Source organism: Vicugna pacos, unplaced genomic scaffold, assembly GCF_048564905.1.
Source record: "Vicugna pacos unplaced genomic scaffold, VicPac4 scaffold_21, whole genome shotgun sequence".
In the NCBI taxonomy this organism is placed as follows: Eukaryota; Metazoa; Chordata; class Mammalia; order Artiodactyla; family Camelidae; genus Vicugna; species Vicugna pacos.
The window spans coordinates 21,731,103-21,803,191 of NW_027328742.1; the positions used below are offsets into that span (position 1 = coordinate 21,731,103).

At 45.3% G+C, this 72,089-nt stretch overlaps 1 protein-coding gene, 1 long non-coding RNA gene and 1 other non-coding gene across 3 annotated transcripts in view; all 3 read right to left on the minus strand.

The window, feature by feature from the left end:
• Positions 1 to 43,949: 43,949 nt before the first annotated feature.
• On the minus strand, positions 43,950 to 49,303 carry LOC140694463 (uncharacterized). The gene is made up of 3 exons (XR_012070102.1): positions 49,226 to 49,303; positions 44,216 to 44,363; positions 43,950 to 44,047 (listed from the first exon to the last, which is right to left on the minus strand). It is a non-coding gene; the product is annotated as an uncharacterized lncRNA (long non-coding RNA).
• Positions 49,304 to 61,349: 12,046 nt separating this feature from the next.
• LOC140685386 (serine/threonine-protein kinase Nek7-like) overlaps positions 61,350 to 72,089 on the minus strand; it is a 106,390-nt gene continuing 95,650 nt past the window's right edge. The window contains exons 9-10 of the transcript XR_012070071.1: positions 62,660 to 62,848; positions 61,350 to 61,450 (exon numbers count right to left, since the gene is read on the minus strand). The gene's annotated coding sequence lies outside the window, so the exon portion shown is untranslated. The remainder of the gene's footprint in view (positions 61,451 to 62,659; positions 62,849 to 72,089) is intronic.
• Positions 67,718 to 67,791, minus strand: TRNAV-AAC (transfer RNA valine (anticodon AAC)). The gene has a single exon. It is a non-coding gene; the product is annotated as a tRNA-Val (tRNA).

Consider the following 72,089-nt stretch of genomic DNA (forward strand, 5'->3'; position numbering starts at 1 on the left):
AAACCAACTATACTTCAATTTTAAAAAGAAGTAATGCTACTGGGGGAAAAAGAAAAAGAGTTTGCCTTTTCTAAATGGCCGCAAGCAGAAAAAAGAGGAAAGTAGGATGGGAAGGCAGAAGACAGATGAAAAAACAAATTGAGCCTCAAAATAAGAGCAGAAGGTCCTTCTTGTGGAGCAAAGAGATGGAGAGAAATTGCTGTCACACTGGAGATGGTCCGGACGAGGCTGGATTAGTAACCTGTGGTAGAAAAGGAGAAACTCTTGTACAGAAGGATTCAAACATTGAAGGAAAGCTTGTGTGTCCTTTCCAACCCCAGGTCCTATGGAAATTAAAACTTTCGTATATATGTATATTTATATATGCAATAAATAATGTTCTAGAAGCAAATGTTGATTTTTATGATTTTTTTATTGCAATTAGGTCCAAATTTTCTCCTACCTGAAAACACAAATGTTTTCAATACAGTAAATTACCTGAAATCCTAAAGAAATCAAGATATAAAGAATATCACAGATTTCAAGCTATAAAGAAAGAAGGAAGAAACAAATGAAAAAATAAAAAAGAGAAAGGGAAAGAGAAAGAAAAAAGATTAAAATGTCAAAACAACTGCTTTGCTTTTCAAGAGCTCCGACAGAATTAATATTCAGGAATGTGAAGTGTCCTTGATTCGGGCCAGAGTAGGACTATCAGAAGATGAAGACCAGACTCAGGAGATGAAGGGAGGACGGACGAAGGAAAGGGGGACACTGATGGCGTGTTCTGGAAATCTGCCCGTCAGCAGGACCAGTAACAGTGTTTAAATATCATACAGGACTGTGACCACTTGTGGTCCAAAAAGATCTCTTTTCAAAAATCGACTAAAAGTAAAATACGTTTTTTAAAAAGTAAAGTGGTAAATACTTCGCTTTCTCAGATTGCAATTTCTAGAATTTATAGCATTGTTTTGTAAGCTGAGAATAGCTAAACATCTTGAATCATGTTTTTCTTCTGATAAAATTTTCCAAGGATTCAGAGAATATGGTTATGATTATGCAGAACTGCCGAGGCTTCAAGAGCCTCATTTACCGTACGTGGTTAAAACCGGCCCAGACTTTCAACACAGGCAATGCCTTTTACTAGAAGTTGAATAACGTCAGCGTCTGTGAAACTACTGAGTTCAGCGTCTTAAGCTCTGCTGCCAACCAGCCCACTAAACCTGTCTGTTAAATTCACACGTGCTCTGGGTGCCGGCTGCGACCCCGCACATCCGAGAATGGATTTTCCACTGAATGTTACTGCCAAAGCGTTTTCTCCTGGCACTAACAGGGAGACTGAAATATACCTCCAGGCTTCAAAAATAAAATATAGGATGAACTTCAGTAATCTAAGACGATGTGGGCCATGTGCAATAAAATTTGAGATGCACAGACATTGGAGGAGATGGGATTTTTATGAATTCATCCAGAAACAATCACACTAGATTCACCATGATTTTCAAAGGTCAGCTAACAGTTCCAGAAAATCATTAGATTGACTTTAGACTTTTTCCATTGTGTTTGGCCAAATTCTCACCCAAGTTAGCCCTTTCTTTCAAGCAAACTCTTTTAAGAGTCTGCAGTTTTAAAAGTGGTCCATAAAGGTTCACAGTTTGGCCCTAACTGCTACTCAGTAGCCACTTGAAAATCACTGTGCTAGTTGATCTATTTCTCAAGTCACATGTCATTCTGAGAAGCCCAAAATGGTTCTTTTAAGTTGATGAGCTCCCTGAAAAAAAAATCAGTCTGCAGAAAGCACTGCCTACACTGTCTCTCCATCATATGGTGCTTGCCCCTCCCAGCTAGACCACCAAGCACAAAGTGCTGTGCTGGATGCCACTGGAAGAAATTAATAAAATATATAAATAGCAGCCCCTGTGGTCTAGGTTCTTAAATTTACTAGTGAGATTTACATACATACCTGCACACGCATATTTTACGTAGTATGGACCTATGTGAATACATACAGAGACATACACATATATAAAATTAAACTTCAAAAGAGAAGTGAGAAATGCTGAAAATGAAAAAGGAAGCATTTTAAAACCACAACTGAGAAAGAAGATGTCTTCCCTGGGAGCAAGCTAGAGAAGCAGTCGGCATTGGCAAAGCCTTTGTGGAGAAGGAGGTATCTGCCTTGTCTCCAGAAAGGGGTATGGCTCTGGGAGCTGGGCACAGGGCTGAGGGATCCGGGCAAAGCGCACAGCATCCCCGGAGGTGGCATCCCCGGAGGCGGCAGCCCCGGAGCACCACGGGCCCAAGGACATTGCGGAGGACAGAAGCCGCTTGTTCCTCCGAGCTGAGGGGTGAGACTGCACTCTGTCCTAACAAGGATGCATCAGTGAGGCTTTTAGAAAGGCGTGATGAGCTATCATCAGATGGTTCAGAGATTCAGTCAACACACACGTTTGGTTATTAGCCCCTGTACGAGACAAAACGTGGGCCACGCCGGCCGGCAAGGCTCTCGGAGAGTCCGGGTCCTGCGGCACCAGGTTGACCTGGCCCCCAGCACTGCCTCCTCTGCTTCCCAGCTCTGCGGCCGCTGGATTCCGGAGGTTCTCAGGGCATCGCAGGCTGATGGGTGGTTCCTTCCATTCCAGGCCTCCCTCCTTCCTGACGCCCGCCTTCCCTCCTCCTCCATCCGCTTGCCCAGCCAGCAGGCCTCACTCCAGTTCATTCTTCAAGCAGCTCCATGACCAAGCCCTCCCACTCTTTGACTCCACCGCTTTGATCACACCTGGAGTGTAACCTTTCTCGATGACTCAAACTCTACTAAAAATATATTAATTCAACAAATACATTCTGAATATATCCAATGTCCCACTTCAGTGTTGGATGCTGGGATTCTTTTTAAAGTCCTAGGCTTTGGGGAGGGGGTAAGGGCTCAGTGGTAGAGCACCTGCTTGGCCTGCACAAGTTCCTGAGTTCAATTTAATGGATTCCACTAAAAAATAAAAAATTAAAAATTAAAAAAGTGAAGTAAAATCCTAGGGTTTATAACAAAAACAGAATATGTACATATGTAGGTATATGTGTATTACTGAATCACTATGCTGTATGCCAGAAACTAATACAACATGGTAAATCAACTGTACATCAATAAAATAAATAAATAAAAATAAAATAAAACCCTAGATTTGAGTGTTCAGTTTGTTTATATAAACTGATATCTTTATCCTGAAAGGAGTGATGAGCTATCATCAGATGGTTCAGAGATTTAGTCAACACACACGTTTTGTTAGGATATGTCTTCAAAGAAATAATAACCATTTTTTATCTCATTAAAACACCAAGCCTTACCCAGGATGCATACCACTTACACTCTCATTCGACACAGTTTGTGGGATCAGTCATTCTACACCGAAAAAGCACGGTTTATGCTGAATAATTGTTCTTTTGCATGAAGGAAGGGAGCTGACAGCTCTGAAAACTTTTTTCAGTTTGTTTTCTAAGTCTCTTTATAATCCTCAAGTTCATGCAAACAGCCAATGGCAAACTGAACTAAGCAAATCGTCTAATTGTTTCAAAGATGCAAGATTCAGCTTAAAGGACTCACAACTCTCGCTGGCTTCAAAAGCAAGCCTGTCTTCAGCAGTCATTAAAACAGGCAGCATAGTACTTTCATGAGAACGAAGAGACATCAGGCAGCCTGTGGAATATCGGAGTGCGAGTCTGATAAAAAGCCAGGCGGCAGCTCAAAAATCTACGTACAATTCTCTGCCTCTCTTTCCTAGTCCCCATTTTTATTAGGTGTTTGTGGAGAAACGTTGTCTACATAAAATTCTCAAGAACCTGGAAGTGGGAAAAAAAAAGAAGTCAACGATTAGGTGCTCAGAGTTTCTCCAAAAACATTGTTTCAACCTCAACCCAACCCACCAACACCACTATTTCTCTTCTTCAACGAAACCCAGCCAGTCTGAAGAGTCTGTCCTCTTCTTTTTTACTTCTGATCTTCCTGCTTGATTGGAAACTGAACTTCTGTAAACAGAACTAACGACCATTTGAATGAAGCACTTGTGCAGTTTCTGCAACTATACCAGCTCTGGAAAGCAGGGCTCCACCAGGGCTCCACCAAGCACCCTTACCACGTGTCAGTGTGCAGAGCCGCAAAGCTGTGCCTGCTGCTGCGTGCGGGCGAGTTCCCTACTACACAGCATTGCTCTCTGCCTGCCCTAACCTCTCCTTTTTGATCACTACTTTGAGGTTTGCCATCAGCTAACTCCTATCTTTCATTCCTGGGTCCATGGGACTCAGGGAGGATTTGAACCCAGTCCCCTGACTCCAGAGATGGCCCTGTAACCCAGGTCTAGTTCAGGAGTACGCCCTCTCCTGGCCACGGCAGTTGGTGCATGGATGCAAATCCAACAACCCAGATCCAATGGATCAAAATCAATCCTAAAACCTCTTTTAACTATTTGGGAAGTTAATAGAACTTTCTAATCAGATTTCCAAGCTTGAGGTGACGTAAGCCTAGAGCTTTTCAACTTCTTGCAGCCACCACAGAAGGAACCATGAATGAAGCCAAAGAGCAGACTAACAAGAGAGGAAAGGCAACTAGAGAGGAATAGGAAAAAAAAGAGGAAGAGATGATTACATAGTTGGAGCTCCTGGATCAAACTGCATCTGAATCTGTCTCTATTTTTTGATCACAGGACTTGATAAACTACATTTTCTGCTAACAAGCATCTGAATTGGTTTACTAACACTTGCAATGAAAGGGTCCTTTGAATACAAGCTGGTCCTTGTAGCAGGAAAAAAAAACAGGAAAAAGGGACAAAGTAACTCTGATAATTAAGTCAATAAGCAATATAGACTTTTTCTAACAGACGCTCATGTCTTCTGGACCTAAGGCATGGATAATCATAAAGAGGTGGGTAGAACTTGATAGATTTATGAGGATAAGGCAATTTATGAGGATAAGCCAATAAGAATTTTAGAGGAAACACAAAAAATTTATGGATTATTTGGGTTTTACTTAAAAAACTTGTAAAACTGGTCTGCATTTATATTTGTTTGTTTGTGTAAGTTTTGAGACAGAAAACTCTTAAAAATATAAGCTGAGTCCATGCAAGACACACAAGCCTTGACAAGCAAGTGCCTGGCAGTGCAGGTGACAGCACATTATGTTCATAGCTTCTTTATAAGACACCAAGCAATGCCGTTTTCTTTACATTTATGCTCTGTCAATTAGGTGCTTGTCTGGCTGTGCTGCTGTGCATATCGAAATGAAACACAGATAAGGTAAAATGAAAAAGGCGTCTTTGGTGGGACGGAGGAAACAACAGACAGTGCACTCAAGGAGGTAGAATGACAGATATACATCCACTGTGACTCTCAGGCTTTTCCTCCACTGAGCATCTCAGGTCTGTTGTCCTGGTCTTCGGCAAGTATTGATATAAAATGTCACTTTGCAAAACTTACAGTGAATTTGAAAGTGTTGAGTTTTCCATTTTTTTGACCATGGGAACAGTGAGGCTCCACTCATTATTTAGGAAATATTATTTTCAAACAAAACCTTCATTGTCACATGCCATCAGTTTACTTTTAAACAGAACCTACAGCAACAGCAAAAAGGTGACTCTACGTCGGTGTTACTGTCATTCTGTTTCTATTATTATGTCAGTGTTTTTGCCTGGAGAAGAGTAAAATGTAGGCAGAACACAAGAATGGGCTCATCAAGAAAACGTGTATTTTTCTACAGGTATTTTTGATTGCCTTTCTATCCAATGAGGGGTGGGGTCTGAGAGGCAAAAATAATAATTAAAAAGTAACAAAAAGCAGAAAATGAGAAACGCTTTTCTTCTGAAGAAAGTCAGTTTCAAATCTACTTGGGCAGAGGACACCGGAGAGCCAGTAAGAAATGGAAACGAGACCTTCCTTGTGCTCGAGGATCAAGGATCATTTCTAGGTTTGGTCCTGGCTTGGGATCCAGTGATGTCATTCCAAACAAAACTTCCAGAGATTTTGCCCACCTGTTGAATCCAGCGTGCCGGCAGTGAGCTGGGACAGGGCGCGGTGAATGAGGAACAGAGTCCAAAAGGTGTGCAAAGGCTAATGAGCAAACAGAAGCCTTGCCCTCTTATGAAAAAAACCCATGAATTTCCAGCCTTTGATTTCTATTTATTATTAAAACCTGCATCTGAAGTATGGGAAAGGGCTAGTAAGTTTATAACAAGTGATTCTAAAAATGTAGAAAATAAAGTGCTTACAGAACTAGGAAGTCAGGAAGTGCTCCCTCGGCTCCTGTGCCCTTTCATCAGCCCTGGAGCCAGCATATTTTGTAGACGTGACCTCTGTTCCCTGCTGCCCAGTTCTCCTTCCCTTCGGGACACAAAATAGACACCCCTGCCCCTTAGAGGTGGAGGGCAGCAGAAATTCTGTGTATCTCTTCCAGGAAGACGCATTTTAATTACTGGTCCTCAACCCCGTGCCCCACCTTTTCTCTGGTGTGGCTACTGGAAGGCCACCTGGCTAAGGGAGGACCAGGCCGAGCCCCAGCGGGGAGGACAGCTGAGCTGCCCCAACAGTTCTCCGAGCTGCTGGTGGACTTTGAATGAGAGAGAAATAAGTCTTTGTGTCGCAAGCCACTGAAATTTTGGGTTGTTTACTGATACAGCCTAACCAAATCCATGCTGACTAATACAGCTTTTTATACTAGGATTAGATGCTGCCATGACAAAAACTCTAAAATATGTGGCGAGACAGCGTGGGTCCTGTGGGGGGGCTGGTGTGGATGGCCACCTCCCGTGGAGGCTGGAAGATGGCCATCAGTCATAGGCGGTGGCACATCCTTTGGTTGTGTTATCACCTATGCTGATCTATAAGACAGAAATAAACTTGTTGCTCTAGGAGAAAGATTAAATAGAAAATGAGAGCGTCTGCCGATGGACATCAGCTGCACTGGGAAGGTAGCACAAAAAAGAAAAAGAGATGATCTCCGAAAAGAACAAACTGGTTTGCAATCAAGAGTGAAAGTAAATAGAAGAATACGGCAATTGGGAGACCAGTATGGTCTGAAAAAGCAACTGCTTCTCAGAGACTGCTTTGTGCCAGACAGGAAAAGTGAGGTCTAGCTTTGCAGCCAGGATCAGTTCACGGGCATGACCACCACGCACGGTAAGCTCTGGGAATGGACTAGGGGTCTCAGACTGAAGATGTAATTAAAAGGAAGCGCCCCATCCACCCTCTCAATCGGACACAATAGCAAAGAGACCGATGGTGCGGCTCTCCCCAGAACCCGAAGGGACTTGATGGGAACGCAAACACAAATGTGGAAAGAGGGAGGTGGGGGTGGGGAGGGGAAGGAGGGGAGGGGGAGGGAGGGAGAGAGAGGAAACAGCAAGAAAGCACCTATGCCAGGAACCAATCTTGGAAAGCCTGGCGGGTGTGGAATTGGTCCGTGGGGCTGTGCAGAATCAAACAAACAAGAAGCACATAAGCCATCTGAGAGGACTGCACTGCCAAAGGAGACCCGTGCCAGGACTCAAAGAGACAGTGGCCTCTGTGACCTAAAGTCACTGTTGGGTCCTCATCTTTCTCAGGCGGGGAACGGGCTAAGACAGTTCCTGTGCCTCAGAGGAGGACGTGTCCCAGTGCCCATTACAGATGTGCGGGAGACTGGTCCGTGGCGGGCTCTTCACAGCACCAGTTCCCTCTCCTTTCAGACACGCTGACAGCCATACTCACGCCCTGGAAGGCCGGCGTAGCCCCGTGAACTGCTTTGACTAATTTCATGTGAGCAGAGATGGTGTCACTTCCAGGGAGAAGCATTTAGTTGTGGGTACTTGACCCTCCTCCCTGGCGTGATAATTTTGGAAGCACATATGGATAAAGAGATGCCACACAAAAATCAAGTGGAGACAAAAAAAAAAAAGTGGAGGAACAGTGCCCTGTTGTCCCCTGGACCCACAGAAGATTTACGCTCGTGAGGAACTGCGTCTGCCTCCAGGCGCTCAGGTCCCTTTCTCTGTTATTGCAGGGTCGCCTAGGGCCCCTGGACTAACCCGGGATCAATGCGCGAATCTGCATACATGTGTCCATCAGTTGTCTGCCTCCCTGTGGCTACTGGACTCATTTTTACTTTTATATTTTTAAAAGAAAGTACCAGACAGATAATCTAACCAATTACAGTGTCAAACTGATTCCCAATAATTGGCCACATTATTTTATGTCTGGTTAATCTTTCCTTCAAAATACAAGAGTAATTTCAAATTTATCAAGAGCAATCAGATAGTTTGAGCCAAAAACAATGATCACATTCTAATCGTTATATTAGGTAAGATTCCCTCTCCAAAATAAATAAATAAATAAATAAATAAATATATATATATATATATATATATATATATATATATATATATATATATAGACAAGAGTAATCTTCGTGAGGTGTTCGGGTTTTTTTTGTTTGTTTTTTTGTTTTGTTTTATTTTTAGAATGACCAGACTTGACACTTTAATGTCATTAAAGTCTACTTTTCAGCAGGAATTCATCTCCCTCAAACCCCAGGCATTTTTCTTGATCTTTTGAGTGAAAAAGTTCTGCAGACCAAGAAAATTACTTAGCAATAAAATAGGTGAGAAATAGTTTGGCAGTTCCCCCGATCTTTTTCCTCTGGCTATGAAACGCATTTCTTCTCCTCCCCAACTCTGCTGTCACTTTGAAAACCATCCAATAAATTGGTCATACCTATCATAGTTACCCGTAGGCAAAAAAAAAAAAAAAAAAAAAAGAGAAAAAGAGAGAGACAGAGAAAGAGAAAGAGAGAGAGAGAGAAACATCATTTCATGAATTGAGATGAGGGTACCTTTGCCAAGATCCAATAAACTCTTTAAAGCCACGTTAACACTCTCCAAGGCCAAATCGGAAACGCAAAGTCAGCTCCTTATTGGTGTAACTGTTTAAAACAAGCCCCCTGCAAATTCATTACTGTCACAACGTCCTGTTGCCAGAAGGGGTGGCTTCGCGGAGCCTCCAGCCGACAAGGAGAGCTCCCCGCAGCGTTGTTTGTTACCGGGAGCTTCTCTGTCGCTGTTCAGCTCGACCCAGGAGACTGGGCAATTACCAGCCGGTACATCTATGGACAGAATCAGTGCTACATGTTTTAGTTTGAGTTATATTTGGGGCAGGTTACCTGTGGGGGCTACCGGTGTCCATCGGCTCATAAAGGTTTCCGAGGTCCCCCAGTGGTAAACCTGGAGAGCTCCCAGTGGAAGGGGAGTCACACCTCGCAGCACCGTCTGAACTTGGGGGCTCACCTACGAACCACAAATTGTCAGGCACGCGTGTGTGTCCTGGGTCCAGTGTGGACCCATCGCGGCCCTTTGATTATGTACTGTCTTGTCCCTGTCTGCATGACTTTTCAGAAGCTGACAGAGCTTTGACAATTTAATTGGTGTTGACACCTTTTGAAGCCATGCCTCGAGGCCCTCAGGGTCACCGTGTGCCCCTCCACCTCCCTCCAGTGCCTCCACTTGGCTGCCTGGCAGCCTGCGGTGCCCGGCTGGCCCCTGGCTCCTTCGTCATGTACATACTTGTTCTGGGTCCTGTTACAAGGGCCCTCGTTAAATGCCCAGCGGGCAGCGGCGAAGGGAGATTTTGACTATGTGGGATTGGAGGCCTCTGGCAATAATAGGGAATAAACTATAAATATAAAAGTGTCCCTGTTGTGGACTGTGTTGTTATCACCAAAGATTTCTTCCCGAGGCCCTCAGCGCGGAGGTGCTCTCTGTGCCCGCTCGTGGCTGCGGGCCTTACAATTAGCTTTCTGCTTTCCATTCTGGGGAGTCTCTAACTGTGACTGTTCCTCTCTCGTTATTTCCAATTTTGTATCTTCTTCCTTCTTTTAGCAACACTGTCTCACCACCGGTGCAGGGATATCATTATGGCTCTGACTCGCCCTTGGACTCTGTTACCTCCAAGTTTAAGAAAGAGAAACACAAAAAGAATGGCTCCTGCATTGTTTTTCGGGTTCAGTTCTGCACAAGTGTCTTTTTGCCTCTCAAAAGTCACGTGTAACAGACCACTGGGTTCCCCACAGGGCCGGGCTGGGTAACTGTCACCTTTTACAGAGCTTTGCTCAATCTGCCATAATTAAAATACTGAGATGTCCAGTCACACTTATCAACTGCCTATAAACTTGCAGGCTATCAAAAATTTTTTCCTAGTTCACAAATCCCATTAAAAATATTCTTGAGATTTAAAGGTTATCCTATTAAGTGAAGTAAGTCAGACAAAGACAAATATCATGACATCACTGATACATGGAATCTAAGAAAATGATACAGATGAACTTATTTACCAAACAGAAATAGACTCACAGACATAGAAAACCAACTTATGGTTACCAAAGGGAGAAGGCAGGGGATAAATCAGGAGTTCACAATTAACATGTGTACACTATTTACACACTACTATGTATAAAATAGATAAACAACAAGGACCTGCTTACAGCACAGGGAACTGTATTCAATATCTTGTAATAGCCTATGATGGAAAAGAATCTGAAACATAATATATAGATAGACAGATATATACACATGTGTAACTGAATCACTTTGCTGTACACCTGAAACTAACACAACATAGTAAATCAACTATACTTCAATTTAAAAAAAAAAGGAAAAATATTCTTGTCTATGAAAATGTGAAGATCTCTAGAAAGGTTTTTGTTTCCCCAACCATCAAATTTATATAGTCTACGGTGAATATAATAAGCCAGACAGATGTCTGAATTTTTAGAAAGTAGATTTAAAAAAATAAGACTACCAACTTCCACGTTCGGTTGCTGCCCTAGAAGATAAAATAGATCAGAGAGACGAATTGCATTCTGAAAAAAATTGTAAGGGTGGTTATAGGAAACACTGAGCTAGATTAAACAAAGCACTGCCTTAAAGGTTCATATTTTTACATAATCTACATCTACTGAATTTCCAGGTAATTATAAAAATCAAGCCATAAGTGAAAACTATGAATATTATCAGCCATAATTTTCCAGTGAACTGTATAAATAATTTCCTCCAAAAAAATGAACACATTGGAGGGGAATTCACAGCCAACGTGGTTTTGGCTTGGAACCAGATGGTCAGCACAGGATTTAAGGTTGAGATCCTTTGTTTCAACAAGAAATAATTAACTTTCTTCAAAACTAAAGAGACAGCTTAAAAAAAAATCGAAACATCAAAAAAGGATTATGTAACTGGATGAAAAGGCATCGGAAGGACAAATACATCTCTCCCTCAGTGAGAAGTCCTTACAAATGGAAGCTAACCTGCAGCTCCTGCAGCACAGCAAAGCCAGGGAAAGGTGAGGCTTTTTCTGGTTACACTGAGTAAAAGGAGCAAAATTAAAAACAATCATGAACTTGCTTATAGTGAGGAATAAATGGTACCAGAATCTGCAGGGTTGAAACGGAGATCTGACTTGGGCCTTCAGTTTTCTGCCAAACATCAGACGTGGACAGAAGGGCATCATCTGTTAGTCCACAGTACACCCACTCCCACTGTGCCACGTCTAAGTCCTGTGATTTCAGGAAACCACACAGTTTCTCTGAGGCTCAGTCTTCGCATCTGGGAGACCAAACTACCTACTTCCTTAGGTTGTTGTGAGAGTAAATTAGACAATACAAATGCCAGAACCATGACACACCAACGAGACAGCCAATGAAAGATGCACTGGGGCTTCTGGTGGGTTTGTTTGCTTTTGCAGTCTTTGCTTGTTGGTGTTTGAGACATGACACAATTTTTTATCTTTTGTACCACTGAAGCCATCATATGCCCTGGGATTTAAAATCGTAAAACCTTCTCCAAAGCTCACGTGCCCTCATGGAAGATCTGGGGAGAACACGGGGACACTGGGATTCTGGATTGGACGGTGACCAGTGCCGTGTTCTGGGGTTGGTGGGGGAATATTTAGGCCTTGCTTCAGAGGTTTAGCTATAAATTCTTTTCATAAGGGGACTTGTACAAAAATGAAGGAAATCTCCAGAGAAAGAAAAGAGTTTAAAAATGCCAGGTATAGAATTATGAATAATGAGACACTGATAGAGTGATATTGAGAGACATACACCATATCTGGGACTACAGAATCATGGATAAATACAGCAAGTCCATGGGATTCTTCTGCATCAGCTCCGGCAGAAACAGCAGTGGGACATCACATATGTATCGGTCCATCGTGCTTGCTTCCAGGTCCTGCGCTGAGGATGTTAGGATGAGTGAAGTGTATTTCACGCCTTTAAGCTTATACTCTAGTATGCACTTTCATCCTGCCCACCCCTACGAGTGCCAGCTAGGAATCCATCAAAATAATCACACACCATTGACTTCATTTGCTTCGTCGCCTGCCCCTCACTTGAGGCTGTAACGCCCTGGCAGAGCAGAGGCTGTGTGTTAGTCACCTTTGCATCTTCAGCAGTGTTTGCTGGGTCTGCAACACGTGCACATGAACTGGAGGTTAATGATTGAATGAGTGAATAAATGTGTGCGCGGAGGAGTAAGGATGAGCTCCTTGTTCTACACCGAGGTACACGGAGAATCAGAGCACATTTTTCAGGTCTCACAGAGGCATTCGCTGCCAGCACAAAAGGCCTCTTCTGGTTACAGACTATAAAGTGTATTCTATTTTTTTATAATTGAAGTATAATCAGTTTACAATGCTGTATCCGTTTCTGGTGTACAGCATAATGTTTCAGTCATACATATACATACATAAATTCATTTTCATATTCATTTTCATTATAGGTTTCTATAAGGTATTGAATATGGTTCCCTGTGTTGTACAGTAGAAACTTGTTGTTTATCCACTTTGTATACAGTAGTTAGTGTCTGCAAATCTCGAACTCCCAATTATTTATCCCTTCCCATCCCTTTACCCTCTAGTAACCATAAGATTGTTTTCTGTGTCTGTGAATCTGTTTCTGTTTTGTAAATAAGTGCCTGTGTGTGTGTGTGTGTGTGTTTAGATTCCACATATAAGTGATATCATATGGTATTTTTCTTTCTCTTTCTGGCTTATTTCACTTAGAAGGACAGTCTCCAGGAACATCCATGTTGCTGCAAATGACATAATTTTATTCTTTGTATGACTGAGTAGTATTCCATTGTATATATACACTATGTCTTCTTTATAGTCATCTGTCAATGGACATTTAGGTTGTTTCCAATTGTTTCTATTGTATATAGTGCTGCTGTGAACATTGGGGTGCATGTATCTTTTCAAATTTGAGTTCCCTCTGGATGTATGCCCAGGAGTGGGACTGCTGGATCACATGGTAAGTCTGTTTTTAGTTTTTTGAGGCATCTCCATACTGTTTTCCATAGTGGCTGCACCAAACTATTTTCCCACCAGCAGTGTAGGAGGGTTCCCGTTTCTTCACACCCTCTCCAGCATTTATCACTTGTGGACTTTTAAATTATGGCCATTCTGACTAGCGTGAGGTGATACCTCAAGAAATATGTGTTTGATCTTTTTTTAGGGGGGAGGTAACCAGGTTTATTTATTTATTTTTTGATGAAGGTACTGGGGACTGAATCCAGTGAATCTTGTACATGCCAAGCAAGCACTCTACCACTGAGCTATACCTTCCCCCAACAATGTAAATTCTTAATGTATTTTTCCATTGCCTTGTTCATTCTTTGTCTGAAGGTTACAACCGGTGGGAATGCTGCACCCTCATGTTCTCTCTCCTCTCTTCAGCACCCAGCCAAGTGCCGGTCGTGGAGAAGGAGCTAAAGCAGTATGTGTGGAAAGAATTAATGGATGGACGATGATAGGAAACCAGGATATGGGGGCACATTTCAGAGGATGAATTAGAAAGAGCTCAACTGGGGGTGTGTAGAATTTGAGATGAAAGCTGCACATCCAGGCGAAGTTACCCAGCAAGATTTGTCCAGGAAAAGGAGGTCAGAGCTGGAGTCTGATACGGACGTGGGCATCATGCCCTCTCCCAGGTTCAGACCCGACTCACAGAAGACAGGAAGCAGGTGATTACTCAGAGCCTGCTGAGGACAGAAACTCTTGAGAGGAAAGGATCAGGAGAGCGACTGAAGGAAAATGTTTTATTCCTCACTGTCACCGTTTCTTTTAATACTGGTAAAAACAAACAAAAATCCAGACTCACAAGAAGACAGAAAAAACTAAATAGACAGAAACCCTGAAACTTTGCTTTCGGTAATAACTGAACTGAGCCGTGTGTATGCAGACGGTATATGCAGCCAAGCTTTAATTTTAAAAATGTCGAACTACTGGTTATTTTTAAATAATCACTGGCTGTAATGAAAGCCTTAGTTGAATTTATGAAAATCGCCGTCATGTTTGTGATTTTTCAGCCGTGTACTATTTAGAGACCATCCAAATGCAAAGCCCGTGGATTAGCGTATCATTCCATCAGAGAAAGCCCTTCCTTCTTCCCTGTTCTGTGTCTTTGTCGATGGTTACTTTAAGAAATGCCTTTCCATCTTACTTTGATAATGCTGCAGTTGAAGATTAGAACAGAGCAAAGTGGAAATGAAGAGATTACACTGCCTAATGACTTTATCTCACCAGGAGGACACTCAAGCCAAGGGAAGAGGACCCTCATTTTTGCAAACCCTTTGGTGCACTTCCGTTTCGTCATCGAGAAATGCACATCACATGACCACAGGTTTTCCTTTTTGCTTTAGTTTTTAAAATTTTAGAGCAAACTTGTCCACACATGGTTCTTAAAAGCCTCTAGGCACATGCTTTCTTGTTGAACTCTGTCTTATTTTTCAGGAAAAACATTCATCCTAAGTTGGGAATCAATCAATAAGCCACTTCAATCCATTTCAAAAGAGAGCAAGGTAGCCACAGTAGCAATTAATTGCAGAATAAGAATTTTACTCAAGAATGAATTATTAGAAAGTGCCCAGCCAAAGGGGTCATACTCTGAGCATAATACATATTCTCTCCAAAATAACCAAGAAGTAGTTCAAAACGTGTATGTGTTTTAGAAAAACATCACGAGCGACTGTAGGATCAAAATAAAGTGAGGGCGGCAGCTGGGGAACAGCCACAGGATTCCCAGCATCCTGTCGGAGAAGACTTTGGCCTCAAAGTTGTTGTAGACAGTGTGTGACCATCTGTTAGGAGAGAGGAAACAGGAACATTCTCTCTGGACAAATTAATGTTGCTCGATGTCATTCAAATGTCTTGGTATCAATGAGCCTGATGAGAGTTCAGTGTCCAGCTTTGGCTCTTTTTACCCAACTTCTCCAATGCTGTTTATTTCTAAAATGAGAGTGATGATAGAGCTGATGCATGAGATAGTCATGAAATGTCAATAGATCTATGGCCTTTTAAAGTGTCAATAATGGTATATTACTATCACTATTATTCCATACTAAGTATCAAATTATGCCCTAGGCAGACTTAAGATTTAATAGCCAGAATAATATAAAACATGGTCCTTCACTTGAAAAAAGAAACAAAAACACAACATCAAAAAAAATACCATTAGGTTTATCTAGGGAGATGAGACTTCTGATTTTTTTTTAATTACTGAGTTTGATTGAATGCTATTTCACCTCAATGAAATTGAGCTTTAGAAATTTAGATCCAGGAAAGTAATGCCTTGCGCTGTGCTCGAGTGGTTACAGAAGTTTCCCGAGAAATGTGGAACTTAATACGGATGTTGAGAGAGAATCTCGAGCTGTTACTTCACGATATATGCATCATTTGCTGGTTGTGCTTTACTCTGAATTTTCAGGAAGACAATTTATTCAAACCAAAGGCCTATTAATACCAAGGTATTGGAGCCTCCTGGTGTGCACACCCTCACTGGTCCTTCCACACTGGCCGGGGTTGGCTCCTGTGACCGGCAGCACGTGGCAGAAGCAAAGGTAAATTACTATAGAGTCTAGGTGTTAAAAGACTCCGTTACAGTCTGGGGTTGTGTCACTTGGGCATTCCCCACCCCCTCTCTACCTCTATCTCCCTCTCTCTCTCTCTCTACCTCTATCTCTCTCATCACACCCCCCCAGGGAATCCAGCTGCCATCTTTTGGTCTAAAGTGGAACGTGTAGGCTCCCAGGCAATGGTTTCCAAATTGGGTTTCCCCGCACATGTCTTTTGGGCAAACAATAGGGTGGGACTGCTTGTTTAAAGATATATGGGGCTTAGTTCTGACTTAGCTTGGCTTCTCCCTTTCTTCACAGCTAGTTCTGGAAAACGGCAGGTTCCTAGGGAACACTTTGCTCAAATTATTAATCAAATTAGTTAATTATTGGATGGATGGGTGAATGTGTTAGTGTGAGCCAGGCTCGGGGCACACTCTCTAAGGCACCTGATTGGCTCAACCCAAAATGCACTAGTCTCTATGGGACCAGGACACGCGGCTGACTTTCTGATGAAGTCAAATGAAGCACCGAGATTTTGACGTGGGTTCTCCCCTCTAAGTGTCAAGCACTTAGAACAAGACCCACAATGGCAGGTGCCTAATACATCATAAGACGTGTTCTATCCCCATTCAAGTCATTAATCAAAAGGCTGACCAGGACTAGATGAGCACAGCCTTGGTGATGTCAGGAAAGGCTCCCCCGAGGTAACACGGACCTGTGAGCCAGCAACCCCTATGGCACAGAGCCCACCAATCCAGTGACTGCAGAGTCATTTAGTCTACGCGTCTCCAACTTATCTACCAAAACATCTAAACAGATGCTCTGAACTTAGAGACATAATGTCTAAAATAGTTTTCTATTCTTAAGTATAAGAACCCTATCAAAAAAAAAAGAGAGAGAGAGAGAGAGAGAGAGAAACACGGTTTGTGTGGCAGGATTTGTTCCTATTGACTTATTTTTATTTTAACCCGCACCTTGGAAAAATCCCTAGAAGCCTGCGATGCTGTCTGCAAAAGAAGGAATTCGGGCGGCGGGCAGGACGGGAGGCAGGCGCCGGGCAGGCGGGCCGGGGGCGCCGGGGACCGGGCCTCGTGCGGACGCCCCCAGTCCCCAAGTAAAATCGCCTGCGTTATGTCTTTGCAGACACTGGGGACGGGCTTCATCGTGTCGTTCTTTCCTTTCTCTAAATGCGGCGTCGGGAGAGAGACACTCGAGCAGCGCAGCGTCCCGTCCCTCGGGGCCCTCGCGCTCCCGAGTTTGCCCGCGGCCCGAGGGCGCGGGCGGCCGGGCGGGGGTGCAGGGCCGGGGGGAGGGATGCGGGGGGTGCGGGGCGGGGGGGTGCGGGGGGGGTGCGGGGGGTGCAGGGCGGGGGGGAGGGGTGCAGGGGGGATGCGGGGGGTGCAGGGCGGGGGGGTGCGGGGGGGATGCGGGGGTGCAGGGCGGGGGGGAGGGATGCGGGGGGTGCGGGGCGGGGGGGTGCAGGGGGGATGCGGGGGGGTGCAGGGCGGGCGGCCTCCTCCTGGCGCCGGAGGCGTTCCACGCGGGTCTCGGACGTTCCCTTCCTTCAGGCTTAGTTTCCCAAAAGGAGGCCGAAGGGGAAATGTTTAGAAAAGTACATGCGAAAACTCGCAGGGAGGTCGCGGCGCCTGCAGGACGCCTGCCGCACAGCCTGTGTTCGTGTCTCAGCCACGCGCGGCGACGCGGCTGCCGGGCTGTCACCGCCACAACTGCGCATCTCCGTTCCATTATTCAGGCCTCAGCTGGAGCATCATCCAAGTTCAAATTCGTTTTTAGGCCTTAAGAAGGAAGGAACTCCTCTGCCCACGGAAAAGCTCTCCCTAGGGAGGGTGTATGAACTGTGTGGTGTCTTTTCACAAAACTTTTCAAAAATCCCTTAAGCAGCACACCCAGCCCCTGAGAACCTTCCAGCCCCCAAGAGCGAAACTGTGTGTTAAGAATATTATGGGTGCAAAAAACACTTATTTTCACCTAATTCTGTAGCCCTTAAAAATTAGGAGAATGAGTCCCTTTGTTTGAGTCGGATTCAAAGTTTTAAAGTTAAAACACAATTCGGGGTTATGGAATTCGATTTTTATTTACCCAAGGCAGAATGAAAGGCTCTTGTCTGAAACATAAAACAAAAAAAACTTTTTCTCTCTGTTTTTGTTTTGGGGTTTTTTTGAGGTTGCTTAGCGAACGGAGTAACTTCCCTCCCTTGCGAACCGTCTCCTGCTACCACTGGAGGAAGTGTAAGAAGAAAGGGCACGTGAAGAAAATAAAATAGAGGAGAAAGACATCCAAAATCCAACTGTAATAAAGAGGCCTTAATATAACAATGATACAGAATTCAAATCACACTGCAGAACAAATAAAGTGACCTGTTTATGCCACTGCAGGTGGGGGTGGGTGGCGAGAATTCTCTTAACCATGCTGCAGAGCAGAGCTGTCACGTCTTACTGAAATTTGGGAAATTAATGCAATACGGTTTTCTCCTCTCTGCCTCGTTTTAAAAATAAAACTCTGGTAAGAGAATAATTGAATCTGAGTACCAGAACGCCCGATAAAAAATACAGAATGTTGGATGTAACACACCATCCCCGCCCACCTGCTGTGCTTCAGGACAAGAACATTTTTCTTCAAAAATTAAATTGCTTCTAATCGTGCATTGCAGAATATTTGAAAAGATACAAATAACGCGAAAGGTAAAACTCCCCCAGTCACAGGTACATCTATTCCCACAAGAAAAAAAGAACGACTCAAACAACCATACTATTAAACTCGAAGTTCATCAGGAGCAGAGGATCACTTGATGCTATCATTTTACTTTTTAAAAAAGGAACTAGCTTCTTTAAGCTTATCTAATTTTAAAAATAAGCTTTTTCATCTTACTGTAGGTTAATTTGTTAAACCTCCGTAAGCAGGGGAGAAGTACACATGAGCCTGGTGTGTTTGAAACATTGCAGACTTTACAGTAATGGAATTTGATTCAGTAAAGTGCTGCTCTAATCCTGCCTAGAACTAAATGGAGCAAACAATCAATAACCAGTGAGAGGACATACTAGCGTCTGGTCACACGGAGGGAAGGCATGGGCATTTGTAAAACTTTTATCTCCCCATTGCCTTCCAAAACCATTTGGCGTCTACAGTTAAATTTGAATGTGCGCCAGCAGCATCAGGGGAGACCCACCGTTGACCACACTCCCCGGGGCGGGGTGTTGTTGCTTCATCAACTTCTACCAGTTTGAATTCCTCAGAGACATTATTGTTCTTCAACCCATAGTTGTTAGATAGATTAGATAGATAGATAGACAGTGTCTCCTGCTTATTTTCAGAATTTTATTATAGCTAATTCAAAACACACAGAAAATTAGAGAGCACCATAAGTTGAATTTCCGAATACCAACCACCTGGATTTAACAATCGTTAGCATTTAGCCTTTTTGTCTTGATCTATTGTTCACCTTTAATGGACAGTCTTTTTTCCACAATGCCATTTTTGAACCCCCAAATCATAGTAATTTATTCATATAATCTCATGCACATACTCTTCCATTTTCTCAGTTTCCCCAAAATGCCTTTGTATACTTGGTTGGTTTGGATCCAGATCCAGAGTCCACACACTGCATTTCGTTGCTGTGCCTCTGAAGTCTGTAACTGTCCCTTTTAATTCTGCTTGTTTGTTGGGGAAGGAAAAAAAAGGTCCACTTGTCCTATAGGAACTCCCAGGCCGCGAGGGAGTTGGGGTTCTGTTTACCACGTGGCGTTAGTTCCTGCGTTTCTTGTAAACTAGTCGTTACATCTAGAAACTTGATTAGATCCAGTCTGAACTTTTTGGCAAAAATGACTTCAAAGGTCGTGCTGTGGAGTTTATACGGCATCACATCAGGAAGTTCCGATGTCTGAGTTCCCTGTTTTTTATATTAGCTGTTATTTTTCTACAAATAAGAATGTTCCCCCTTAACCCTTGTTTACCCTGAAAAGCAGCCCGCAGGAAAGGTGGTGTAAATGCTTGAAATTTCCCTTCATTCACCATTTTTACTGTATGCACTGTTACCCCAGCATTAACCTTGGCCAATTCGATTTGCTTTATTTTTGAGAATGATTATGCATTCATGGACTTCCATATACGTCGTGCACTTCCATGTATTTGATTCGCTCAGTCATTTACAGGTATTTTTCTTCCTCGTGATGAGGTCACCCGTCTGTGGCCAGTGAGGGGCCCTTCCAGGTGGCTCGTGTGTTCTTTGTTCTGCCCTGTGTTGTTTCTCACTTTCCCGCGTTGGTGGCTTCCTCACTGCCGAGCAGCGTCTTTTGTGCACTTTCAGTTCCTGGCTTGGAATCAGCCATTCCTTCAGGAATTCCTGGTTTCTTTTAGTGTGAAATCATGTTAAGGGACCTTAATGTCATTAGAGATATTTATTGCTAGAAGTTTGTCAGTATTTCTAGGCATTTTCAAAGGACAGAAATAAGAATTGTATATTTTTGATAAGGACAAAAGAAGTCCTGAGTTCATTCTAATATTTCTAATTTATACTAGCAATCATAGAAATTTTACTTAAATGATATATTTTATATATTTGGCCTTTTTTCTCTTATTTTGAAGACCATGATTCCTAAAAATATCACAAGAATTTTTTTCTTTTATCAAATACATATTTTTCCAAAATAATCACGCCAACACTATCACTAACACTACGCCCTCTGAATACAGTTTAAGACTTTTTGGTTCTTTTGTTTGGTTTGCTTTGTTTGTTTGGTCTTCGGTTTATACTGTCAAAATGCTGTGGTTTAAAATAACTGGAAATAATTATTCTCTGTGAAGTTATTCTAGTAACTTGCTCTACAGTTAGGTTCATTAGTTTCGATGGATTTTTGATCTCAGGAAAACAATTTGGATTGGATTGGACTGGATTTGAACTCTGTGAAACATGAAGTGGCTGAGAGCCCTGACCGCAGAAATGGGAACGCAGTCCCTGACGGCCACCACCTAAGGCAGCATGTCTTTCTACGGCTGGTCTTGTTTGTGGTGTAACACGGAGATAAACCACGTGCGGTCAGGGGATCTTCTGTTTTGTTCACTACAGTGTCTCCAGAATCCAGAAAGGAGCTTGGCACATATGAGGTGCTCAATAGTTTGTTAAACGAATGAATAAAATCTTGCAAAGGGCGGCTCACCAGTGCCCAGGGGAGAGCAGCAGACGCGCTGGGCCTCCCTCTCCACATCGTCCACACCGAGCCCCCGGGGCAACGCCCTGGGTGAGGCCCAGTGGGTTCACACCTGGACCCACCTGACAGCCGTCGTCCCGGGAACCCTTCCTCCTACCTTCCCTCTCTGAGCCTGAGTTCGAAAGAATGCTGCATGTACTGCCTAAAGCCACCAATAGCTTTCTGGGATTGTGTCTCTTTTGCCAGAAATACAGAAGAAAATTGAGATTCACTGAATAAACTAGGTTTCCCCTGCCCCTGTTTTGTCATAATTTAAAATCATTTTTAACCCCTGTAATCTATGTCTGTTCTCTGCTGCTGGCTACATGTACCAGATCACTGTCATCTTCCAATTACTCAGAAAGGCGGGATCTCCCAGGATGAATTTTTTTTTAATGCCATGTGTTTTAAAACAGGTTGACATTAGGGATCAGATGTGAGGCAGAAAGCAAGTCAAGATTCCATGAGAACGACAGGGGAGCTTGCGGAAGGCCTCATTCCACTGCGGGCTTTCCCAATGAACACGCACGTGTCCTCTACCAGCTCCCACCTCGAGGCATGGCCTTGAGCTTCTGAAGGACCACGACCTCTACAGGCATGTCCTGACGGCGGTTCTCAGTAGCCTCGTGTGGTCACTCCCCAGATTCATCACATGCCTGCATGACTGCATGACACCATGTTCCTCTTCTTCCTGGCACTTACCACAGTAATAACTATTACTAGTTTTATATTTATGCATGAATGTTTTCTTAAGCATGTTTCCCCAACTAAAAGGTAAGCTCTGTGAGGTCAAGAACTGTCCCCACCGTGCTCACTGTTAAAGACTAGATACAAAGCAGTGTGCCAAGTGTGTAGCAGATGTTTGGGGAAAGTACAACAGGAAGAGGGAAGGAAGGAAGGAAGGAAGGAAGGGAGGAAGGAAGGAAGGAAGGGAGGGATGAAGGCAAGGAAGAACCTTGCACCTTGCACGCCCCAGTATCTTCTTGTCAGAGACAACTAGCGTTGATTTCCTTCAGTCCCAGAGAGCCTCTCCGTTGGATTCTTTCTCTGGGTACCAGCCTCTTTGCCGTGGCAAAATCTGGCTTAGAAAATTTCAATACCTGCCCAAAACTCTAACAGCCTCTCAGAAGCCTTCTTCCCATCCTATTGCATTGGACTTCCTTTAAACCCAGGTGTCCCAGGCTGGGATCCCAGGCAAAGAAGGAGAAAAGGGCTGTCTGTTCTATCAATTAAACGTATTCATACGTTTTAACACTCATGATTGACAGAAACCGTGGTGAGTAGATGAAGGCAGGTGGAAACGTGGTCGATCTCCGTTGCGGTCGGCAGCCAGGTCTGGCTGTACTGCTCTTCCAGACGTGTTCTTTGATGAATAGGACCCCAGTGATGCGAGGGGGGCCGCGGCAGCCATGGGCACGGAGGCAGTGGCCTGCCCTTCTAACTGGCTGACGGATCTACGGGCCGGAGTGAGAGGGAGCCGGGGCGGTAACTGCGGCCATCTTTCTCTTTTATGATTTCTCTTTCTTTTCATGAGGCCTGACATTTTTTGAGATTGAGCTTTGTAACTAACTATTAGCCCAAGGCAAGGACTGGGGAAATGAGAATTTTCTGAGAAAGTGAGCTCCGTACCCAAACACAAAGTGCGAACAGCTGTACTCACGACCTGCCACGTAGGGAACTGGGGCTGGGGTTTACGTCCAGATGTTGCAGTTGACTTGATAAAGCAAAATGGAGCCAGCCTCCTCTACGCCTGCAGGCAGGCCCGGGGACTTTCAAAAGGAAATATTCCGCCTGGTTTTATCCTGTTGCGTTAAGGTATTTGAGATGAAAGTCTGTGTCCACTCGGTACCGCAGAAGATGAGCTTCTGCCACCAGTGATGAGCTGGGGAAGGCGGATCATAATAAGCAAGACAAGGAGAGGAGAAAACACAGCAAAGTCGAGGTGCCATGTGAGGAGGCCCGGCATTTCAGCCCTTTAGCCGGGGTGAGGGCCCCAAAGCAGCGTCTATCTGGGACATGTGTCCAGAAAGCCACCCATTGGCCACCCAAGTGTTTATAGTCAGATTGGTTGGAATCCTTCTATGAAATGATTACACTCTGCATTCTGGGGAGAGGAGACAGCCCTGCTTCAGGGTTCTGGCTTCAGCTCTCCAAACCGCAGCAACCACTCAGTACAGGGCCAAATCCGAGACAGAAAGAGAACCACCTTCTCTCAAGAAAATTTCTAGGAAAAATTCTTACTGAAACACTTTTAGAAGTAAACCAGAAAGAGAAAGAAAAATACCATATGATGCCACTTATATATGGAATCTTAAAAAAAATGACACAAATGATCTTATTTACAAAACAGAGACAGACTCACAGACATAGAAAACAGACTTACGGTTATTGGGGGGAAGGGGGTGGGAAGAGATAAATTGGGAGTTCAAGATTTGCAGATACTAACTACTGTATATAAAACAGATAAACAACAAGGTCCTACTGTACAGCACAGGGAACTGGTGCTCAATACTGTGTAATAAACTACAGTGAAGATCATGAAAATGAACGTATGTATACGTGCAACCGAGTCAGCGTGCTGCACACCAGAAAGTAACACAGCGTTGTCAATCAACCGCACTTCAATTAAAAAAAAACACTTTTAACCATTTCTTCCACAAAAAGGGGGCTTTTTTTCCCTACTTACTTTACGAAGGGCTAGAATCTCTCCACATAAGACACCTTTCCCTCTGGCTCAGAAAAAGACCAGAGGCTGCTGCCAGGCCAGAATATCTCCAGGAAACAGCTGAAAACAAGAATTCCGCTCCCCTCCGAGGGCCTTTGGACCCCGACTGAAACGGAATGCAGTGCTCTTGATTAAAATAAATTAATTAGCCTAATAAATGGGGGAAGAGGACAGGATGAGAAAGAGAATTACCCCTGTTTGGTATGTCTGTTCGGGCCCTGTGGGGAAGCAGGGTCTATAAAAATTCTGAAGGGAATGGAAACACACAGGTACCAACAAGGCATTGCTTCCTTCTGCCACCAAAGGACCAGAAGCCTCCAGAATTCCACACGAAACATTAATCCACAGACACTCTACTCGGAGAAATCTGTGCTTCCTCCATTGAAGTGCATCATTGTTTATCTAACTTTTTTTTAAGGAATAAATTATCCTTATCAAGAATATCCATTATACTTTCAATAGTCCCTTCTCTCCCCAGAGTATTCAATTTTGTCCTTTTTCAGTATATACAAAAAACAAATAAAAAATGTTAAAAAGGGAGTAAAAATCTCAGACAAAAATTTTGAAAACTTTTAAGGAAAAGTGGGTATTGAGGCTAAGATTGGAGTGAGCTTAAAAACGTTTTTAACTGAATGTGTTAACATCTCGGAAGCTTCGGGTATTTTGGAAGATACGAGATAGTCAAAGTACGTGTTCTCAATTTCTTATCACAAATTGCGATGAACGGTCAATGCTAGCCTTTTAAGATGAAAAAAATTATAAAATCCTTCCAGCAATCAATGGTTAATAGTAATATTTACTGAATGCCTACAATTCACAAACTCCTAGCTGGGCTTTGAAGAGTGCATAAGGAAGACAAGCAGGTCGTCCTGGCCTGGAACAAGGCACCACCTGGTGGGGGTAAGAGGCAGACTCAGAGAGACGTCAACAGCCTCTGCAGCAAATTATGTCAAGTGAGGCATAGCACGGCCTTACATCTGCCACCTCTGATGCCAAAGAGTCACGAGATCATCCCAGGTTCAAAGGGAGAGGAAATGGGTTCCACTTCTTGTTGGAGCAGACAAGAGACGAGGAAGGGATAGCAGCCTTTTTTTTTTTTTTAGGAAGAGAGGCGATGGAATATAGATCCTTCTCTGTATGTTGACCTCTGAATATGAAAACCAATTTTTATTTTTAAGAGGTTTTCTATGTGCCTAGCAGTATCCTAACCACAGGGGAAAAATCTATTGCTTGGCACTAGAGTTCAAAGCTTTCAGCCACTTGTTTTTGTGGCCCTGGGATATGTTCCTCAGGGTCTTAGCTACACAGAGGATGACAGATAGATTTCAGTCTTCTTTTTACCTTTTTTTTTTAAACTGAAGTATAATCAGTTACAACGTTGCATCAGTTTCTGGCGCACAGCATCATGTCTCAGTCATACATGTACAGGCACGGATTCGTTTTCATTTTCGGTTGCTACAAGATATTGAATAGAGTTCCTTGTGCTGCACAGTAGGACCTTGTTGTTTACCTATTTTATGTATATTAGTGAGTATCTGCAAATGATGAGGACCTTTCTTTGACATCCAGTTGCTTTCCTGCTGTGCTCCAGTTACCCTCATTTAAGGAACATTTAAATTCAAACGCATAAGTCTACCAGTTGTCAGGAAGCCATGGTGGCAACCTCAGGTCATCAGTTATGTGGACAGAATGGTGTCCTGTGGACTGTGCCCTGCACCTCAGCAAGCCTCTTACATGGCCATGATTAACCGATGTGCTGCTGGGGTTTTAGGGGAACCAATACGACTACTCTTTTCCCCACTTGAATGCTAAGTTCAATGCTCGACAAAAAGGACGACCCACAAAGATGTGAAAATACCGGTTTTATCAGACAGAAGCTGAACTGGAAGATGTGGCTGAGCTCGGCAGTCATGGGCTTCCCAGCACAGACCTCACCTGCCCAGGCTCAGGCCTCCCTCAGGGGCAGGGCCTGCCCTCTGCAAATGGTTCTGCATGGGGGCCAGGCCAGACAGCAGCGCGCTGAGAAAGCCTGGCTTCTGGGAGGAGAGAAACAGGGCTGAATCATACCGCTTCACATCCGCCTCCCAAATTCACGGTCAGTTCACTGTCTCTTCTCCAGGGAGAAGTGAGTGAGAGGGTGGAGCAACAAGCCAAGGGTATTAAAACAAAAACAAATAACAAAAGAACCCCCTTCCTATAGAAATCTGATAAATGGAGATGAACTCTCCCCATGAACAGTTCTTTTTAAATACATACACTTAAATAGAGGGAATGAGGGTACAGCTCAGTGGTACAGTACGTGCTTAGCGTGTGTGAGGTCCTGGGTTCAGTCCCCAGTACCTCTATTTAAAAAAAAAAGGGGGGGGAGAATCTTAAAAAAAATTTTAATTGCATTAAAAAATAAAATAACTTAAAAAAATGCACATACGTAAATATTAATATAATCTATTAGTATTAGAAATACAATCTGAATGCACCTCGGCCGCCCAGAATTGAATAGTTTCTGCCAAGGACCCCTGCTCTTCGTGTCTCGCTTTCTCTCACCACACTTCTTAGTCCAGAAAAATCTCCAGAAGCTTTAAAATTAAGACAGTGAGCCACACACTCACGTACGATGTGAAAATTAAAAGAAAAAAACGTAAACGAAGAGAATCTTGGCAGTGGTCAGCTCTATTAATACAAAAGCCCAGGGGAGCCGCCAGCCAACAACGGCCCCTGCGCGGGGCTGGAACCTCCCGCAGCGAGAGGAGGCGAGAGCTGCGCGTAAGAAAGTAGGTCTGGTCGGGACAATAGGAAGCCGCTTTTCGTTCACACCCTGTGATGGCACAGATGGCTTCGAACACTGACAAGACATCCCCAAGTGTCCACCCCTTAGGACGACTGCGGGCAGGGCTCTTCAGCTCGCATTATTGATCTGTCAGCAGCCAACGCACCAGCCCCTACAAAGCACGACCGCTCAGCCCTCCGACGCCACGAAGCGGGCCTGCAGGGCTGAGAGCCCTCCGCCCGCCCCGGACGCAGCCCCGGGTCCACCCCAGCTCCGGGCGGGCGGGGTGCGGGCCGGCGGGCGGGCCTGCTTCCTTCTCCGCCTCCGCGCTCCCGCCCGGCGCGGGGTTGACCTGTCCCCGCGTGTCACAGCCTGACACGCACGCGTCTCCGCTCACGGCCCGCAGCTGGGAGGCTCAGCCGAGCAGCCGGGTGTCAGGAAACCGGCAGCTGCTCGTATATCACGCTGGTCATTAGCGGGGACCACTGTGGACCTCCGCCCGGCGCACCTCGCCGTGGCGGGAGAAGGGCTATAAAACCCTGGGCCCTGTCGGCCGTTGTCACTTAGGTGAGAATTTATCAGGTCTCCCAGTGCCCTCTGACTGGACCATTATGAATAATGAATGCAGCTTTATGTGACGCCGCAGCATTAATAAGATGGGGGTGACTGGAGACGTCCCGGCACCTCCGGCACCGGCTCCCGGGCCAGCAGCCCGCGCTGGGGGGCCGGCCGGCCCGGCTGCGTCTGGGCCTGGCGGGAGGTCCCCCTCTAATGACAGAGCCAAGCTCCTGGCTGACTCAGCCTGTGGGCGGGCCGTAAAGAACCAGAGGGAAGCCGTGTGTCTACACTGGCAACAGCAGAAGAAACGAATTTCAGATTCCCTTATTTAAAAAAAAAATCCGAATGGTCAATGTTAATCATCTGTTTTATGATCACCCTCAAAGCCAGAGTCTTGTGTTGAAACGTAAGCCTTGGAAGAAATTTCTCATGTATCCAGGCAAGCGGCTTTCACGACTCCAGTGCTCGGGCTTTGCAGAGGTGAGTTTTGCCACTTAACTAAGCGTGGGTGTCGTGTGCGAGTCTGGGAGGAAAGGAAGGAAAGGCTCAGAAACCAGAAGGGAGAGACTCAGGGGCAGGCGGAGACCAGCGTGTCTCAGATCCGTCTGGACAAAAGTCATTTTCTCAAACCGAGCGGGGGCCACCCCGGCCCTTCCAGCAGAGCAGCCCTGGACCTGACGCCCTCCCAGACCATCACCTTGGCAACCGCGCGCAGACGTCCATCCACTCCCTTCCAGGCTTCATAAGCGCTGTTGGGGAAAACGAGGCCGTCTGAGCGTCCGTCTCAGGAAAACACTGATTGAATGAAGTGAAGAACCATCTACGCTCCTTGGATTTTCCATCTGAATCCCTTCCCATGTTTCTAGGGCCAAGGACCAGACAGTGTGTTGGTTTGTCTTCAAGAGACTCACTTGCCAGTTTCCACTCGATCCAATTTCACTGTTTCACTCTTTAAATATTTTCTGAGCCCTTAAACTTTTCAAGACTGTGGAAAATGTTTTAAAAAGAAGCCTTGCGTCTCCCTGAACGAGCTGACATTCAGGAATAACATACGGGAAGAGTGCCCCTTCCTAACGCCCAGCAGCGACCCGGATGGGCGCTCCAGTGACGGCGTGCTGCGGTAAACCTCCTCTGCCGGGTGGCCCAGCGTGGGTCGGCCTCAGGCTCTGCAGGCACAGGGAGACCTGAGGTCCCCTTCACCGCTCCCACTCCCATCTGCGAAATGACAGAGGTAGAGACAATTTCTTAACTCCCACCCAGGGCAGACTCCTAAGACTCACAGCTGCCCAGAGGGGCTCAGGACACATGCGCTCCCAGTGCTGCTGGACCCGGGAGAAGGGAGAAATCAGAGCCAGAAATGCATTTAAGAGTGCATCCTGAGGGAACGTCCTCTGCTCTCGGTGCCAGGAGAGGAATCTGCTCCTGGTCCTTCAGGTAAATAGAAGTTATTGAGTGCAGTCACTGAACATCACGTGACAGCTGTGCTTGGCTCTCAGCGTCTTTCCCCCGTTCTCTTCCCATCTGGACGGAGAGCTTCCTTCCTGGTTTCATTCCTAGACATTTCTACAGTCTATGGTTATAGGATTTTTAGAGCTGGAAGGGAATTTTTGAGTTGGTCGAGTTTAATTTCCTCCAATTTCCTTCCTCTGAAAGCCTGCCTGACACTCCAGTCACCCTCAAGCCGTTTCTCTCTCCGCTGACTATTTTGTTTCACTTATTAGGTACTTAAATCGTAGCTTGGACACTGCAATATTCGTGCATAAGATTTTCCTCTTCCTAAGATCCCTCAAGACAGACGTGTCTTCAGTTTCTTAGAATTCTCTGTAGACTCTAGCAGCGTTTCCCTCTTAACATTTACTGAATAATCATTTATTAAGCGTCTACTGGACATCAGACCGTGTGTGGGTCCTAGGGTCACAAAGGTGATTAGTACATAGTCCTCGTCCGCACAAGCTTCACAGTCTGATAGGTACTTATGCTGGAGCAACGCATTTGTTAGGGTTTCGATGACATCCACCCTCAGGGGAAAGATGAAGCGACACAGGCTGGATGCAAGAAGCATTCGTTAAGGACCTAACAGGTTAGACTGTCATGCCCCACCCAGTTACTATGCTGATGTCAGTCCATAAGGCAGGTCCCAGCCTCAAGGTGGCCCTGCCCCTGCTCCATCTGCATCATCTAAAGGACGTGGCTGTCAAGTCTGTGGTGAAGAGGAATTGTCAGCTCCTTGAATTATTAAGTTAGGATCCAAAAGGAATTCCTTAGGTTGAAATAATAACCTGCATCTAGGAAAGTGAGATTCCCAGGATGAAAGAGGATCCTGGGTGTGAACACCACAAACCCAGTGCATGAGGGTAGCATCAGGGAATGTGCTGTGCGTCTCCAGGGACAGTGTGTTCAGCCTGAAACAACTCATATATATGTATGTGTATATATATAAAAATTACATATATACACACACACATACATAATTTTTTTTAATCTCAGCGGAGTATCTGGAACAGGCAACACCTGCAATAGGAAATACCTGCAGTGTTGAACTGAGGTGTGGATGTCACCCTGATGAGAAAGAACACAGTCAGACAAGATTACACACAGAGCAGGGGACCTGAGCGTCCCAGTGATGCAGACTCACCTCCTAAGAGGAAGGACGGAAGGAAGTGAGGGTGTTTTCCCCGAAGAGGAAAAGAAATAGGAACACCGCGTCGTCTTCAGTTGTCTGGAAGGCTGTGAAGGAGAGATTCAGGATGCTCTCCGTGAATCTAAAGAGATGCTGGGGAATTCATGAAGATAAATTTCAGTATGAGAATGACTTTTCAACCAGCCACCTAAATAGACCCACTTGGGAGGCGGATGGAAGAAACAGTTGAAGGAAACCCCAATTTTCCAGTGCCTCCTCCCTGCCAACCTTTCCACTACGCAGTAGGGAAATGGCTCTGACTCTGTTTCAGGAACACTGTGGAGATTTTATGAGTATGATTTGGGGCCTCAAGTATACATTAAGAAGCATTTGTGTTGTTCAGAATACGTGATGCCACGTACATAAAAATTTCACCACTGTGCACCTCCTTTGGAAGATGATGTTAGAAGGGCCATGGGCTAAATCTGTTCTGAAGGTGATGCTTGTGTTAAGAGCTGATCTAGTGCCCAAAGGAAAGTTTTCATAGTTCTCAGAAAGTCGGAGACGTGGGGAGGGAGGGGGGTGTCCCACATAGCCAAGAGGAACAGAGGCTCCACACAAGGACACTCTGTGACCCCCACCCGAAGGGAACCGTCCTTCACCAACACACTGAACTGACAGGACACCAGGTAGCTGCGGGGTTTCCTCTTTCTCTTTTCCCAGTTTTACTGAGAAATAATTGCCATTCATCACTGTTGCATTTGAATATGTGCAGCATGAAGGTTTCATTGGCATTTATGGTGGAATAATGACCATAGAAGGTTTAGTTAACAGGCATTATCTCATGTAGACTCAAAAAAAGAAAAAGAAGAAGAAAAAAGTGTTTCCTGGCAATGAGAAATCTTAGGCTCTGCTCCCTTAACTGCCACATCCTGTGTCACAGGGCAGCGTTAACCGTGGTCACGCTGCAGTCCATCACGTCCCCGTACTGCTTCCCTCGCCTCTGGACATTGGTGCCTTTTGACCATCTTCCTCCAATTTCCTTCCCCCACCCCCACCTCTGGTGACCACAGATCTGCTTCCTTTTTCTACCAGGTTGGTGGGTTTTGTTTTTCCTAAGATTCTACCTACAAGTGAGATCACACAGTATTTGTCTTTCTCTGTCTTATTTCACTCAGCAGAATGGATTTTCCACAAAGACCCAGTGATGTTGCAAATGGTAGGATTTCCTTGGTTTTTATGGCTGGATAATATTCCTGTGTGTGTGTGTGTAACATATATGTGTAACTTCTTCATTATCCATTCACCCATCAGTGCACACAGGTTGCCTCCATGCCTTGGTATTGTGAATAGCGCTGCTGTGAGCAAGGGATGCAGGTACATTTTTTTGAGTTGTTTCTTTGTTTGTTTGTTTCTTTTGGATAAATACCCCAAATGGGGTTGCTGGATCACATGGTAGTTTTAACTTTCTAAGGAGCCTCTATATTGAGTTCTGCGGCGGCTGCCCCAGGGAGCTGGTCCTTTCCTGTCCCCTCATGTCCACCCACCCGAGGACAGGGGGACACAAAGGAGGAGCAGAAACAGTGAGGTGTGCCCAGAGACTGCCACGCCTGTCTCCGCCTTCCCGAGAGAGCCCTAGGAGACAAAGGGAAAGGTTTGGAACCAGCTAGCAGACTGAAATTCTATTCAAACTGCAGCTCAGAGAGTTGTCAGTCACTGGCAGCGATCACCACATCAGGAGGCTTCTGGGGACTTGGCAGAGAGCAGGGCCACCAGCATCAGACAGGTGCTAACGAGAGCAATCTTCCAGCCTCTTTCCTGTCCTGGGATCCTGGGTTTGAAGTGCTCTCTGTCGCCCAGGCTGGTGCCCTTCGTGCTGAGGTCTCGGTGAACGTCTGCCTGCCTTGCTGGGAACTTGTAAATGCTCAGCAGCGAAAGGTCCTCTTATTCACTCGAGCATCAACATCAGACCAAATTACACCCATGTGAGCAGAGTCTCCTGATAATTTTGACGAGCTTGTGCAGAGGAGAAGCTGTGTGTGTGTGCGTGCTTTCACACGTTCACATGGCCAAGCCCATGCTCTGGGACACACACGCTCTGCTAAAACATGCTGTCTGCGGAAGAGGGGGGCCACTGCGCCAGCACAAGTGTGTTATGCAGAACATTGGCATCGGCAGAGCTCCCTACCACCCCAAAGCCGTAATCTGCTTGGCAGGCATGAGGGATGCCACACAACCCCAAGGTTAATTGGGAACAAGGCGGTAAGCACTGGCCTCTCCTGGGCACACTTCGTACTTAGAAGCTGTCTGAGAACAAAGTCCACTTCATCATTAACAGATAGAACTGCGATCTGACCTCTGAAAGGTATAGAGAAATGATGACAAGTTGAACAAAATTTTTAGAAAATTGCACAGCCTTTTTATTTTAAAACATTGAAGGATGTAGGGAGTTGGATGGTCAGTCACCCACGACTCCCAAACCGGAGGGAGAGGCGTGAGGTCATGGAGCCACACAAAGGCCTTTCCAACCGCCCTGACATTGCCCACATCCTGACCCTTGTGGGGTCTCCCTGCCCCTGAAGCTCGTTACAGTCTTAATATGCAGGCTTACCAGCTCTGCTGGGTCCAGGATGGATACACCACATTACACAGATAACCCCCAAGCCAGAGTCAAGAAACAAAGATGCGGGTTGTACACTGAGGATCGCTTCAACTCATTTCTTAAGTTTGACTTCAGTAAAACAATGCACAGTGGAAAAATAAGAGGAAGGAGGTGGGTGATGGGGGGCAAGTGAAGGAGGAATATAGAAAAGCATTACCACGAGGGACATTTTGCAGCAGCAAATGCGAATGAGGATGATGACTAAGATAAACTGGTGAATAAACAGAATGAAGATTTAGTCCAGAGCAAACGGGAAATGTTTGAACAGAATGAATTGAGCCCCCAGAAGGGAACTGGGGACGCTGAAAACAACCGAGCCACGAAAAGAGAAAGGACAGGTGATGCAGGGAAGGAAGGAGATTGACGAGGGGTCGACAGGAAGGAACAAAATCATTGTAAACCGTAAGAAGACGTGGAAAAGCTTTTCTAATCAGTGGTTGCTGCCTTTGCCCCTAAGAGCTCAAACAAAGGAAGACGAGATGCCCCAAAATGATGATTTATGCATTCCCCTTGCTTTGGTGGGGCTCTCCTGGCGAAGTTCCAGCAGCTTTGCCATTTTAAAGAACAGGGATTTGAGAGTGAGGCTGCTCTGAGGATTTGGCCCTGTAATCTCCTTTAATGTTTCTGTTGCAGCAAAGGTCACTCAATTCAGCTATTTATAAAATTGCCATTAGTCTTGGCGATCGGAAGCCACGGCAGACAGGGGGCGGGGCGGCTGTGATGGAGACCACGCCTGAGACGTAAAGGGCCCCTCCGGGTTCCGTCACCTCTGAAGGTGTGATCACCGCTCGGCTGCACCAGGCCTCCCTCTTCCTTCCGACTCTGGGTGTCCATCCAAACACAAACCAAAATTTCAGTCACAGGCCTTAATGGTTGATTTAAACAAAGCCGTACTCTGCTGGATGTGGTATCAAAGGATGGGGGCAGAAATGTCAGGGCCTGTGCTGGGCCCCCGGTACATTATCTATCATTTCACAATAGCTTAGGCTGCCTCTCTGCCCTGCAACTCATTGCCCTGTGACAGTTCCCGCTGACGGGGCTTCTGCGAGGTCCCAGGTCCTTTCCTGATGGTGATACTATCTCTCCTGGTGATCCCAGCCCTGCAAGTTGATCTCAGTATCCCCACCTGACGTCTGAGACAGCCGGGCCTCTGAGGGTTTGAACTATCCGAGGACGTACACCTCATAAGTGTCGCGGGTGAGCCCGGAACCCAGGGTGACCCAGGGCCAACTGCCTGCTTGCTTTCAGCCTCACGACATTAGCCAGATCTTGCAAGTTATGTTTCCCATATTTGCAACCTGCTCTAGACTAAACTAGAGGAGACGACTTCAGCAGATTCAGGGTGTTTTACCACATGCTGCGCTATGCCAGGCTCAGGGTAGAGACAGGAGGGAGAGCATGGCCGTTTCTCCCTTGAAGACGCTCGCTGTTAAAGGAAGGCCGCAGACACTGAGTGTCCCCGTGCACTGGGGCCCCGGGGAAGGCCTCCCGGGCCTCCTGAAACTGGTTCACACTGGCCCCTTCAGAGCCAGTAAAAACATGTTTGTTTGTTGAATAAAAATTCTTCTTTTTCAAGGAAACTCGAAAGCTGAGCTAGTCTTCCCAGCACCATCCGCACCCCAAATACCAAGCTGCCTCTGCCAAGCCTCTTCCCGGGGCCCTGGGGCCAAGCTGCACGCGGTTCGCTAGACCGAGCCTCAAGTCCTGGCCGCCCCCTTCCCAGCGAGAAGCTCCGTGGAAGCTGCCTCACCCCTCACCGAGGCGGGGGGGCAACGGTGGGGGGCCCTACCTGCCCAGGCTGCCTTGACCTCAGCGCAGCGGAGGAGGGGCTTTCCGCGAACTTCACTCCCAGCCCAGCCTCTGTCTGTCCCCCCGGGTCCTGTCCCTAGTCCGGCACGGCCATGCAGGGGGACAAGCAGGCGCTGCCCCACCAGGTGACGCACGGGTGCCGACAGGAGCTTTCCTCCCAAAATGCCTCCCTCGCGGGCTGGTCTCGCTGCCAGAAGGGCCACCGTTTGGAGGGACAGGGGACAAGGGTATCTTGTACTGACCTTTGTCATAAATGGATGCCCACGGAATAAAGCATGGAAGGCCCTTTTTGCCATCCTTTCATTCCACACCCACAGGCATCTCCAGAGGCAATCAGCACTGGAGGACTGAAGTGCCCCCTCCCCAGTCTTTTTCAGTGAATTTAGTTAAGCAGTCAGGCTTTTGTAAAAATGGACTCAGTCTCCTGTTGGTGAGCGTTTCATTGGTCTGTGATGTTTACAATTACAGAAAAAGTTGCAACTCACGTGCCAGCATATAAATCCTTAGGCACCTATGGGAGTATTTCTGAAAGATAATTTCTTAAAAATGGAATTGCCAGGTACAAGGACTATGCATTTCAAACACTCAAAGATTCTTGTGGAAATTCTGTAAGTCAGGGGGCTGAATTCCAGTGAGTTCACAGAAACTGACTTACCATGAAGCCTGCCTCTCATGCACTCAGTCCAGAAAGATAGCTGGGTACCCCATCCACCAGGCATCCGAACACCGCCTACTGCGTGTGTCCTGTGAGTAAACGGTGGCTGATCACCGTTGCTCTGACTCATTCTCAACCACTTGAAAGTAGGAGCTGGACATAGTCACAGGAAGTGTTCATTGGAGGGGACGTGGGACCAGGGTGCGGAGAGGTGGTGGCGTTAGAGGTCTGGGTGCTGGAAGGCAGAGCAGGGGGCACTGACCGCGGGTGACGAAGGGAAAGTGTGACAGAAGAGCGATGCCTACAGTCCCCTCACAGGCTGACTGACAGCTACCTGCCCAGAGCCACCTCCCTTGCATTTTCTCCCTGACAGAGATGCTCTCACAAGACCGTGGAGGCGGAGGGGGACAGTCAGACTGGAGGTGGAAGGCCATCACCACAGGAGAGGAAAGCACTGTTTCAGAGCGGTTGTCTCCGCGCTGATGGAATCTCTTAGTGAAGTGCTTCATCCAGTGAGGGTAACTTCCTTTCCGCTCCCTCCCCCAAGCCTTCTGAGAGAGCCTCTGTGCGAAACACAACCAGTGGACCCTTGAAGGCACTGCCCCTCCCTGTCCTTCTGACAGGCCACTGTCACTGCAGCCACCTCCCCGTCCCCGAGTTTAATGCACAGTGAGGGCCAGCCCCCTTTCCAGGTCTGTCCCTTTTCATACCCTGCTCCCTGGGCCAGGAGTGCTGTTCCACCAACCCATCATCCCCACCCCCCGGGCCAACGACTCTCATCCCTCGAGTCTGAACGGAAAGGCCAGTCTCCCGGGATGCTGCCCCGATCCCTCCCCAGCGTGGCCGCTCAGCTCCTCCCACCCAGTAGTCTCAGGGCCTCCAACCCCTCTGCTCCAGTGGAGCGCAAGTCACTGTCTGATGATGCCTTGCCCGTCTACATCCAGATGAAGGAAACCGGGACAGAGGCCGTGTGCCTGCCTTGAGCAGCAGAGCCCCGACAGCAGGGCACACCATGGGGACAGAGTAGGTCGTGTAGAGTGAGCAGACAGAAGGACGGCTGGAGAGACGCACGGGCAGAAAGCTGAAAACCGGCCATCAGAAACGATGAGCTGTGTCGAAAAAGCTGACTAATCCATAACCAGAAAAATCAGTTTCTGAATATTAGGAGTTTAGCTAACTGGTCTTGAACTAGTTTGGTGAAAAATTATGTAGAAGAACATTCAGAAATCACCATGAGATAAGGAACTCTCACCAGTCAAAAGAAAACCCTGCTTGCACAGTCACATAAAATATTTTAAAAATTAAATGTATCATAATTCAGACACGAGTTGATCAAAAGTATAAATACATTTAAATATATAATAAAACATTAAATCTATGGTGAGGGCAGTTTTATTCTTCAATGGAATTCACAATTAAAACTAAAGAATTAGTTTCATGACAACAAAGGGTTGAAAATATTTTGGGATCTTTCATGTATTAGAGCAAGAAAGCTATTTCAAACTGATTAAATCATAGTCTTCCATTTATAAAGAATTAATTTTAACATTCCTGGAATGACAGAGTCTTTGAAACTTTTGATCAAATAAAGTATTAAATAAAATTTAATAACAATTCGAGTTGAGATTTATCTTCATTTTCAACTCTAAGTTTATTTTACAGAAATCGTTTTATCTAAGACACTCAAACGTATTAATTGTAAATGAAACATTACCTCTCTGATAAAAACGCAATTAGCCCTTCCACTTTTTTAGACTTGTGTACTGTATTATTTACCTGAGAAGCTGGAATGACTTAAAACTCTCCATGTAATTACATAATTGGGTGGTTTCTTTAAATGAGGCTCACTCAAACAAAAAAATGGCTGTTTTATCATGCCAATATATTATCAAACTGTAGACATTCCAATAAAATTCTGGCCAAGACTCATGTTAAATATACAGAAGATGCCATTTAGATTTTAGTCTAATAAGAATTTGGTAAACACTACATCAACGAACTTCACTAGCGAAAGACTCACCTAATATTGCATAAATCATAAAGATTATATACTGGGTGATGAAGTAAAAATAAACCTTTTCTCAAAAGCATGAAAAATCAGATCGACCTAAAACATTTAAATTTATGATAGAGTTGCATCTAGCTTCTGGAATTATATTCTAGTCAACATTAAAGTCGTCAGTCACTCTCTTGATCACAATCCAGTTACGGACTTTCCTCTAAGCCATCAAGGGTTGAAATATCCGTAATATTTTTATAAAAGTAGATTTTATAATATCTCCAGCCAAGAATTTCTGTGTGGATAAATAGTCACTTATCCTACCACAGGTGGTCCCTTCAAAACCCTTCACCTTTTAACTTAGAATTATAGATGGATACCAGTTGGGTTGATTTTCCAAGAACTAAATCAAAAAGCACTTCAGAGCCTTTAAATAGATCTTTTCTAAAATCAGTTCAAGAGTTTATTTTTATGAGCCACAAAAAGAATGACTGAATCTCACAAGATTTAAAACCTTTTAGACATGCCCTATGGCGAGAGCGACTTGTTTTCATGAGGAGTGGAAACAAAGCACCAAGCAAACAATAGACATTTTTCCCACCAAAGGACAGAGTCTGTGTGCTGCTGTCTTCCCGGCTTAAATATGTTCCATGTTCTTTTCACCCTAAACTCATTTGGCTTGAGTTGTTGATCAAAGAAAGTTATGCATGAGAGACCATCCTGTTCAGGAATGAGGGTCTGTCATGCCCTGAAATGTCTCTGTGATTTATAATATATGAACTCTGTGTGAAAAGAGGTAAATAAATTAACGCAATTTCAAAAAAGCAGGAAAACATGCTGTGTGTACAATTTATTGGTCACACAGCCATGGATGTTATATTCTGATCCAATTTTAATTTTTAAAAATGCTTGGATGACACGGGCAGAAACTGTCCTAAATGTAAGAACACACACACACACACACACGTCAAATATAACAGAATCACACTGGAGAAAAATTTTTTCTGCTTATATGCCTTTTAAACATGAATTTGATGCTTTCAGGTTCTTGTTGGTGTAACTAAGCAGCTTGTCCTTAGTTAATATTTTTCACTTTTGGCTTTGATTCCTGCAAGTAATTTGCAGTTCGCCAGTAACTTTGAGACAAAAAATTTTCTCCGCTAAACTAGGAGAAGTTTAAGCCACATCAGTAACAAATAGAGAGAGAAAAAAAGAGATGTCAGTTCAGTTCAGGATATTCGTGTGCACTGAAAGTCTGGACCATTCCCCTCCTTTGTGGGAAAGAGGAAGGGGCTTGCTAAACTGAGGGCAACAGAAATTACTGGAATAATTTTACAAGTCCTCCTAAGTCAGGGTTGTATAATGGCTTAAAGGTTGTTTTTTGAAATTTTTAAATGAGAACTCAGATGAACTCAGAGTTGTAAGTAAATGGCAATGCCTATTTCCAGCCAAATACAAATAAATTATTTGGGGACTGCTTGTGATTTGAGATATCTTTGTACATTCTTCCTCTCCATTATGATGGAAAATCATGTCAGTTTGAGACAGTGAAATTAAAAATTATTAGGAAGGCTTGAAATAAACTTGCAAGTATTGCAAGTCTTGTATATTATTATTAAGTTAGGAAATTGTCCTAAAAATTAAAATGTTCGATTATTCTTGTGAATTGGGTCACATTTTCTTCAAAGAGAATCTGAGAGAGTTTATTTAAAAATGCAATCAAGACTTAAAAAAAATAACAGTTGGAAAAAGTTGGATAGAAAGAAAATGAAGGTCAAAAAATAAGGTGAAACCAGTGTCAAGAATAATAAATGTGGTGAATCACGTAGACACATACATATTTTCAGAATTACATTGTGAATTTGACCCTGAGCAACCTGGCAGCCAAGGCAAAATTGCATCAGCCAAAATCTAGCCAGCAATCCAGGAGGGTAGATTTTGGAAAGGACTAAGACAAATTCCTTCCCTGAATCTTCATAAAGGAAACACTAAGGGACAGGGTAACATCCACAAATGTCAAAAAGTCCTATTTTTGCAACATCCTCAATAAAAGCCAATGGTATAGTGTCCGAGTTCCATTCATTAAAGAACTCTTTGTAAGGGCAAGTTTATGTCATCCATGTTGTCACTTTCTAGTAACTTAACTACTGGGGTCCTGAGGGATCCGCCATTCTTCAGCACACATTCTCCAATGGAAATTAAATACCATGATGTCCTCAGTTCAAGACGTCTACAATTCTTCCCACTGTAAATGGAATTTAGAACCTAGTTTCATGTTATTCTCCGTTTGGAGCTCTGTCGCTAATTTAAGCATAGCTCATCACCAGAACCTATTTGCCCAGTGATCAAAGGATGACTTTGGGGTCATTGCTATAGAATTTTCCATTCCTCACTATTCAAACTGCAAGACCCCCAAAATCGGAGGCTCCCTTTCATGCCTTTGAGATACAACTCTTGGGGATATGCCATTTATTGAGAGCTTGAAGTACAGAGCATCAATAAATAAACTGTACTGAAGGACAGATGATTCTGAAAAGACCTCCCCACTCCTGCTTCTTGACATCTAAGTCAGGGTTTGGGGCTTAGCGTCCCCCTTGGAAATCTTCGGAACGCTCCCCTTCTCCAGGCTACCCCACTCTGTCTGGACGTAGAGGTGGAGGGTATATGTGGCCACTTCCCCACCAGGCATTAAATATTAATAATAACCTATTCATTTTGGTGAGTTGGGGAACACAATGAGAATTTAATTACTCTGCTAAGAGCAATTCAAATTAGACTATCAAAAGACATTTTATAAGCTTTTCATTTCTACTCCCAAGCTCTTTAGTCTGGCTAATTTAGTCCAAGACTCCAGCTGGAAGGCAAACTTGTAATTTGGAGGTAAGTTGGGCTTTCCAATTGAAGTCCCCCTCCCTCCCTACTTTTTATTACAGCCAAATGCAACATGCTGTTTTAAGATTCTCTGGATTGTAAACATTTATGTCCAATCCTCCTTTAAAATCATTTTTCTTTTCCAAACCGTAAGAGGCTAGACCTATTAAAAAGTTTAAAATTTCCGAGGTCTTAGTTTAGGAGGAAGAACAAAAATGGGTCCTCCTAGTCAACCTTTTGCAAGCACCAATTCAAGGCTCTGTTTTTACCGAAGAACCTTTTTCTAAATTTATTTCCAGCTACTTTTGTTTTCCTTGAGGGACCTTTGAAACACTATATTGCTACTTTTCATGTTTTTTATTTGCCCTGTGGAACAATAAAAGCTCAAAGGTTCATAAATATGCATTCTGTAAATGTATTATGCTGACAAAGTGTTGCTCAGATAGCTGTTTTTGCCCTTGGGGAGTGAATGAGTTTACAGCATGCTGAAACAACACTGCGAGGTGGAAAGAGAGGAAAGAGAAAAGGAGAACAGAGGAAATGGAAAAGAGGAGGAAGAGGAAAACCTGCAGAGAAACACAAAGGAGGAGACGGAAATGAGGGAACGCTGAAAAGCCGCAACAGCCAACGGGGGCCAGAAGGAATCCACGGCGAATGAAAACTGCACAGGAAAAGTCAAGGCAGACGTGCCGCCATGTTTTATAAACGTTTTATGATGTCAAGAAAGAGAAAGAGACATTTTTCTACCGAAGATTCACGGTGGCTTCTTTCCCCTGAACGTGAGTTGCATGGAGCAATACGCGGCATTGGGGCTCTAATCTGCGCCAGGCTTTTATTACAATAAAATTGGAACACAAGCTTTTTGTCCTTATTAATCCTGATTCCCTCTGGAATTAATCCAGTTCTGCTTCATTCAATTCAAATTAAGTAAACCATAGGTCTGATGATCAGCACTACGCAGGACCGGAAGGAGAAGCACGTGTCAGCGACAGAGGTGAGAACACCCAGACACACACACCTCCGGTGAAGGGCGGGATGGGCCCCACGCAGGTGCCAGGGGGCGAACGCTCTGATCTGGATCGAGCTTGTCGGGGGCAGAAGTGGTTACTGGTCAGCTCTGTGCTAATTTCCATCCTCAGGGGAAATCAACAATGAGATTTAGAAAGTCTTTACATTTTTTAAAATAAAAAATTAATTTTTATACCCAAAACAATAAAAATTGGAAAGAAAAGTAAACAAAATAACATTTGCCACCTAAGGAAAAATATGTAAAAAATGGTAAAATTGCCAAAAATATTGAAGATAACAAGATTCATTGGGTAGTTTCCAGTCTGTCAGTGATTATGGCCAGTCGTTTTATGCCACAGACCTTTCTATTAAATGCTCAGTGAAAACACTGAACATAACAGGCATCTGTGACTTGGATTAAAGACAATGAGTGTTTTATGTAAAAGCTATTCACCATCAGCTAAGCATCACGGTTTACCTTCTTGACCTCTTACTCCTCCACAGAATTCTCAACCACTGTTAGCTGGGAAGAAATTCTCTCCCAATCTACTGCCTTAATTATTTTGCTTTCTTCAAGGTTTCCTCAAAATCCCATCATTAGGAAGCCAAAATATCTTTTCTATACTTTATAAGAGTTATCATTTCCTTTGGATTCCTGCTTCGCTGGCGGAGCAGACACTGAGAGCCTGACACAACAGCACAGAGCTCTTCTCCGAGGAGAGCCTTCCTGCAGAGAAAGGACACACTAACCATCACGGGAGGCGGTGAGCACTCTGAGAGCGAGAAATCCAAACTGCAACAGGAAGTGCTTAATTCTACCCAAGAGGAACACAGAGAGGTTGATATTTGAACCAGATCCTAAAGGTTCACCAAACAGAGAAATGGGGTAGAGACACCAAGACGTAGAACACGTCCAGGGAGCTGACAGGAGCATAAGGCAGTCAGATCACAGGTTTAAAAGAATGAGGGGCAGGAGGGACAAAGATGGACGGCAGAGAGGAGGCCACGGGGGAAAAGCTCCATAAGCCACCGGGGTGTGGCCTGCACCCTAAAGGCCAGTGGCTTTCAAATGTCCGACCACAAGGCACAGAAGGACACGCTTCCTACATAGCCCAGCTCAAATGCGTGCGTAATCACTAAAATACAAGTTTTACATGACATAACTTACCCTTTCAATGTGTGAAGCATGGATATTTCTATCCTATTTGATTCTATCCTATTTCATTTTGTGAAGGTCTGTTATAACCCACCCAATGGACTGTGACCTCGATTTGAAAAAAAAAAATGGCTGTAGGCAATGGGCTTTAGAAAGTAAATAATACACTTAATCTGAATTTTGGAAAGAGAGCTAGTGACAGAGGAGGAGTTTGGGAGGTAGGCAGGCTGGTTAGGACAGCCAGGAGAGCGGTCCAGGCAACAGATTCAGAGTTAAGACAGCGAGAAGCAGAGTGTACTTAATGTCAGATTAAAGAATTCATTCACATGAAGGGTCAGGTGGTTTTCTACACTGCCACTCCCAGGATTATTTACATTTTCAAAGAAGACCTTTAAGAAAGGAGATTCTTAGGACAAAGGAATAGCTCCTTAAGAGGGGAGATAACTTAGAAACACACCTTCCTAGAGCTACTCAGCATAAGCTCCCAAGGGGAGCCTCTGTGCGTGATCTGGGCTTTGATTAAGCACAGAAATTGGGGGCAGAAGGACTGTTAATAGAAATGGGTATAAACAAGAAGGATAAATTCATGGTAATACGTGGCTTTGTCTGCAGTTCCATCTCAAGGAATCTCATCTCTCCCGTGTCAGGGCTGGGGTTGCCTCTGATGTACTGCAGTCTGAGATACTGTGGTCTGAGAAATCTGTCATTTATGTATTTTCAAACTATGTGTGAAGTGAGGACTTGACAAACTGTAGGAAGAAGACAACCTCTCTGCATCTGAATTTCTGTGTGTCAATTTATCTTTTACTCTAACATTTTTTTTAATTGTATGAATTATGTTAAAATGATACAAAGGAAAAAAAACAGTCATTGTCTCTACCATATCAATTATTTCCTCTTTTCTCCTTAGTTGTAGTCATAATATAAGTACAATTTGAATTCCCTTTTTCATGACCTTCAACACGTCCACATTGCTATATGGCCTTTGTAGAACTGAAGCCACAGACATTTTCCAGTTCCCACTTACAAGTATTTACAAATCTCCCCCCATTTTTCTCAGACTCAGTTTTAAATTCACACTTCCATGCAAGTCCCAATTATCAAAGGAGGGGATGAATTTGAAATGGTAGAAACATGTTGTGATTCGCCTAAGGTCTCTCAGAAAGTTAGTTCTGGAATTTGAATTCAATGCTGCGTTCACATCAGATCCTTTAAACTAGGGTTCAAGGTTGAGCCTTTTCTGGATGGCAGGTGTGAGGAGCGATTTCGAGGTAATGCTGCAATCCACAGACAAGAAATAGAGTGAAATTATTCTTCATTTCACTGCTTCATCTAGTCTAAACGAGTATTTAGATCGAGCGCAAACCCTCTTGTTAAGCAAACAGCCTCCTTCTCTCCAGGTTGCCAGACCCTCTTCAAAGGCCTTTTGTTTTATGTGGTCTTCAGTATTTCCCCATTTCACTCACAGGCTATTCCCTCAGCCCAAATGACATTCCCGTACGTGTGAGCCTTTTATTATAATGCTTTCCCTTCTTTCTTACTTTGATTTCATCCCCTTTTACCTTCTTCCTGCTTTCTGAAGAGCGCCCTTCTCTTCTGAAGCAGTTTCATCTCATCGCTGAGGCTCCTTTAAGGAAAAGGTTAAAAGCCGTCTTTCATGTGCTCCCTGCCCACCGTCCCCCGAGCATCCAACATAATCAGGTACTGCGGTAGCTAAAAACAAAGCAAAATAAGGCCCCCGAGTGTACCTTGTTTATTTTTTATATTTATTTATTTATTTGTTGTGCTTTGCATTTAGAAGGTTGATTCCGAGAATTTTTCTTGATTCTAGGGCAGTCGTGGGTATGGATACTGAAATAAAATGCTACTATTTGGAGAAAAGGAAGAAAGGTGAACTGTCATGCAGGATTCTCTCAGCCAGGAATCTCCGTTAACAAGGACCTGCACACTCGGTGCGCTGATAATCTGCTACCGTGATGACAGGTCTGGGCTGCGGCGGGCTCGCTGACCCCCAGTGGAGAAGTCAAAGACCATCGCGTGCAGCAGTGCCACGAAGACGCTCCTGATTCCTGGAAAACTGGTTTTCCCCCGACGCAGTAGGTGAGAACTGTACATCAATTCATCATCCACACAGTCAGAAACTTTTGGGAAAATCCAAAAATACCAACATCAAAACATATCACGTATCCCGTGCCCATGGATTTATTCATGAATTAAGTGGTTACGCTTGTGTCTGTTCTCTGCTGAGATTCGTGCTAAAATCTTTAAAGGTAAAGATCTGCATTCTGAGCTCACCCACATGCTCGCACCTCCAGAGCCGGCAGTTTGCTCTGTGCCCTCAACTCTGGCAGAGTCTCTGTCATCTCCAGGCTGTAGCCTTCATCACCTCTGCCCAGAGCTCCCTTCTGCCACCTCTCCCGCTCCTGCTGTGGGCTCCTGCTCAACTGGATTCCTTCACTGGTAGAAAAAGTATAAATACATATTTTATATAAAATACATGTATGTAAAATTATCTTTCAATATTTTATGAAAAATATTTATATTTTATTATATCTAATTTTAGATGTATTTTATATTACTAAAAATTTATATATACACACGTATCTATGCCATCCTTAGCTTCTCAGAATGGGGACAAGTTCCACTGGGCTTCCTCTATTATTCCTCTCACCACATATCCATTATATAATATATATGCCACTATATATTCCTCTAAGTATAGTGGCATTTTGAACTTCCATTCACAAAGTGTTCACCCATTCCTGCCCCACCCCCATTTTCTCAAAACTGGCCTTAAATTCACGTATCAGTGTAATGCCCATGCCTGAATCACGACACGTGTAACATAATCACTGGCCAAGAAGCACTATGGCATAAAGATTAAGAGCTGAGTCCTAACGTGAGGCCACCATGGTTCAAATCCCAGCTGTGTGATGTTGGGGGAGTTGCTTAACCTCTCTGTGCCTCAGTTTCTTCATGCAGAATAAGGATATGAACAACTCACCTCACGGGGTTGTTGAAAGGACTAGGTGTGTTAACACACGCTGTTTAGAACAGCTCCTGGTACATCATAAGCGCAGTAAATGGCAGCTTTGATTAGAATTTTTTTTCTGGTAAATGGTGAGCCCTGCGAAAGTCGTGATGCTGTCTGTCTGCCCCACCATCCACCGTGTCTGGCCCAGGTCTTGGCGCATGGTATGCTTAATGAAGGAACACAGCTGAACCCCAAACCCCAGAAGCTTACAGCCAGGAGGACCAGAGGAGCAGCTGCAACCAACACGCCGTGGCAGAGAACGTCACCGCTGAGATGGGTGCCCAGGGCCGGGGTCGGGGGGATGGCTAACTCAGGTGAAGACTGAGGGCGGGCTATCTGCGGGCAGGGGGTTGGGGGGATGTTTAGAATACCTCTTCAGCATCACAGACGTTGGGATTTCAACCTCAATTGCCTCCTGGAATCATCCTCCTCAATCCCAAATCCACACAGGTCCCCAGCATGCAGGTCCCCTCCACCCCAGAAATGTTTTTCTTTCAAAATACGTCCCATGCCACAGTCGTCTGAGATGGAGGCAGAGCCAAGGAAAAACAAGCAAAATCTTTCTCAACGTGACAGAACCTTAAATATCATCAAGATCAATACTGAATGTTAGTGCTAGAAACATGGCCACCCTCATGGAACCTCCCTGTGACGGCGCCGTTCCCTGCGTGAGTCCGGAGCACACGCATGTCTGCTCCCGTGCAGACTGTGGGGCATTTTTAATTTTAGTATTTAATCAGCTCACAATGTTGTGTTCATTTCTGGTGTCCAGCAAAACGACTCAGTTATTCATACACATATATGTATTCTTTTTCACATTCTTTTTCATTATAGGCTATTATGAGGCATTAATATTGTTCCCCATGCTCTGCTGTAGCCATCATTAAAAAGTCCACAAACAATCAACGCTGGAGAGGCTGTGGAGAAAAGGGAGCCTCCTACGCTGCTGGTGGGGATGCGGTTTGGTGCAGCCGCTGTGGAGAACAGTCTGGAGTTTCCTTAAAAACGCTAAAAATAGACCCTATGACCCAGCAATCCCTCTCCTGGGCATAGATCTGCAGGAAACTCTGATTCAAAAAGATACTGACGTTTAGCGTGCCTCCAGGGAACACCAGACCCAGAATACGATGTGCACGGGGCCTCTGGAGTTGGGCAGCGAGGAATGCTTGACTGGACCTTCCCCTTCAGTCTTCAAAGAAGAGAAGTTAAAGGGCTCGAGACTTCTTGGGGATTAGAAGTTAATTTTTTTTCCTAAACGCAGCCATCTTCCATTTTTATTCATCACGTCTATGTTTGCCTACAAATCAGACAAGCTGCATATGCTCCACATACTACGTGGAAACCTCACCATGTGAGCCCCACTGTAAAACTGGTGACAGACCCTGCTAAGCACTTATTTTAAGCATAACACTAAACGCGGTGCCAAAGGCTACAAAGAAGCATTGTCTCTTCCTTCGAAATGCCTGTGGTAGGCTGAACACAAGCCCTGAAGACAGCCAGCTCCTAATTCTGGAGCCTGTGACGCTCACATTATGTGACAAAAGGGACTTGACAGGTGTGGCGAAGTTACAGACCTTCAGGTGGGAATATTCCCCTGCGCTATCCGGACGGACACTGAAGGTAATCACCAATGTCCTTGTAAAATGGGGACCGAGAGATTGACTGCAGATCAAAGACAAAGGGCCCAGAAATTGGAGCATGGTGGCCAGAAGCAAAGAAATGCCAGCAGCCACCAGAAGTTCGAAGAGGCAGGGAAGCAGACCCCCTCCCGGGGAAAGCAGCCCTGCCCACACCTTGGCTGAGCCCCGAAGGTGTCAGCCCACATTTCTGGTCTCCGGAAGTAGGAGAGAACACACTTCTGTTCTTAAGAGACACCAAGGTGCCGTGATTTTTTAAAGCAGCAGTGAGAAGGCTCGCAGGATGCCGTCCACGTTGAAGGCATCAGACAACAGTCTAGGAGGGAAGCCAACGCGTCCTCCCCAGGAGAGGAACGAGTGATCCCGCTCCTGATATGAGCAAATGAAGAGGCGTGGGAAGCAGAGGGTCCACGAAGCCGCAGGCAGGAGAGAGCATTTAAACTGGGTCTGTTAAACGGGGCCAAGAGGGTGGTGCTGGGAGTGATCTCAAACCAGGGAACGCGGCTTGCAGCCCGCCCAGTCTGGAGGGAGAGAGGTGTTTGCACAGCACCAGCTCACGTGATACTCAACGCAGCTGCTGCCGGCTGGGGGTTGCAGAAGGCTCGCATCAGAGACAACCGGCCACAGATGGAGAACTCGACCTCTGCAGGTATCATTACCACGGTGACGCTGTCTGCATTACCAATATCACAATAAACAATACCAACCTTCTTTTGGAACAGTGCCTTTAGAGCTGGAGAAATGTGGCTTTTAAACGGCTCCCTTCTACACTAGGCTTGTAATTACCAACAAGTCGCTTCACCTGGTTTCCAGACAACGCAAATTTCCAAGGGCTGCTGTGAGGATTACATGACAGGGTAGAGAGCACGCACCTGGGGCGAGGAGCGCCTGTGGCTGGTTCTTAATATTACCCATCCTTCGACAAGCCCATGAGGTAGCTCTACACCGCCAGCCTCAACAGGTCCCCCTTCCCTGCATCACTGGATTGACCACCGCTGCCCACTCCTCTGGCACAAATAAGGACCAGGGCCCAAGGCACACTGCGCGCTGGTGGGTAAGCGTGGTGGACATCAGCCCCACGTGGACACTGAACATTCACAACGTGGCCAGTCGGAACCGGGATGGGCCTCAGGTATACAGTACGTACCAGATTGGAAGACTGCATGTGAGAAGGGAATGCAAATACCTCAGTCATTTTATATTGATCACCTAATTGAATGCAATCAATGGAAGATACGTTCGGTTAAATATAAGACATCATTAAATTCATCGCACCTTTTCCTCTTTCCTTTCTAATGTGGTTTCTAGAAAATTTAAAATTACAGCAGCAACTCATCTTTGCAGTTGGGCGGCAGCATGGATCTAGAGTGGGGCCCTTCTGTTCCTAGCAGGGGTGACGTGCCCCGAGCAGGGATCAGCCAGGTTCCTCCACACATTGGCTCGTCACCCATTACACTTGTATTGTCATGCATGACGCAACTTGATTAAATATTAAAATGTAAAACAAAAAGAGGCTTTTATTTCTAGGAGATACTTGAAAATGGCAAGTTGCTCAAATAAATTACTACCAAGTTAAGTGTAGATGTGACGAATGTGAAAGATGGAGACAAATTGGAAGTGTGTCAAGGGGCACTGTATTGAGTTTCTTACATGAGGCACTTTGTTATTTCCCACTTGACAAATAAAAACTGGAAGTCTATCTAATACGTGATAGGCATGATTTAGGTCAGAAAGTTCATGCTAATCAGCAAAACCTATCCAGGAAATTGACACTGGTCTGGCACCAAAAGCTTGTTGAATGAATGCACTATTAGACATTTGAAATAAAATTAAAATTTTGTGTTGCACAGATCTCATTTTTATATTTTCCCACATAAATTACTTTTCTCATTAATTAACAACCAGTCCTAATTAGACTGGGTTAGAGGACTTCTTGGTCCTCTAATTACTGATAATATCTTATTATTTATTAAGAGAAAGAAAACCAAACAGCTGAAGACACTTGTTCAAGATGGCATCGAGCATAAACACTTTGGGGCCAAACTCAGTCACAAATCTCTGTGAACCCAAAGCCAAAGATTCTTCCATTTTGCTGCACAATCTCCTGGTTTATAAAAAACAACTTTGGTCAAGATCTACATTTGAATGAAAATAACCCTGTCATCGTAATTCCCCTAAAACACGATCGCTATGGGGTTAATTCACGAGAGCAAAATCAGCCTCCAACCACATTTTCAAAAGAGAGCCTTCATTTGCCATATACCATTAAATTATCCTTAAAGAAAACCCAGCTTACTCCAGGTGCAATTAAATTTTCCCATTTGGCCGTTTCCTTCTCCTTTAGGAAGCCCAAGCGGTCAATACGGAGCATAACGAAGCCCGGCTATTGACCTCTGCCGGTCGATACGGGCGCTCGATATTCGTCAGACAGAGCTCAGCTGTCAGATCTGCACTTGAGGAAAAGATTACTGCTTCAGTCCTCCTCACTCACTCCAGGAACCACCGGACCCCCGGGGGCCTTCTGCGAGGCCCACCTGTCACACTCAAGGCGCCGCGGCCGTCACAGGCAATACTGACCTGGGACGCCGTCCTGCCGGGCCGAGAAGGTGCCCCCGGCCTGAGAGTCTGTGCTCTGGCCCCGGACTTACCCTCATCCTCGCCGGTCGGCTCCCTTGGGAGAACAAGAGACTGCGACGAACGTCCGGGCCGGGCGGGGTGAGTCTGACCAGCGATGGCGTACAGAATCCCACGTTTATCCCGTCATGAAGTCCGAGTAGGCCTCTCGTTCTAAAAGACAATGAATACTTGGCGTTTTCAGTGGCCAAATGGAAAGACGATGGAAACCATTCAGACAGACCGACGAAAATGCGCCCTCACCCGGTGGCCGCCTTCGAGCAGCAGGAAGGGGGGGCTTTCTCTTCCACAGGCACCGCGTTCCCGCTGCGCCGCTCAAAGCAGGAGGCAGGGGGCGCCCTGCGCCCCGACTCGCCCGCACGGGCGAGCTCACGGCCACCGTGCGCAGGCGGGGCCGAGCAACACAACGCAAAGCAAATGTTTAATGGGGAGATCCTGGCAGAAAACTGTGCACAACAAGGTAGCTTCACCTGTGAACTGTAGCAGAGTGATTAAGATCATGTGCCGGGTTTTGATGGAGAAAACAGCTGAGTTCGGGAAGGCACACGTGATGAGAAGGAAACGCAGGTTCTAAGATTTGTGCACCCAGAGATCGCCTTCTCCTCACCTAGCCCTGCAAGTAACCCTGCCTCCCCCAGTCTGCCTCCATCCCGTTCTCCCAGACACGTCAGACGCTCAGCAGCAGCTCAGCCCTACCAGTCAGGACAGGAAAAGGGCCGGGAACACCTCCCCAGGTAAAGTTCCATCATCTCAGGGTCTTTGTGGGACCCTGGTTAAACAATTCCACTTACGTGGGATAGTTATTTAAAAATCAATAATAAAATCATCTTCTCTGTTAGTTAAGCTGTGAAAACACATTTGGCAACTGATTGGTTAATAAGTGAAAACAAACTAAATGTCAGTTCATCAAGTCGCTGAGCCCATGTTCGGTTTGTATTGGGCATCTCATATGTGCTAGTGATGAGACAGATATGGGGACACAGAAATGACTGAGAGGCAGCCCCAGGCCCCAGTTGCCTGGTGTCTAACCCAAGTGGTATCGTGTAAATGAAGCATGATGGTGAGAAACAGGCATGAAGCAGGTGGGGAAGTGGGATAGACTTCCACAGGGAAGAGGGAAGCCTGGGTCGGAGGAGAAGTAGAGCTCCATCAGCTGGAGAATCGATGACAAGCACAGAGACCGATCTTTGAAAAGACTGAGAGCGATGGAAGGGCTGGTAAGGGGAGATGCGCCGAAGACTGACCGTGTGGGGAGAGGAAGGAAGGAAGGAACGAACGAAGAAGGCGGAAAAAAGAAAGAAAAAAGTCGGGGCTTAGTCTAAAGAACATCTAGACCACGATGAAGACCCTGACGTTGAGCTCGGAGGCTAAGACAACCCACCAGAGGTTTATAAGCTTGGAAAGTGGGAGACACGATCAGACTCATGTGCTAGAAAGGTCATTCTAGCCCAGCGTCTGGCACTGTCGGGCGCTCGGTACGTATGTGATAACGGAGAATGAATGTGAAGTCTGTCCTGGAGGGGAGGTGCGTTTGGAGAGACTAGTTTTGTAAATATTGAAAGAGAGGTGAGAGGAAGAATGATGTCGCCTGGGCAGGAGCAGGGGGGAGGGACGGGCGGGAGTGGCCGGCACGTGCTAGGGAGTAAAACTGTCTTCTCTAGTTCAGAGGCTGGATGCTAAGGAGAGAGCAAAGAGGCCTGTCTGGGTGGTTCAGCGGTCCTGGGGCCCTCTCGGAGGGAAGGAGGGTAACAGAAGGATGCAGTTTCTGCGGGAGAGTCCTGAGTCTGTTACTTATCTCTTGTAACGACGTATGTATTTATGGGATTGTGTGTTTATTTTTTTAAGGTTCTTTTTTTTCCCTTCTTTTTTTAAATGGAGGGACTGGGGATGGGACCCAGGACCTCGTGCATGCTAAGCACGCGCTCTACCTCTGAGCTCTACCCCTGAGCTCTACCCTCCCCCCAGAGACTGCACCTTTAATAGGTCTCCCTGTAGGGTTTAAACTGTGTGAACGCCATTTAGCCCGCGGTAGGCTGCCTGGTGCAGAAGAAGCACTCGGCTTTATTTAGGGAATAAAGAAGAGTTGAGGGGGGAGAAGAGAAGTGGAGACAGGGAGGGAGAGATGGAGAGAGGCAAGTGGGTGGCTAGTACAGTGGGTTTAGAGTCCAGGGGAGGCATGTGTGAGTCTGCAAATAGACTCATTCACACGAAACCCAAATTTGATTTCAAAGACATTGAGTCGGTGACGCACACTTGCAGTTTTCCCTACTCCGTCCCAATACAGACTTTCTTTAATTGAAACATAGTTGGTGTACAATGTTGTTAGTTTCTAGCACACAACAAAGTGACTCAGTTATCCCTTTATATATATATTACTTTTCCAGCGTAGATTTTAAACACTGACAAATTGCTTGTCGGCTAAAGGGCATGTTCTGCATGTGCTTATGTCTGTTTCCAGTGAAGCAGCACCCACGTGATTAATTCTAAGTTAGTGTCTGTCACCGAGACATCATCCTCTCTTGCTTTCAAAGCGTCCTGCAAGTGTGGTGGCAAACTGATGATTCTTCATTTGCACTCCTGTGTGGAGCACCACAGCGTCTCCAGGAACACTGTCCCTGCCCCACTTCCAGCAGTGAGGTGCAACTTTTCAGAAAATCTCAGGCGTTCCAACAGGCGCCGTCCGTGCGGGGGCTCCCTGCAGCCAAAGTTGTCAGGACTTACAACAAAAGCACCCAGATTGCGTGACAACAGCAGCCATCACTGTGCCAGTTTGCTGGCCCTGTTGACACTGTCGTCACCCACAGTGTCTAGAAAAAAGGCTGAAAATATTAGTTCATCACAGGCAGGAACCCAAAAGGAAAAATTACACAAGGCCGGCAGAGTCCGCTTTGCACGTTTTAGCACAAGGAGTCCGACACCCTTTTGCACTAGGCTCGACGTTGCCTCTTATCGAGGCCTGGCTTAACGGCAGCCGACCGGCCTGCTTCCCCTGTTTCATCTATTGTAATGTTCTTCAACCGCCTGAGCAGCCCTTAATCAAAAGAAGAGTTTCTGGCCGCCCTTGGACATCAAAGGCGAAGCTTTCTACAGCTATTGCCCGAACCAGACTTCTCCTTTGAAGAACCCAAGGTGAGACGCTGCAAATCGTTTCGGAGTGCAGATGAAATCTGCCGCGCGCGTGTTCCCCGAGAACCGGTGCCACCGTCAAACGACTCATGAAAACGCAGGCCCACGCCTGCTACGCGTCTTCACACGTCCTGTTCTTCCCTCGCGCATTCCGGGGGCTCCCGATGTCCTTGTCCCTTCGCTGGCGTGGTGGGAAGGCCTGCCCCCATGAACGAGTCAGGGGAGGCAGTGGCCTCCGAAATGCCTCCCTTTCAACAAACCTTTCACGCTAAGGAGCCCGGCCGGGGCGGGAGAGCCATCCCCACAGTAAAGCAAGAGAGACGCGACCCTCAAACAATAGTAAGACTGCCAGCGTTCAGGCACGTCTTATCTGTGGCCATAATGCCACTGGGTAGAAGTTATTTAATTACTCTGTTCTGGAAACCCACGCCTCTTGGGTTCAAAAGAAGGCATTCAGAAATCCTGCTGGGAATTACGGTCATTAGCACAGACCCCATTATTCAAAAGCTCAGCCCCGTGAGACTAAATGATTACAAAATTCAAGTCAGAAACAACTCGACGTTCTTTATGCTGTGGTTGGCAAATGAAGTCTGTTCTAATTTCTTTCCAAGGTGGAAAGCTACCTATTGGAAAATAGGAGTTGTTAATTTGCCCCTTGAATTTAACATCTGGTAACATTTTCATCTTTCGCAAACTAGTGAAATGTTACAGTACTTCTGACAGTGGGAGTTCAGTGCCAGAAGAAATTTTATCAGTACAAAGAGACTGCTAACTAGGCTGCTCACCAGGCCACGGGGGGCTCTTAATCCTTATCTTATAGCATAAAAAAAAAGCACTGCGGGGAAGGTGCTATTTGCCTGTAATTTCTCTAGGAATTAATTTAGGGAGAACTTAATGGTCAAAAAATGGTGTGCCCCCAATAGTGTGTCAATGCACAGAGTGAAATCTGCTGGTGTTTGAACGTCTTGGCTATAGAAACCCTCAGTGAGTACAGCCATTTCACTGGACTCAAGTTCACCACTTTTTCTATCAATTACATATATCTTTTTATGGGACCACATTGATCATTCATCAGTTTAGTTTGTAAAACAACCTTAACTTTTATTACCACGTGGTGGTCAAAGACAAACACATTAAATATGAGCAGCAAACTTTTTAAGTGGAAAAATGGAAACACTGGGGCACCGAGCAGAGCCCTCTCCGAGTGTCCCTGGAGCTCTCCGTGCTGTGTGTGCACAATTCCAAATGAGCAGAAATGTTTCACATGGTCATAGGACAGCGTGGTGAACAGAACGCTGGCTGTGGGCGTAGCCAGGATGCTAGAGTCTGCTCCTGACACCTGTAATTCTAGAGACTTGCTCAAGTCCTTTAATTCCCCGAACCTCCACTTTCTCATCTGCAAAACTGAGGCAATAAGATGTGAGAATTAAAGTCACAGATGAAAAGCAATGATGGCTGTGACTGGCAGTGAGAGGGCTCACTGAGAGTCAGGGCTTTTCCCTGTGATTCCTGTAGGGGGCACTGTATGAAGCTTCAGTTGATCAACTGACGGGATTTTGTTCAGGGGGGTTAATTTTTTATTGAAGTGGAGTTAAGTGTGTGGCAAAGTGATTCAGTTATACATATACATTTATATGTTTTTTCTTTTCAGATTCTTTTCCATTACATGTTATTACAAGAAATTGAATAGCGTTCCCTGTGCTGTACAGTAGGTCCTGTTGTTTATCTGTTTTGTATACAGTAATATGTGTCTGTTAATGCCAACCCCTAATTTATCCCTCCCCGTCCTTTCCCCTTTGGTAACCATAGCTTGTTTTCTATGTCCATGAGTCTGTTTTGGGTTAGTAAATAGAATTTGTATCATTGTTTTTTAGATTCCACATATAAGTGGTATCATATAGTATTTGTCTTTCTCTGTCTGACTTACTTCACTCAATATGATAATCTCTAGGTCTGTCCATGTTGGACAGGAATTACTTTAAATTTTCAGCCCCCTTATGATTTGGAGCAGAAAGAAGTTAGAAGCACGTGTGTACACACAAACACACACACACACGCACACACTCATCTTGCGTTTACATTTGACCACAGCTATAGAACATAAAAGTGAACCATTTGTCTACTCAATGTTTCGAAGCCTCTGAATACAAATAAATTATTCAGCAAGGACTTGGAAGTGCAATTCCTTCTCTGAGGACAAAGGAGGTCGTGGCCAGTAAATGCTCCAGTTCAAAGGTGCTGGCTGGGTCTGATTTATCTGTGGTTTTATAGAAACAACTCAGAGGTCAGGAAGAGAAGTAGCATCTTTTCAAAAGCAAAACAAAACAAAAATCACTTAAAAATTTGGTTAAGGGAAAAAAAGTGTTACCCTCATCCAAGTGTCCCATGTGGTACTCAGCAGCACTCACAGCAGCGGAAGGGAGGAACTTAGCTGAGCAGGTCTACGTACAAAGAATATTACTTTGCTGTTATTAAGGTAACATAGTTGCTAATTTTTTTTGAACACCTACTGTATGTCTGGCACATGCTAAATGCTTTTCATGGGTTGTCTTATTGAATAACACTGGAAGGAGATGAAAGCTTAAAAAGATGAATAATTTATCCAAAGCTCAGCTACAGAGAGAAGAGCCCAGTGCTTGCCCCAGTGCTATCTGGTTTCAAAGCTGACCCAGCCTCGGATGTGCCTCTGAGATCACTTTTTTTGAAAGATTTTGTAAGATGAGAACAACTCAGACATCTCCAAAAACCTCTTTTTAGAGAAAAAGGAAAGAGTATCTGGCACTTCCCCATGAAGGGGAGGATGTACGTACACATCCCCACCATGTCATGGACTACAGTCAAAGAAGCATGTTCAAGCCGTGAAAAGTGAAACTCTTGGAAATACGCAGTTACGTTTGCACACACAGTAGCCCAGAACGCACGTCCCCAAGGTGGAGAAGGGGGTAAAGTCAAACTCACCTTCAGAATGTCACACCATGAGTGGTAAGATGGATGAAACCCAAAGCTCTATCAAAACCATCCACCTAGAATGATGCATCCCCGACCTGTTTCAGCAGAGGGAACTTCCCTCACCGATTTCACAGCACAAGACAGAAAACGATGTGCACTTCAAGCCTTGAGCAGAGAGAAGGAGGTGACAAAGTTCTTTTTCTGCTGGAAAACTGAGAGGTCACTGCAGCTCTGCAGCTCCTTGCCAGTGACCGCATCCAGGTGAGAAACAGAGCCTGGCAGCCAGCCTTCGGCCCCTCTGCCCTCAGCAGATGTGTCACCATTGCAGGTTACCCGCCCCTCTTTCTGTGTCAGTTCCATCATTCATGGAATGAAGAAAATCATCTCTACGTATAGATACTAGAAACTGTCTATGTCATGGGGTTTTAATCAGGGTCAAATGATTTGCAGAGCACTTAGAGCAATAATCAGCCCCGGGTAGGTTAGTTTTTTGTTAAACAAATGCTTTTAGGTTCGTATCTAAATAGAAATATTTGACACTAATCGCTAAAATGTATTGATTGCTTACCCCACACCAAGTACTGGAATAAATTCCTTCCACGGATTAATTTATTTAATCCTTGCAATATGGTTTGGAGGTGGGTACTGCTCAGATGAGAAAACTGAAATGAGATAATTTGTTCCAGGTCATGTGACTGATAAACTGTAGAACTAAACCCAGACCATCTGGCTCGAGTCCCTGATCTTAATTAGAAAGCCGATAATTATTCTCCTAAGTACAGGAAGGACATCTCGTCATTAAAGAACTAAGAATTGGTTAATGATGAGTTCTTAAAGTAGCTTATTTTAAAATTAATCAAAACAGAGACAACATCGGCTATTGTCTTTGAAGAGGAATGGGGGTGTGTTCAACTTGTCAGAGATCATTTCTGGGATTCCAAAATGTTTCTTCAAACACTTACACTTTCAGTATTGATTTAATTCACTACCAACAGACAAAAAAAATAGCCACATAGATTAAGTATGACCCAATTATGTTAGCCTTGCTTTCTACAGGAACATTCCATCTTAATTATCAGCTCTATACTGGACAAAAGACCCCACCTTCTCTCCTTGGTTGTCCTCAAGTTGTCCCCAGAAGTCCACAGATGATGGCTATCGTTTACCCAGATCTGTCCTGTTCCACCTGCTACACCAGCCACCGCTCCCCAAACATGTGAAGGTCAAGGTATTCTGTGGGGAGTCATTAGATGACCCAAGAAAAACGAGGTCCCAAACAAATAAGTTGCTATGTTCAACTGCTAACCAGGTTCCCTCTTCACCACGGAACTTTCAGAGCTGTGAATCCACCTGCCAGTGTGTGTGCTGGAACCCCCGAAGGGGACTTAGCAAAGCCGTGTCCCCCACACGTATCTGACCAGAGAGGCTGTAGCTGTCAGAGCACAGATTTCTGTCTCCTGCAGGAAGTGATCTGCAGGACACCCTCAAGCACGTGGCCCTTGAACATGGTCCGCGTTTCACACCTGACAGTTTTCATGGTAGGTATTGTTACCTCTGCTATGAGACTGAAGCCAAAGCGAGAGACACCAAGTAGCTCGGCTGAGGTTGTAGTTCTTCCGTGGCTGTGACAGGATTCGAACTCAGGTCGACCTGCTACAGACGGTGCAGCTCTCTCCGCCCACCATGCTGCTCCTCAGGAAGCAGTGCTCCCAAAGGCAGAACCCGGCGCCCACCCCGGCCACCAGCCTGAACCCGACATCTCGATGAGAAGAAAGAAAACCACTCCCTGCGTCCTTGACTTTCTTTCCTCCTATTCCTCATCCTCTAGGGGAAAGCGGGTCTGAGGTGGAAGATTTCTGTAAAAAACAAAATTTTGATCCACCAGAACATGAGTACAAAAATCCCTTTCAAAGACTGCTAGGAGCCCCCAAGCTTTCCAGAAACATCTGAGTGTGGGTTGAATTTCCCTTTGGAGAAATGTAGGTCCTTCAGTCTGTTTGGACCATAACCTTTTTTTTAACTGAAGTAGAGTCAGTTACAATGTGTCAGTTTCTGGCGCACAGCACAACGTCCCAGTCCTGCATATACATACATATATTCATTTTCATTAAAGGTTATTACAAGATATTGAATAGAGTTCCCTGTGCTAGACAGAAGAAACTTGTTTTTTTATCTATTTTTATATATAGTGGTTAACATTTGCAAATCTCAAACTCCCAAATGTATCCCTTCCACTGGAGTGGGGATAAACTGGGGGGGGGTGTGCAGAATGCAATCTAAGTTCATTTAGGAGCTCAGGAATCAGATTTTACCTTTCTCAGCTGCAGAAATCTCACGTATACCTACAGATACAGCGTGTCTCTCCTGGGGAGAAATGAACGTAGCCCCTCCTTCCCCCACAGCACAGCAAGACTTGTCCTAATGTGCTCGTAAGCTGATCTGTTGCGTATACAAGAATCACATAAATGATTTCATTCACTCTGATATTCCCCAAACGTGTCTTCTTTCTACAGCATTCATCCTCCCCTTTAATACGACATTAGCAGTGAATTTATTGACTTTGTACTGTATGCCTCACTTATTTTCTCTAATCCTCTCTACGAAGCCGCAAGATGCATAAAGAAAAAGGATTTCTTAACCCCTCTGAGTAAACTGGGATTTAACTTACTTGTGAAAACCTGTTCTTGATATTTAATACTTGATACTTAATCTCTTCTACTCCAATTCAGGATCTTTGTGATTGTTGATTACAAAAGAGAAAATACTTCAGATCCTTAAATGATTTGTAAAAATTAAAAACACAGGTTTTTTTTTTCCCTGAATGAAGCAAAACTTGCGGTCATTTCTATGCATACAGGTAGTGGTTTGTCTTTCTCGGTAACTGGTGACGTGGCAGGGAATTATTCAGAATTTAAACCATGCACACAGTCCTAATTAAAAGGTCTCCATCCCTTAAACTCCCTCTCAAGTTTTCATTGATGTATTTACATTGGTCAAATCAACATAGTCCTTTCTGAGCTGCAGGGTAACAAAAACCAGACCTGAAACATTATGTAATAAAATAAATCATTTCCTTTGTGTTCGGTTCTGGTCTTGTGCGTCTGACATGGCTTCACCATATAAGGAGGTGGCATTTCTTGTCTCACACCACTGATCTGTCCCCAACTTCTGAAATTTTTGACCGCAAAGCCTCTTGAAATTAGATTGGGAGTAAAAACTGGGAAAACATTTAAGCAAGCCAACTAAAAACAAACCTTTTTTCTAAACGCTTACTTCTGAGTCGTCATCTAAATGTCTCTGGGTCATAATACACAGAAGAAGTTTTAAAAAAACAGAGAGTCTGGACTCCCTGAAAAGTTAACCCTTAAAATATTTTAAAATTTATCCAACAAAATCTAGTACTTTATATTTTACTGTATTTGGATATTTCCACAGGAATCAATCATTCTGTGAATACAGTTAAGGAAGGTACTTTTCATAAAAACTATTGCCAACATCCATGCATTTTTGGTAACTAATAAACATGACCCAAAGAAACTTCTTTTTTCATTTGCTGATGTCAGGCTTAGAGAATAAAAGATGTTATAAGTCAGGATAGTGTTTGAACTTGCTCAAGTGGGTGGAGAGGGAAACGGCTGGATTCAGCCACAGTCTGAAGAAAGGTTGGAGCCTGTGTTCCGGATCGTTGAGGTGAAGGATGAATGAAAGTCGTCAGGGTAGCTGGGAGATGGTAGGCTGAGAGAAGGCACAGACTTCAACCAAGGATGGTTTCAATTCCCACTAAAAGCTCCACATTTAATTAATAAATTCCTCCACTCTCAGACCTAATAAGTCTCGTAGGCAAAATTTTACTTTTAAATAAATTCATGTCCAAGTATAAACATGTATCAATTAATGGTAACCGTTTCCTCCATTTCCCCCAAGAAAACATGTGAGCCGTTAATGATAATCTAACTTTAACTTCCTAACTGGTATGTTCCAAACCCAAGAGAGATTTGACATTCTGGCCACTGACGGCAGGAGCAGACGGGACACATTCCTTTCAAGAGCGCCCACTACAGCTCACAGACCCTGGGAGTAAAACCTACGTCTTTGGAAAAATAAAACTGAGGATCAAGAATTTTCAAATGAAAATTCCTATTTTCTTCACCGGAGGAGATCCAGAAAAAAATGGGACATGGGTAAGCGGTGCTGGGGGTGGTAGGTGAGCAACAGGAAGGGCAGCGTTTACTTTTTTCTGGGATTTGGTGAAATACCACACTGACCCCAGGATGTCACCAAGTTCTGCGATGACAGGTCATGTCCTGGCGCAGTTAACGGGGACACCATCAGCATCTTCTTACAGCAAGTTGACAGTTGAACTCAGCATATGGGAAAAGATCAAACCCAATTCAATAAACAGAGGAGAAGAAGGGACATAAGGCTGAGGTAGGGATGAAATATTTAGGAAAATTAGAAATATATGCTTTCTGGGGTGAAATCCACTGACAAAGATGGTTATACATACAGCTTTAGATTTATCGTGAAGCCCAGGATTAGGGACCCCTCCCTGCACGGACCCTTCCGAGGGCCGGGGTGGTGACTCAGAAGTGTGTTCACAGGGTCATATAATCTTGCAAAATTCACAAAAGCTAGCTGTTTTAAACATAATGGGGTAAAAGTCTGATCATCTCCTACACCAGTGGGTCCCCCCTTCCTGTCAGATGCCGTGGTGGAGCTGTGTGCTTCTCTGGGGTACAGCTGAGGGGATGCAGAGGTGGGGGCACATTAACCTTTCTATTTTATTTTTTTACTGAAGTATAGTCAGTTCACCGTGTTGTGTTAATTTCTTGTGCACAACATGATGATTCAGTTGTACATATATATATATTCCTTTTTATATTCTTTTCATTATAGGCCATTACAAGGTATTGAGTATAGTCCCCTGTGCTGTACAGTAGGACCTTGTTGTTTATCCATGTTATATATAGTAGTGTGTATCTGCAAATCCCAAACGCCCAGTTTATCCCTCCAGCCCCTGTCCTTTCTCCCCCAGTAACTTTAAGTTTATTTTCTATGTGTCTGAGTCTATTTCTGTTTTGTAAATAAGTTCATTTGTATCATTTGTTTAGATTCCACATGTAAGTGATATCATACAACATTTGTCTTTCTCTTTCTCTATCTGACCTACTTCACTTAGTACAACAATCTCTGGGTCCATCCACATTCCTGCAAATGGCATGATTTCATTCTTTTTCATGGCTGCATAGTATTCCTGTGTGTGTGTGTGTGTGTGTGTGTGTGTGTGTGTGTGTGTGTGTGTGTGTACACAACATTTCCTTTATCCAACCATCTGTCGATGGACATTTAGGTGCTTCCATGTCTTGGCTGTTGTAAATACTGCTGCTATAAATACTGTGGTGAATGGATCTCTTCAAATTAGAGTTTTCTTCAGATATACACCCAGGAGTGGGATTGCTGGATCATAGGGTAAGCCTATTTTTAGTTTTTTAAGGAATCTCCACTCTGTTTTCCACAGTGGCTGCATGAAACTACATTTGGTGGGAATTCATTTAATTTGGAGTATTGGTGTGAGTCAAATCGGGAGATGAAAATCACAGTAATTTTAGGTGGGAAGACTTAACATAAAGAATTGTTAACTGTGAACGTAGATTGGAGCAAAAAGGGGTTGGCTGGCAAAAAAAAAAAAAAAAGAGAGAGAGAGAGAGAGAGAATGTAAAAAGCACAGGGATGACGGGTATAAGGGACAGCCATGCCCAGGGCTGAGATCAAGTGCCCAGAGGAGGGCCTTCCTTAACAGAGACCCGTCTTGCTGGAAAGGGCATGGCCCTGGTTCCTTGAGGTCCAGAGAAAGCATCTTGGTGCTGTGTTTGTGGATCCTGCAAGAAACTGCCCTCCAGGGAGCCAGGAAGGCTGTTTATGGGGCAGCATCCTGCTGGAAGCACGCCGGGGGTGCAGGCGGGAGAAGCCGCTAGCTGCTTGTGTTGCTGAGCCCTGTGCACCGCAGGAGGCTGTTTCTGGAGAGGCTGCAGGAGCCGGCATGGCGAGGTCTCTGAGCTGCAGGAGCTGAGCGCTAAGGAATCCACCCAAGGAGGAAGCAAAGCCCTTCTGTCCTGTGATGTCTCTCCAGCGTCCTCTAATGACAAAGCGTAACATTGCACCAGCTGGCAAAGATAAAAATATAAATAAGGGGCCCGGATCCATGATCCATTCGTATAGAGCAGGCAATGAGTTTGGAACTGAGAAGTGATAAACTGATAACTAGCACGGTCCACCCCTTCGGCTGCCGAGCCTCCATGTGCGCTTTCCTTTGTACACGCACTTGAACTCGTGTACAGCAACGGAACAACTTCCTATCTCCACCTAAAAGGAGCGATCGACCTCATGACAGATCCCTTCCCCCGAATGAGAATGACGGTCCCAGCAGTCACTGTATCCACTGTCGCGTTTATTCGCTACTCCCCGTGCTCAGTCCCCTCCCAGCGCAAACGCTACCACCTTCAGCTGAGTCTTCAGACTCGACTGGAAAATGAACATCCAGCAACCTGGATATGAAATAAAAATGGGAAGGAGAAAAAAGGAGAAAATGGCACGGACGTGCAGATAAAGCTGCCATGTGAAGAAGGGGAACTGCGGGAGGCTGCTGCGGCCAGCGTGTCTGTGCGGGGCCCCAAGGCAGCGGCCGCCCGGGCTGCTTCCTTCGTTCCCCACCCTAACGCCCCTCAGCTGCTCTGGTCCTTCACCTGCGGGGTGACGCGTCCCTTCACCGCATGAGGGTCTGAGCACTCCATTGCCCCGTCCTTTGTTGTTGTTTTTGTGTGTTTGTTGGTGAAGGTTTCCATCACCCTTTGCTTGGGTGCGGAAGCGCTAAAGACGCCCCGAGAGTCCCCTGGGCCCCGGTTGTCCTCGTCGCCCCCCCCCACCCGCGTTGTAGCAGTAGCCCGAGTCCTTGGTAATCAGGTGCAATCACTTAGCCGGAAAATTAACCCGTTTCCCACGGCCTGTCGGTGCGGTGCGTCGGGAGCCTGGCGTGGCCGCGGGCGGGTCTCCCCGTCCAGCTCAGCGCGGCGCCCCGCGGGGAGCACGTCCCTCTGAGAACCGGGGCCGCGAACCGGCGGAGCTCGAGGCTTCCCCAGTCTGCTCAGGTCGGGCAGCCAGGCGGGCGCCCCTTCAGGTGGGTCGAAGCAGTGCATTCAGACATGATCCGTAGTGTCGTCGGCGGTGCGAGGCGCAGCCAGGCGTTTCCCACCGTGGGGAGGGCAGAGCGGCAGGCTCCAAACCCGCAGACTTCCCTGAGATGGCAGGACCCCGAGTTTTTGTGGAGTTCCACCCTCTCCTCCACCTTGTTTCACTCAGGCTTTGAAAGTACTTACTACCGCCTGCTCGTCGAATCCGGTCCACATAAGGCTTGCTTGCTGCCAGCGCAGTGGGCCAGGTGATGTGTCGTGGAGAAGCCAGATGTGCGTGTGGGTTCCCAGGCACCTCCGTGGAGAGCTGACTCGCCGCCAACGGTGCCTGTGTAGGAATGACTTTCAGGACTCCCTCTGCCTGTTCGTTGAACTCTGTAACACAGAAGGGCATGAACAGATACCCCACATGGTGTGAGTTTTGGCAAGCCGTCCTAGAGGTGCGTGGGCAGTGAAAAGTGAGGCGGAAACAAGGGGTGAAGCATTCAAGGCAGAAGCTAATCTGCAGAAATTTCTCAGCAGCCCTCACGTGAGCACACCTGTAGGCAGGGCGCTGGGTCTCCACTCAAAAGAGAACAATGGAGCTTCTCTTTACCATTTGATAACGAAGCATATAAATTACAAAGCACTGTGCTATTTTTTTTTCTTTTTTGATGGGGGAATCAAATGAAATAGAATCAATAAGAACTCCTTTGGTTTGCAGAGCACAGACCCGTAGGGGTGCTACACACAGCACGAATGTTTGTGAAATGCCATGCTTTCCGCATTCCATCTGACAATAATCAGAAACCAGGGTTTATCAACTGTAGGGAAAAGAGACTGAATTCGTTTTCTATTTTCTCTACTAGAATTACAGCAAAATGTTTGTCATTACAAGAGGAAAACCAAGAGTATGCAAGCAGTTAATTAATAAAAAATATTGTTACTTGTCTGGATTTTGTGATATTTATGGTATTTGTCATTTTTATTTCTTGTAGTTTCTTTACTCATTCTGGACACGTACCCACTTTTGCATTTGACTATATATTGATAATTTTGTACATTTCTATTTAAATTTTCCAAAAGCATGTAAGTATCAAGTTCACCCAAACTTGGATCCACCCCATGTTGGTGAGACATACAAAGAGTGGCCTTGTAATGCCTAATGCAAATCTGACCACTTAGTATTTACACGTGTCTAAAATCAGGCATTGTTCAGTTACTAATCTGAGACTTGGGCTTTTTTATCCTAAAACGGTAAAAGCACATCTAAGACTTCTAACTTACGAAAATACCGTGTTCTGTCAACAGACTACCCTCTGCCGAGACAAACTCACAGAAACAAAGGTCTTGGCGCTCATTAAGTTCCTCATGTGATGATGTCACATTTCTTAAAAGTAAAATTTAAACTTTATTAAAATCTAAACTAAAACAAGGAAAAAAGTATGTTTTCAGCCTCAGTTCAGGGCCCCAAAAGGTCATGAGCCGTTTATTGATTTGCATATTGATTTTAATATTTTCCCAGCAGGTGGCAGTAAAGAGTCTGGTTCGAAGTCATTTAGCATATTACAACAATTAATGCCAGGCAAAAATAAAATATCTTGGGGACAGGGATTCTGTCTTTCTGACTTGGACAAAGGTGCTATATGGGCCGGTGGCCCTGCTGAGCTCTTTAAGTTCTATGTGTATATGTATGTGTATTAATTTTGTGTCCTGCACCTCTACCGAATTCACTGATGAGCGCTGGTGGTTCCTGGCAGCGTCCTCCGGATTTTCTGTGTATAGTGTCAAGTCATCTGCAAATAGGACCGTTTCACTTTTTCCTTTCAACTTGGATCCCTCTTACATTCTTTTCTTCTCTGATTGCTGTGGCCAGGACTTCCGAAACTATGTTGAATAAAAGTAGTGAGAGTGGACATTCCTGACTTGTTACTGATCTTCAAGGAAATGCTTTCAGCTTCTCACCACTGAGTGTGATGTTGGCCGTGGGTTTGTCATACGTGGCCTTTATCATGTTGAGGCACGTTCCCTCTACACCTGCCTTCTGGAGAGTTTTTAATCATAAGTGAATGTTGAATTTGATCAAAAACTTTCTCTATGCCTGTTGAGATAATGTGGCTTTTATTCTTCAGTGTGATAATGTGGTGCATCACACTGAGTGATTTGCAGATACTGAAACCTCTTTGCACCCCTGGGACAAATCCCACTTGATCACGGTGTCTGATCCTTTCAATACATCGTTGGCTCCGGTTTGCTAGTATTTTGTTGAGAATTTTGCATCTGTGTTCATAAGTGATACTGGCCTGTAATTTGGGGGGGATTGTTTCAGAAGGACAGGCATTAACTCTCGTGTACGTGCCTGGTAGAATCCCCCTGTGAAGCCGCCTGGCCCTGAGATCTTGCTGGCTGGGAGGTTCTAAATGACTGATACAGCGTCATTCCTGGCACTCAGTCTGTTTGTATTTTCTGTTTCTTACCAGCTCAGTCTTCGGGAGCGTGTGTCTTTCTAAGAATTTGTCCATTTCTTCTGGGTTGTCCATTTGATTGATGTACTGATGCTTGCAGCCTCTTCTGATCCTTTGTGTTTCTGAGGGGTCGGCTGTAACTTCTCCACTGTCATTTCTGGTATGATTAATTTGAGCCCTCTCCCTCTGTTTCTTGATGAGTCTGGCTAAAGGTTTATCAATTTTGTTTATCTTTTCAGAAAGCCAGTGTTTAGTTTCACTGACCTTTTCTATTGTTTTGCAGGCTCTATTTTATTTATGTCTGCTCTGATCTTGATGATTTCTTTCCTTCTACTAACTTTGGGTTTTGTTTGTTCTTCCTTCTCTAGCAGCTTTAGGTGGAAGGTGAGGTTGCTTATTTGAGATTTTTCTTATTTCCTGAGCTAAGCTTGTATTGCTGTAAACTTCCTTCTTAGAACTGCTTTTGCTGCGTTCCGTAAGTTTTGGATTGTCGTGTTTTCTTTTTGATTTGTCTGTAGGTATGTTTTTATTACTTCTTAGATTTTTTCTGTGGTCCGTTGGTTGTTTAGTAGCGTATTGTTTATTTCTAATCTCTTAGCCTTGTGGTTGGAAAAGATGCTTGATATGATCTCCATTTTCTTAAGTTTGCTGAGGCCTGTTTTGTGGCCCAGCATGCGATCCAACCTGGAGAATGTTCCACGTGCACCTGAGAGGAGTGTGTGTTCTGCTGCTTTTGGCTGGAATGCTCTCTAGACATCATTTAGGTCCATCTGGTCTAATGCGTCATTTAAGGCCTGTGTTCCCTTAGTGATTTTCTGTTTGGATGGTCCGTCCATTGATGTAAGTGGGGTGTTAAGGTCCCCCACTATTTTTGTGCTATTGCTAATTCCATCACATTTGAATGAGAGTCTTGCTGGGCAGAGCATCATTGGTTGTCAGTTTCTCCTTTTCATCACCTTAAATACATCATGTCACTCCCTCTGGCCTGCAGACTTTCTGCTGAAAAATGCTGATAACCTTGTGGGTTATCCACCCACAAGGTTATCAGCAGGTTATATATATTTTGCCTTTCTCTTGTTCTTTTAATATTCCCTGCTCATCTTTAATTTTTGCCATCTTAATCACAATATGCCTAGGGGTGTTCCTCAGGGTTAGTCCTGTACAGCACTCTCTGTGCTTCTGGACTTGGGTGACTGTTTCCTTTCCCAAGTCAGGGAAGTTTTCAGCTATTATCTCATCAAATATTTTCTCACTGGAATTTGACACAACATTGTAAAATGACTATAACTCAATAAAAAGTGTTTAAAAAATATTTTCTGAGGCCCTTTCTCTCTTCTTCTGGGACCCCTAAAATGCAAATATTAATGTGTTTGATGTTGACCCAGAGGTCTCTTAATCTGTCATTTTTTTTCATTCCTTTTTCTTTTTTCTGTTCTGTGTTACTGATTTCCACTGCTCTGCCTTCTAGCTCACTGATCTTCTGCCTCATTTAGTCTACTGTTGGTTCCTTCTAGTATATTTTTCATTTCAGTTATTGTATTCTTCAGCTCTGGTTGTTCCTTATATTTTCTAGCTCTTTGTGCTAACTTCTCACTCTGTGCATCCGTTCTCCTCCCAAGGTCTCTAACTGTCTTCACAATCACCATCCTGGGCCCCTTCTTGGATAGATTGCCCAGCTCCACTTCACTTAGTTCTTCTTTCTGGATTTTACCTTGTTCCCTTGTCTGGAACATGTTCCTCTGCTGCCTCATTTTGTCTTAATTTCCATTTGCATTTTTATGTGTGTGGCAGGTTAATTATGTTTCTTGACCTTAGAGAAGTGGCCCGCTGTAGGAGCCACCTGTACTTCCCAGCAGTGCACTCCCTTCTCATCACCCGAGGGCTGGGGGCCAGCTGATTCCAAGGCAGAGTCCTGCCTGTGTCTGTGGACTTAATCCACAGGCTGTGGGATCATAGTTTTCTAGCTTCTGGCGTCTGTCCCCTAGTGGTGATGGCCTGTAGGCTTGTGCAGGCTTTCTGGCAGGAAGGGCCGGAGCCTGCCCACTTGTGGGTAGAGCTGGCGCTTGGCCTTCTGGTGGGCGGAGCCGTGCCTAGCAGCATGTCTAGAGGCAGCTGTGGGCTCAGAAGGTCTCTAGGCAGCCTGTCTGCTGGTGGGTGGAGCCCCACTCATTGTTTGGCCTGAGGCACCCCAGCACTGGAGCCCACAGGCTGTTTGGTGGAGCCAGGTCCTGGTGCCAAGGATCCAAGTGAGGTGTTAGCCTCAAGGAGAGCTCATGCAGATGACTACTCCCCACTAGTCCACCACCAGCTTTTATGTCCCCAGAATGAGCCACAGCCACCACCCACCTCCCCAGGAGTCCCTCCAGGACCAGCAGGTAGGTCTGGCCAAGGGGCCTGTGAAGTTACTGCCCTTGCCCTTGGTCCTGCCGTGCATGAGAGCCTCTGTGCGCCCTGCAAGAGTGAAGTCCCTGCTTCCCCCAGTCCTGAGGAGCCCTTTCAGCTAAGCCCAGCTGGCCAGCAAAGCCAAATGCCCTGGGGGCTCCTCTTCCTGCTGGTGGATCCCCCCACCCCCTCCCAGGCTGAAGACATGACACTGGGCTCAGAAGTCTCACTCCTGTGGGAGAACCTCTGTAATACAATTACCCTTCAGTTTGTGGGTCACCCACCCAGGGCTGTGGGATTGGACTATATGGCAAATGTGCCCCTCACTGCCTCGCAGTTCTTCCTCCTTTATATCTCTAGATACAGAAGATCTTCTTTGATAGGTTCCAGTCCTGTTTTTTTCCTTCTTCGTTTTTAATGGAGACACTGGGGATTGAACCCAGGACCTCATGCATGTTAAGCATGCGCTCTACCACTGAGCTATTACCCTCCCCTCTTCAGTTTTTTGTTGTTGTTGTCGTTGTTTTTAATCAATGGTTGTTTGGCAGTTGGTTGTGATTTTGTTATGCTCATGAGAGGAGGTGAGCTTAAGGGCCTACTCTGCCATCTTAATCTGATAATCTAGAAATGTCTAACCAAGACTTCTTGACATCATCATCTTTTTCCACTTCAGTTTCCCTTCAGTCATCTTTCGTCCCAGGTTGGGGGGTGTTGGGATGTAGCCGAGAGGAAATGGAGTTGGGAATAGACACAGCCTGGGGTCGGTGGGATGCACTCCCATGGGCCTCAGTCACGTGCATTCATAGCTGGGTTGTTGCTGGCCCTGCTCATAGAGGAATGACCTCCAGGAAAACTCCTACCACTCGGTGTCCTCATCCGCCCGAGGTTCTGGCATGAAGGCGTCCAGATGGCATGAGGGCCGGAGGTCATGTCATCACATGAGTGTGTCCTACGTACTCATCACAGAAGGTACACGAATAGTGGTAGAGAAACAGTTTTAAATGTTTGGAATCAGAAGCTACGTGTAGAATTTTTCTACCAAATACTATAGCTCATATTTAAAGGAAAATAGGCAGATGACTACCCTCAGATGTACTAGATGTTATTAAAAACAATTCAGTTTTTAGCAATATCAGGCTAAAGAAGGCTTTTCTAAGCTATCGATAATTTTTTAAAAACTGAGAGAACTTACAATATTGAAAAATGAAATACAAAGTCATTGTCATGTAAATTACTGAAGATTATGAAGCAAGAAAATGAAGAAAAAAGTTATAAATGCGTATTAAGCAGTTGAGAACAAAATTACATATTTTCCCTGAATTCCAGCGTGTTTGCGGTTTTCATCAGCTCTTTAATTGTCATAATTTGTTGTGATTTCTCTTCTCATGTTGTGTAGGTATTCACTTCCTCATCCAATTTTGCATCCTTTTCCTTAAAGTGGCTCTGCAACATTGTTTCGGTCCGCGGCTCCCATCAGCGGGAACTCCCACTCGCTTGTCCTGTGAAAGCAGTGAGCGCCAGTCAGCGCTAGGGGAGAGGTGACGGTCCACAGAGAAGACCACCAACCTGAGTCCTTCAGGGACACGCGCTGCCTTCCTCCCCGTCCCTCTCCCAGCAGCCGACATCAGGCGGGTTCGCCTTCGGTGAGGAGGATGTGTTCTCCCGCCAGACTGTGTCCTCGCCCCCTTGACCCCGAGGAGCAGCAGTGGGGAGATGACAGAAAGAGAAAACCACGCTCTCTCTCTTCCTTAGATCATCGCTGCGACCTCGCTGGGCCAGCGGCTTTGCACTTCCCACGTTTTGCGCTTTCTGAGCAGACCCACGCCTCTTCCTGAAATTCTTCCTCCTTTTCTGTTTCACATACTCACCCTTCATGACTCAGCGAAGTGACTCATCACCTCTGAATAGTCTTCCCAGGACACTCGGGGACCGTTCTTTGTACAGTCAAAGCACCGTGTGATGTGTCTTTGGTACAGCACTTATCTCATTGAATTGTCAACACTTCTTGGCTTTTCTGCCTCTGTTGATTGGCACCGAAGGCTTTCAGATCTGGGACAGAACCTGGTGCTTGGTAATTGCTCAATAAGCATTTATGTGTCAGATGAGCTAGTGTGGGAGCCTGGAGAGCAAAGAAACCAACAGTTAGCCTTTGTGAACGATCCTTGCTTGGGTCCTGGCCCACAGCAATGGCTCAGTGAGACTGGAAAGGTTGCAGAGATACTTCTGAAGGAAGAGGTAAAGTCCATGAAAGGAAATGATGTGGCGCTTAAGAAGAGAGGGAAGTTTGGGATGATGGCATTTTTAGATAAGAAGACTATGAGGGGCGTTGACATCATTAAATGCTACAGACGTAAAAGGCAGAATGCAGGTGTGGGCTTATGACCGATGAGTGTACATCTGGATATGCTGACAAGTTCTTTCATCTTATCTCATTGTCTTCTGGTGGCCTCTGCAGCTTTTTCCAGTCCTTGGTCCTACGATCACTCCCGCTCATTAATCTTTCTTTACTAAACACACCCTCAGTGACTCATGCCCAAAACCTACGCGACGAATGGCCAAAAGGGGACCGCACGCCCAGAAGCACCGGCTGGGCTGCGCTCAGGAGCGCGGAGATTCTACCTGCGCGTTTTGACTTCTCCTCTGAGTCATTAGTTTTATGCTCTGAGGTGACGGCAGTTGTCACCTCCTAAAGTGAATGATGCAGTCATTCCAGCAGAAGCTAAACACCTGGTCAATGTCTATGCTCTGTCTGTTCCCTGAATACTCCAAAACACCAGTCATCCTCGGTGAACGCAATAACCACCCACCGACTGAACCCGAGGTAGTCTGGAGACCAATGTAGGCAGTTCGCCTGGATGTGGTCCCCAGAATAGTACCTAACAAAGAATTGGGGCGTGCACGGTGGGTTGACTCTGGTCCACATGACCTACCTGGAGAGCAAACAAGTTGCTAGCTTTACCAATGATGCAGCAGCTCCTGTACCAGGGGTCTGATTTTGCCCTCGCAACCTCTCTGTGAGGTAGCGATTTTTTAATCTCTGCTTTAAAGATGAAGAAACTGGGGCTCAGAGTGATGACCCAACCCAGACGGCTCTGGGCGGCAGAGAGAGAAGTGAAGGTCAGGCTCGCCTGAGGCCAAAACCCTCGCTCCTCCTATTACATCCTATTCGAAGTGTTCGGCTGATGATGAAAAGGGCAGAGTTCCCGTGTCAGTGACACTTGGAGAGTACTACTAACCACTTGAGTTAACTGCTTACTTTTACTGATTCACTCTAGTTCTGAAGTCACTCCCAACCATAAAAGTTTTGCTCTAACTTTCCCATTGAACCTATTTATAGAACCCAAAGCATTTTGATGGCACCCACAGCACAGTACAATCATTGGAGAATGTACGTAAATTATTTTAAAGGCATGATAGATCTCCAAGGTCATCCTCATAGATTAAGTGTCAGAAATGAAATATTACATTTCAACTCTATAGGCTTTTTGAAGTAGATTTGAAGACAATAACTGAGAGTCCTGAAAAGTGCAATTTGCACTACCAAAATCCCAGAGGCCAGTCATTTTTAGTTGCCATTCAATAAAATGTGTGATTTGGCTTCCTGGAGTGGACTCTGTTTCAGATCTGGCCACCTGATGGTGACACCCCAAGCAACCAGATCACATTTGTGAATTTGAAGGATTTACACCAGTGAAATTCACCTCATCGCAAAATCCTCTGTGCTTTAGAAAAAGTGTATAATCTGTAGCAGAGAATTAGGCAAACCACTTGACCTCACCTACGTGAAAGGACATTTTCTCTAGAGACACTGATGCAAAAAAGTGTGGTCAGTAGTAAGGGGGGGTTGGCTCTGGCTCACGGGCTGCTGCTCAGTGTGCCAGTCCCCCGCCTAGCCCCGCAGATACAAACAGGTGGGCGTGTCAGAGAAGAAAGCGGGCCGTTCCAGCCGCTACCTAGCAAAGCACATGATGCAGGCCTGCCCGCTCAACGTCTCTGCATCAGATCAGGCCACAAAGCCTTGCCGTCTCTGGGCAGCGGTGGTCTGTCATTTCCCGCGTCTGCGTGGCTCTGCTCTAGGGGCTGGTGTGTTGAGCTCTGAAATGCTGCTGTTCACCATTTCCTCTACTGCTTCTTAGCTCTTCAAAGAATAAGGAAACCAATAAAGCCTCTTCTGTGTGTTCGCTGCAGTTCAGGGCACGGGCTCCGGGCAGAGGGCACGGGCGGGTGGCGGGCATTCCTTTCTCCCCAGCGTCATGATCTCGGCCCCTATTCCCCGAGGCTGAGGACGGGGTGACTCAGCCAACACCGCACGGTGAGGGGGGTGTCCTGACGGCTCCTGACACCCCCTGCCTGGGAGCAGAGCGAGGCCGGGGTCCTGGTGGCCGCTGGTCGCACGGGAGAGGGGGCAGGCGAGCCCTCAACACCGGCACTGTGCGCCAGCAAATCTTTGCTTCTTTTGGACTCGGGAAGGTAGCATTTGCAGCAGTAATTTTTCATTTGTCTGTGTAATCAGGCTCTTCAGCCACATAAAGAACCATTTGTGACCGTGGCTGGGTGCTCTGCTGGCCGGGGACCGTCAGGGGCGTCTCAATAAAGCCAAGCAGACGGCTGCTCTTTGTAAAACTAAGCTTTTTTCCCCATAGGATTCTGCTTTAAGTCAGAGTCCCCTTTCCCATTTGAACTTAAAAAAAAAAAAAAAGGCAAATCTGCTCCTCTGAAGGATTCTTTCTTTGAAAATAACTACATATACTTGTGTTTAACCTCAAGTTAATTTTTCACTAAAAAACAGG